The following is a 72,089-nucleotide window of genomic DNA, read 5'->3' on the forward strand; positions in this document are numbered from 1 at the left end:
GTTATTCCGATACCATACTAACGCCTGACCTGTTAATAACTCGGGCATTGCTTTGGGTAACACATCTAAGGGAATCTGGTACGCCTCTGCCAACTCTTCAAGTCTCTCAACAAACTCCATAATATTGGATAGACCATCGTTGTGTACTACCCACTTACGTACCTGATCCATGACTTTGGCAATGCTTTCAAAACTCTTTACAGGGGTGGTGTTATTGTCTTCTTCACAAGGTGTAACGATTGTTGCCGTTGTTGGTTTTGGGGAAACATTGCGTCCGTATTTTTTCTCCATTTCGTTGAATAGTTTCACCAACTCCTCCGGATGGTTTTCGTCTGTTGCGATATCCCTTAAACGTTTGCGGAGTTCATCGACTGTCCCCGTAGCATCTTCTTCCAGTTTCTCCAGTATTGGTACTAGATCCTCTTTACGTGCAAACCTTATCCAACTTGTTTTTAGCATGTCTGTTGTTCTGTGCGTTTTGTTTTTTTTTTTTCGTATCGTTGAATGTTACTTACGAATTTTAATCACAATACAGGTATCTTTGGCTCCTTTGATTTTACACGGTCCCTGCTCGGGCGCCACTTGTAACGACCTTTTCCCGGCCCTATCTATAGCTGGGGTATACTCAGCGAGTATACCAGGGTTCGTTATAAGAAAATTTATCTAAGTAAAATAATAGAGACACTTCTGTTTAAAGTAGCGTTTATTATTTAACAAAAAATAAGAAAATATAATCAATTTGTGGAAAGCGATGTTGAAAATGTTGCTAATGATGTAGAATGTTGTAATGATGTTGTAGACGGTGTAGCACGTTGTAAAATGTTGTATGGTGTTATAAATGTTGTAACGATGTTGTAAACGGTGTAGCACGTTGTAAAATGTTGTATGGTGTTATAAATGTTGTAACGATGTTGTAAACGGTGTAGGATGTTGTGAAATGTTGTATGATGTCATAAACGCTGTCACGATGTTGTAAACGGTATAGAATGTTGTGAAATGTCGTATGACGATTGCTTGCAGTGGTGCGCAAGTTGCTAACCTGTAACAGGAGAAATTCCGAATAGCTAATCTCTAGAAACTCTAATATCAATATAAAGCAATACCTTTGTCAGCAAAAGCCAGACAAGGGTTCCTTCCTACTGTTACGCCTGGCCACGTCCGTCAGCAATTGCCAAACGCTCGTTGTCCCACACGCCTTCTGACAGTGTTGGTGACTCGTCGTCCATTCCTCCATCAGCTATGGCCAAATGGAAGTCTGGATGACTAGTTAAATTACCCTACGCCAGCATAAGCCAAGCATCAGGTAACTCAACTGGTTAAACTACCCTACGCCAGCATAAGCCAAGCAGAAGGTAATTCAACCACCGTCACTTCGCCCAATCCAGTCCATCCATTCACATGGTGATCGTCAGCAATGGCCAAACGAATCAACATGTGCCTGGACCAACTAGTCCGAGCTCCCACTATCGTCCCTAACAAAATAGTTCTTACCTGTAACAGGAGAAATTCCGAATAGAACGATTTGGCAATTTCGCTGCCCTTTATTTGAAATTCCCTCCATTACAGGCAAAAACAAAAATTATCTTCAAGTAAACAAGGTCCCGTAAATTTGTCAAAACAAATTTCTTATTGTTGTACGCATTGCAATCAAATTCAATAAAATAACTGCATCATATAAAAAATGCGTGCACGATATTTTCTTAAATTTGTTTATGCAGACAAACAAGTGAAATAGTTACAACAAATTTAACTAACTTTTATTAGCGGCAAAAAAATTAATCAAAACATATTTTACTTTACAGGGTCATTCGTTTATACAAAATGTTTGTCTCTAATATGAAATTTACAGGGTCATTTGTTTATAATAAAAATGGATGTTACTGTAGGAAAATTTTATTGAATTTAGAAACATGTTTTTACTAAGTGAATTTAAAACTCATATTTGACTATTCATTTGATTTGTGGGGTTAAATTTTAGAATAAAATTTGGGCCTTACACATATGCATACGTAAGCATAATATTGTTATATACGGAGTAGCTTGCATGCATTGGTAAGTATACAATAACATATCTTTGTTGCGCAAGCAATATTATTGCTTGGGCGATAAGCGACAGAAATATGCTGGTTAAGCACATTCCATGTCGCTGTTCGTAACAAAGTATATCTTATATGCATGTACGCTACAGTGTGTCGTTACACTTTTTAACTTATCTGACCAGTTACACAAAAATAAAGGACACAAAATTAGAACAATAAACATAAAGAGCAATGTTAATACCGACCAATTTGAAAATCCATTTGTAGATAATAATAGGGTCAGTAAGTCAAAACCAAAATATAAAAAAATAACTAATTACAAAAGAGAAAAGAATTAAATATTTTCAAGACACAAGTAAAGCGAAAGTTTAAACTTCAAAACAATAATATTAATATTCATTATAATAAAAATGTTGCTCAATAACTATTAATAGAATTAAGAAATGTACTTATAGGATTATATATAGAAGGAAACTTATCATATTCGATCAAATAAGAAATAATGTCATTAAAATTTAAATATGATTTTGTAGCTTAAACATTGAATTAAACTTTCAACCAGAGTTCTGAATGTGGTGCACAAAATCGCACACTGTACTGTGCGAGTGGAAATTATTTTTAAAATATGCACACGCACATTTATAGTGTTAAGAAAACAAATGCATGCACTCAAATTTGTTGTGCGGTTTCAAATTTCACATCGCACAAAGCGATGATTGTGCACACAGATTCGTGCACACACATTTGTGCTGTGCGACTAACAAATAAAAGTGTTCACAATCAGATGTGCGAGAAAGTTTTATGCTCGCACCGCACTGTGCGAAACAAAATTCTCTTCGTACACGAGTATGCTGTTCTAATATTTTTCTTCCAAAGATACAAATGACCCGTACAATTTGCATGCCCGATTCATGCATAACCCAATTGAGTCATACATGCCTATAGACTAAAAAGGCCCCTACATTCTCAGCTCAAACTCCTGTAAATCCCTGCAGTACGACTATTTAAGGTATTCCTTCACAGGACAGGTTAGAAGAGCACTTAGCGTGCTTTCACTCCGATTGTGTACTAAGTATTTCGTCCGCTCTAACAGTGTTTATTGTTCTAGATATTACACTCATGTAGAGGCTCCATTCTTCAATGCTAGCCAACATCTGCATTACTACAGTAGGAGGGCTGGCTTCCCCGATTATAGTCTCCAGATTTTATATGGTCGGGGCTCTCAATTTTATCTGGATAAAACTGTATAAGTATTCACGGAAGCAGCCATGCCCCGTAATAAACTGCGTTAATTGAAATCCCAGTTCTTTTATATTTGGAATTAAGGAATGCGTCCACCTTGATTTTTGGGAATGGTCCCACCTATGTTGCCATTCATTAAGATATTTCTCTCTTATTTCTAGATAAGTATGTGACAGAGATTGCTGAGTTCCATTTATTCGTAGACGAGAACGCAGGAAGAAGCTGCCTCTGGCCAAGAGCGCTTCAAGGTCTATTGGCATACGTCCAGCCAATACTCCAGTAGCATCGTCCGATACTGTACGGTAAGTACGGCAGATGCGTAGGTTTGCCAATCTATGTGCGCTTTTCATTACGCGTGAATTCGATTTTATGGTTGCAGCATGCTCCCACACAGGAGCAGCATATAGCATCACCGACTTGGAAACGGATGCTAAAAGAACTCTAGCTGTGTCCTTGGGACCTCCTATGCTGCTTAACAGCACCTCAGTTTTATGCTCACCGAACTCTAATCCGCTGTTTTGCAACCACAATTTAGCTGCTGCAAAAGTAGCGATACAATTCCTAGCCACTTCATCTAGAGTTTTTGCGACCACTACTGTTGCAATATCATCTGCATACCCAACTACGTTTACTCCGCTTTTCAATTCGAAGGATACCATCGTACATGATATTCCAAAGAATTGGCCCTAGAACTGATCCCTGGGGAACCCCTTCCGTAATCTTATATGTTTTGGGTCCGGAGTCTGTATCATATGAGAGTATTCTGTCTTTAAAATATGATGTAATTATTTTTAAAAGACATTCTGAGACTTTTATTTTCAACAGTGCATTTAAGATGCTTCTCCATTCAGCAGCGTTGAAAGCATTTTTAACATCTAAGGTCACCACCGCGCAGTATTTTTTGATACCACCTAGCCACCTTAAGCCATTAGTAGCTTCCTTTGCCATGTTGCATACATGTAATATATCATCAACAGTACAACGTTTAGGTCTAAAGCCAAATTGGTTATTTGATAGACCCAGACTTGCCTTCGTGTATTTTTCTAATCTAGAACATATCATTCTTTCCAGAACCTTACCTGCAGTGTCCAGTAGGCATAAAGGTCTGTAAAACGATGGTAGTTCTGAGGGCTTATTACCTTTAGGAATAAGCACCAATCTTTGCTTTTTCCAGCACGAAGGAAAAATTCCTTCCTGTAGGCAGCTGTTGAATACATCCCTGAATATAGCAGCTTGTTTTAGTATTGCCTTCTTCAATATGGTATTGGGAATTCCATCCAATCCAGGAGATTTATTGGGTTTAACTCTGGAAGAAGCGGCTATGACTTCAGAATCTGTAACCGGTGGGATCTCGTTTAATTCAGTGTTTATCGATATTAAGATTCTAAGTTCTCCCTCTTTTGGGAACAAGTGTTTAACGATATTCGCCATTATTTTAGGACACGAAGGTACCGAGCCTCTTAACATCTTAAATTTGCGCATTTCTATTTTCTAACCGTCGCCCCAGACATTTTGGTCTACATCATTGATCAGAGTTTGAAAAACTTGGTTCTTACTCCCAATAATTGCCTTTTTAAGCTTAGATCTGCTCTCTCGGTATTTTTGTAAAAACATTTCTGCATCTACTCTAGATCTGTGGCGTTTGAACTGTTTACGGATGCAAGGCATTAAGATCTTAGTAAAGCTATATCTTCCGTCTACCAATAGTTTGATGCGCGCCCATTACTTCTGCTTTTTCTTGGCATTGATGCATCACAGATGTTGCATAGTTCTTTCATAAGATGATTTGATTTTTTAGTACCATCCCCAACTCCGAAACTCATGTTTTCGGTCACGAATTCCATTACATCATTGTCGAGATACTTAGTTTTCCAACCTATATGCTGTGCTTTTCTCTGCGATTTTTTTAAAGCAAATTTCTCTTTCAACGATATAGAAAAATAAATGGCATTGTGTTCGCTGTGGGTGTATTGGTTTGTTACTTTCCATTGCGAACACCTTACTAATGACTGGCTAACGAAGGTGAGGTATGTAGGATACGCCTCTACCATTATCGAACGTTGGGCTATGCCCATTGTCCAATTGTGTTAGGTTTAATGAGGTGAATGTCTCTAATAGGGCTCTACCTCGGCGTGTTGTATTAGTACTGCCCCATTCGACTGCCCAAGCATTGAAATCCCCTGCAACAATGATGGGAGTTTTATTTCTTACTGTTTCTAATAGCCTTTCGAGAAACTCTTCAAATCTCTCTTGGGTAATATTTGGGGATACGTAGCAGCTGCACACATATATACCTCGCATTCTAGCAAGTACTAGGCCTTACTTTTGTACCAATACGCTTGGTTCAAACATTATAGCCTGTCCTAGCCAAATGGCTGCCTTTGCAAAAGCATCTTGTACCCATTTAGAGGTTTGTTCTGATTTGTAAAATTCACTAATTTCGAGAACATCCGATTTTAATTCCAAAGCTGTTTGGGATAAGAGGTCTTGGGCAACCTCACATCGATTTAGGTTCAATTGCAGAAATTTAATCATTTTTTGGACTTAAGCTCCTGCATAGCCTTCCTGTAGAACTCGCATTTGGAACTTCTTGAGTAGTGTAGGTTACCACCCTTACAGTTTTCCTGACATAGAATGCATTTTGGTTGCACGATTTTGCCTTATGACTATCTTCTCCGCATCTCATACATGTACTAGATCTATCATTATCGCTTTTGCAATGTCGAACAGCATGTCCAAATTGAAGACATTTAAAACACCTCATAGGTGTGATATGGTTTCCGATTCTACTGCGCTCCCAACCCACTCAGATTGATCAATACACTGGCATTTTTAGAAGGAAGGTCGATAATCGCTGTTCGTGTATTGTCCCTTGCGTAACGCCAAAATTTGACGTTGATGTCGCTTACGTTTATTGCTGGAAATTGGTCAGCAATCGCAGCGCACACCTCTTCGTTGGACGTTACCTCGTCCAGATCCCTGCATTCTATTAGAGTGCGTTGTGTTAAGAATTTCACACTTGCATAATCCTGAAGTGTGTTCTTCATTTCAGTGCATAAGTCCTTAGCTAAAGTTCCAGCTTCTTTGGTAAGCTGAATCAATATATCCCCCTTCGTTGTTTTTCGTATTCTGTTCACATTTTTTCCGAATTCTTGAAGCTCTAGTTTTGATTTAATGAGCTTTAACATATCAGCGTAAGACTTGTCTGCCGTCTTGCTAATAAGAATAGCTTCAGGTCTCACTCTTGGCGCTTTAACGAGGTCCAGTTTTGTCACAGTTTTCCTCTTTTAATTTTCCATAAGTTGCCATTTGTTGCAAGGCGTTCCATGTTCGTTGCTTCCAATTTCCCTAATCTGAACTTTGGGTGGTGGACCGTTCGGTTTCTCATTTGCAGAACGCTTTAGTGCTCTCTGAGTTTGCACGCTAATGGAAGTCACACTCTTAGCTGCTACCGGTACTAGTGACCACCTTTCTTCTTCCGACTTATACATCTTAACTACCTGTGTTAGCAGGTCCCGCATATCCTTATTGATATGTCTTTGAGACTCCATCATCGTAGATAGTTGTAATAGCTTTTCTTCAACGCTATCATCTGGCTTGGGGGATAAAGGAATATTTACTACCTACTTCTCCAATGTTTTTTGAGATGCGTTTTGTTTCTGCATAGGTGATGTTCTTTGCCCACTCATACCTTATTAATACCCTTTTGAATTATTTAGAAAATTAAAAAAAGAATTAATTACCTGTAATTTTTAAATGTACAAATTCAGAATTTATGTTTAACATTAAAATATTGCTAGTAAATTTAAAATTTGAAATTTGCTAAATAAATTTCCTATTTGCTAATTAAATTTAAATATTTTGTTAAATTGCTAAATTGCTAAATTAGAGTACAATATTACACGATTGCACAAGCTTTTGTGTAACAATTGATCTAATTATTTGATCGTTTTATAACACTTATTCACTTTGTAATATTTCTGTGTTAATAATTTAATTGCTGTTTCTATCAGCTGATTTTGTATGTGTGCAATAATTTTGCAAAAAAAAGAGCACCAAAGCTTACAAAAATTCAATCAAAAAAATAAAAAACGATATATGAAAATACAAAAAATTAAAGAATTTTAAAAGAAATTTATGAAAAAATAACACTTATCGGCTGCAGTTTTTCATCGCTCCAAGTAAGTATATTATATTCCACCGCATTTAAGAACTTTCTATCGTAAATAGAGTTCAATTACAGGAATTATATACCGAACCAGCGGACCGCATTCGAAACGCGTGCATTCACGGCAAAAAACTAAAACTCCGCTGTTCTAATATAATGATTGCACAAATGTGCACACATGTGCGATTTAGCGCTTGCACCCAAGGGTGAAAAAAAATTACATGAATTTCACAATTTTGTTTGAAATAGAAAATATTATTTTGTTGCAAATTTTGAAAAAATTGATATTTGCTTTCGTTGGGATCGTTACTTATGTTAAAAAATGCATAAATTAACAAATACTTAAAATAATTAGTTTTGTTAAGTATTTGTAATGTGAACTAAAAATTATAACTGTCTTGACCTTATTTGTATTTTAACTTAAAATATTAGTTTTTTGTATATTACTTCCCAACTTTTGTGCATTTTTAAATGCAAATTTAGTAAGTGAACTTAAAGTATTTGTTTGGTAAGTTTTGCACCAGTTTAAAAGAAATAAAAACATATTTTAGGAAGATTTTTTTTTTCCAAAAAAATATGTATTGACATAGGTAGAGTATCTAACTTTTATAGATTTGCTAATGTGAACTTAAAAAATATGAAAAGGAAGTAAAATTTCTAACTCTTTTGGTAGAACACAAAATTTTTAAATACAAAGCAATTAGTTTCCACAGAAATATATGAATGTATACTAATAATAGATTAGGTAAAATACTATTAAGAGGTACTCTTAAATAAAAAACAAACAAATCAAGCCTCAGTCGTGTTAATCACTTACACCTTGAAGGACAAAAGCAATATTCTATAGTAATATTCTATATAATATTCTATATTTTAATTTTTAAGCGATGATTAGGTGATAAATAAAATTTTATGAAGTAGTCCAAAATTGATATACTTAATTTTTTCTAAGTAAGATCCGTAAAACCGATACTCTTTATTTATAACATTTCGAAACAAATACTCTCTATTAAATTCTATTTAACTCATATATTATAAACTATTTATATTTTATATTATAACAAAGTTTTCAAGTGCATTGTGAAATTAACTTTATTCCCATGTCTTAAATTAATAAACCTTAAAATAATAAGTAATATAAGCAATAAATGTAAATCTAATAATAAATTCAAAATTAAAATATAAATACAAAATCATTTCTTTAATAAAATATTTCGCATTAAGACCAAAATTAATACAAATCAGTTTTACGTAATATTTTGCTGCGATATTTGTCATAATATTGTGCGCTTTTAAATCATCATTTCACACAAATGTGCAGTAGACATTTCGTCTCCGCACATTTAGGTGCATTTTTATTTTCAAGTCTGCACACAAAATGTGCTCCTGGTTTTCTTTTCTGCACACATTGTGTGCGAAGGTAAGCTGGTTGCCTCACACACAATGTGCTGTGCGAAATAACTTCGGCACAAACACCGAATGCGTGTGCGAGTTTTTTTTCACTCCACCACATTCGTGTGAAATGTGCGTTTTGTTTGTGCACTTAAGATATGCACAAAAATATTCGAACACCACATTTGTGGTGTGAAATTTTATTTAGAATCGCACAACATTTGTGCGTGGTGCATTGCATTTTTGTGCACAGCACAGTGTTTTTCTGAACCCTACTTTCAACGGAGACTATTGAATCTAGGGGTGAGGGTGTCATATATTACAATATAGGTACATACAGTGCCTAACATAATTAGTGGCACAGCAAGCAAATTAAACTTCAGCACTATTTCTATCCTGTTAATGATTCGATTTTTAATCAACAAAAAATTTTTTTAGTTAAAATGCTTAATTTGCTTTTAAATTCATTTTATTTCATTTTATTTTTTATTATTTTAATTCTTTTAAAATTAAAAAACTAAAAAAAACAAATTTGGCTAAACAAAATTATTGGCATACTTAAGTTGTAACGAACTATTTTAACATAATTTCATTGGTCTGGCAATTTTTTACTGAAAAAGAGTAAAGATCTCTACATTATGAATGCCATGGTGATTCAGTTTCCAGTTAAAAACGTCACTGTGGCTTTAATATTGAGAAATTTGATGCATTATAAACAAAAAACAAGAAGAAACCACCGAATCTCAGCGCAATGTAATTCTATATTTGCACAATCAAAACATCTTATACAAAGATTGGAGAAATGACGCTTAGAAGGCGCTATACCATTTAGAATATTGTGCAGCGTTTCAAGGAGGCGATACCGTTGCAAAGTGCAACGCACCCAAGCCGACCTATACCCATGAGCGACCTTCACGGTATAATAAGAAAGCAACATAATAATAAGAAGTGTGAAGGTCAACTCAAAAATATTTCAATTGCAGCTGAGGTTAAGCGAGAGTTTGGCAAGGAAATTCATGTCAACTACAAAGTTTCCTTGACGGTATCGAAATGGTCGATGAATTAAAAGGAGAACATGAAAGATTGGCAGTCACATTAATAAAAACTAAACTAAAAGAAATAGCTAGACAGATAATAACCATTGAAAATTCAATATTAGCAATAATAAATACACTAAAAGCAAATATCAAAGGAGAATCAGTTGCACTCTTAACTGCTAAATTAATGAATCTCCAACAGAAAAACAAAACTGCCAACCAATACACTAAAGAGGTTGAGCAATTAACCAAAGCAAATCAAGGTGCTTACATTTCGGATAGGATACCACCAAAGATAGCTATACAATATTCAACTAAGGCGTCTGTAGATGCAATGGTTAAAAATTGTACAATACCTGAAGTCAGATTAATTATGAAGTCAGGCCAATTTAATAATTTGAACGATGCAGTACAAAAATTTGTAGAAAGCTGCACGGATGCTACTGGCCGGACAGACACTGTTCTATTCACACAGCGTCAAAATATAAATAATTATCGTGGAAACAATCGTGTAAATAGAAATTTCAGAGGTAGAGGATACTACCGAAATAATAACTACAATAGGCAGAGACAATACAATACCTCTAATCAATATGGAAATTAACGAGGACGCGGAAATAACCGTAGGATCCAACATATTGTTAGAATAACTAGTACTAATAATAGTACTAACCAAAACAATATTGGTTCGGAAAACCTGAACCAGCCTCTGAGAAATTAAAACATAATACAATATATAGTTCAAACCTTAACCTGGGCGTGTTTGTTAATTTTTTTAATAATGCCACTAATAAATTACTAACCTTATTAGTAGATATAGGAGCAGACGTGGCTCTACTAAATATAGCAAATATAGATAAATATGAAGTAAATAAATTTGAGGTAACAACCCTCAGTGGTATAGGCCAAGGTTCGATCCAATCATTGGGTCTTACACAGTTATATCTTAGAATTGAAAATATTCTCGTAACGCATAAATTTTATGCAGTACAAGATGATTTTCCTATACCATGCGATGGAATCATTGGCATGGATTTTCTAAGAGAATTTAATTGTAAACTCGATTTCATGCAAAATAAAGAGTGGCTCATTTTACGACCAAAATATTTTCCACAACATATTGCCATACTAATTGAAAACACTTGTGAAAATGATTTTATCATGTTACCAGCAAGATCTCAAGTAATTAGGAGAGTATACCTTAGCGCAGAACAGGAAGATTTATTGGTGCCAAACCAAGAATTACAACCTGGTGTGTTTATTGCAAACACTAATAGTTCAACACAAATAGTTCAGTTACAGCTTTAAAAATTAACAATATAAAAACTGAAAAAATATCAAATTTTGACATACTATAGCTAAAAAAAACTTCATGATATAGAACTAAAGAAATTATAAATAGATTATTCAAAAATTTCCCTAGTAAATTTAGCGACACTCTGTACGACACTCTGTACAAAATACAGTGATATATTCGGATTAGAAAATGAGCAAATTTCTGTAAATAATTTCTACAAACAGCGTTTAAGGTTAAGCGATAAAATACCAAGCTATATAAAAAAACTATAGAATACCACATACCCATAAAGCAGAAGTCGAAAAACAAGCAAAGAAATTGGTAGATGATGACAGAGTAGAACCATCAATGTCAAACTACAATAGTCCATTGGTATTAGTACCCAAAAAGTCATTACCCGGTTCAAATGAAAAGATATGGCGATTAGTAGTGAACTACCGTCAAATAAATAAAAAATTGATTGCAGACATTGTTCCCTCTTCCAAGAATAGAAGACATTCTTGATCAATGGGGAAGAGCTAAATATTTTTCATGCCTTGACCTAATGTCTGGAATCCATCAAATAGAGCTATACGAATGTTCAAGAGACATTACATAATTCTCTACAGAAAATGGCTCTTATCGTTTCAAACTACTCCCGTATGAATTGAAAATTGCTCCAAATTCTTTTCAACGCATGATGACTCTTGCGTTTTCTGGTTTAACACTATCTCAAGCATTTTTATATATGGATGATTTAGTTGTACTCGGATGTTTTGAAAGACATATGTTTAAAAATTTGACAAATGTTTTCGAACTATGCCGAAAGTACAATCTTAAACTACATCCTGACAAATGCACATTTTCCATGCATGAGGTTACATATCTCGGTCATAAATGCACTAACAAAGGCATCCTTCCGGATGACAGTAAATACACAGCAATAAGAGACTACCCAGTACCGACTGATGCTGATGGAGCACGACGATTTGTTGCTTTTTGTAACTACTATAGAAGATTCATAAAAAATTGTTCTGACTATTCTCGACATATAACGAGATTAACCAAAAAAGAAGTTCCATTTCAATGTACACAATATTGCCAGAAAGCGTTTGATTATCTAAAAAATGAACTTATGAATCCAACTATTTTACAGTATCCAAATTTTAAATAACCATTCTGTGTCACTACTGATGCAAGCAAGCATGCTTGTGGTACAGTTCTAAGCCAATAGCATGATGGTAGACAACTTCCAGTCTCGCACGCTTCAATGACCTTTACTCAAGGAGAAAGTAATAAGTTAACCATTGAACAAGAACTTATTGCAATTCATTGGGCTATAACACATTTTAGACCATATATATATGGTACACATTTCTTAATTAAGACCGACCATCGCCCATTAACCTACCTTTTCTCAATGAAAAACCCGACTTCAAAACTAACTCGAATGAGATTAGATTTCGAAGAATACGATTTCACAGAGGAGTATCTCAGAGGCAAAGAAAATTATGTTGCCGATGCTCGATGGTTGAAATACTTCACGTATTGTCTCAATACCACCCCATCAGTGGTGCATGGATATTGTCCATACGAGCTTATTTTTGGAAAAATTCCCCAAGGTTTCAATAAATTTAATGTCATTAGTAATATAGATCCTTTATATAATACAGATGACTATAGTAAAGAAATTAAATATAGATTAGAAATAGCGTACACTAGAGCCAAAACACTTCTAGATAAGTCTAAATTAAAACAAAAGTTGCTCTACGATAGAAATAGTGAACAATTAGAATTAAATAAAAGAGATAAAGTTCTATTTAGGAATAAAGTAGGTCATAAGCTAGATAGTCAATACACGGGTCCTTATAGAATAGAAAGTATAGAAAACAATGGAAACATTGAAATAAGAAACAATAAAAATAAGAAACAGTTAGTACATGCTAATAGAATAAAATTATATAATGAATAAGATACAATAAATGTAGTGATTAAACAAATAAATATAACTAAAATACACTAAATTTAATTATATGAAATTATTAAAAATTAAAACTTTATTTAATAAAGTAGGAATATATGCGATAGTTATATTGGCTATGCATGTTATTAATACAATAATAAGTGGTTATATATTTGAATGCGCAGTGTATATATAAATACACTAATTTTTTCCAAGCGCATTGCATTGATTACAAACAAATGCATAATTCCACACACATGGAATTTGACACCACACATATCGGCGGCAGTTTGCCTTCGAGTTAACCATATGCTTGCCAGGCATTGACCGCATAAACAACAATATCAACAGTAAGCGTACTTGAGGCAAGTGGAATCGAATACGCTTATTTAGCAATAAATTACGAAATAGAAATGTACTTACCGTGCGCCGTTACATTTAGAATATTAAAATAAATAACACAAATATATATAATAATTATAAAACATTTAGTAAATAAGAAAGTACACACGCTGCGTCGTTATGTACCTAGGTTAAGTTGAAAGTAAAAACCTAAATAAAAATCGGAACCACAAATGCACTCATCAGAAGCGCACCAAGTTCTCAATAATTGAAAACAATTTTTATTTTCTTAACTATAAATAATAATTATAAGGATAAGAAACGGCAACGGTTTTATACGTTATATGGCAACCTTATAATTTCAAATAAATAATACATCTATTACACATTAAAGAATTTTCTTGCTACTGTCACAGCTTCCGCATCCTGTAGTGCCGTACACACAAAGTATTTAGAAAAATCATGCTGAAATGTTAAGATGAGCTTATTCCCGCTCTCTGCACTAGGTAGCGGACCTACAACATCCACAAAAACTTTGTCGAATGGTCTTTGAGGGGTACCAGTTAAAACCATCGGCATATTCTCTATCCTAGAGCTTTTGTTCTTCTGACATTGTTGACATATTCCGACGTAGTCCTTTATTTGTCTTTGCATACCTGCCTATTTAAACTGCTTTCGTATTCGAAAATATGTTCTAACAACCCCTTGGTGTCCTCCGATAGGTGAGTCATGAAATTTCCCTAACACTTCCTGGATATCTCTCTTATTGGTTAGGAATACTGCGTAATCTTCTTTCGTCTGATCTTTTGCATATTCCTTTTCTACTTTGTCATTTTGTTCCATTTATTTTCTTTTTCCATTAGTTCCGTTGCTGTTTTATTTCCTTTCGTTACTACTGCTATCGGTAGTCGACTCAGAGCAGTTTTTGTTTGTGATTCCTGGTTTGTATAAAATTTCCATATCGTATTCCAACAATTTCAAACGGAATCTTCCTAAACGTGTGTCTTAGTTTTTAAGATTCGCTATACCTCTTAATAGCTTAATACCTCTTAATGGCTTATGGTCTGTAAATATTTTAGTGTCTTCCCAGTAAATAAGACCTAAAATTTCTAGTTGCCCACACTATGGCTAGAAATTCTTTTTCTATAGTTGAATATCTTTTCTACGTATTACTCAGCGCACGGCTTGCGAAATAAAGTGGTAAATCAGAACCTACTTCTCCCTGAGATAATACCGCACCTAACGCTTCATTACTAGCGTCGGTTGTTAACACAAATGGTTTTAAGAAATCTGGATATTGAAGTATAGGAGGATTCATTATGGCAACCTTCAATTTAATCATAACTTCTTGGCAACTGTCATTCCGTTCGTACTTTTCTCCTATCCTTAGTAATTTATTAAGTGGTAAGCACGCACTCTCTGCTTGCGGTATAAATTTACTATAATAATTCACAAGTCCCAAAAATGATTGCAGTTCCTTAACATTTCGAGGTACTGGGATATACTTAACACACTTGGTTTTGTCTGGATCTGGAACTACTCCTTTGTCTGAAAATTTATGTCCAAGATACACTACTTGTCGTCTTAAAAACTAACATTGTTCCGTTTGTGATTTTAAATTATTTTCTCTTAGTGCTTGTAATACTCTCCTTATCCTTTGGTCGTGTTCGTTTAAATTCCTTCCGTAGATTACAATATCGTCGAGATAGACAAACAATCCATCCCTTGTAATCCTGTCAAAATACTGTTCATAATTCGTTGAAAAGTTGCGGGTGCTCCTGTTGAACCAAATTGCATCCTAAGAAATTCAAAATATCCCAGGCCCGTACTAAATGCCGTTTTCTTCCTGTCTTCACTATCTACCATCACCTGGTGATAGTCACTAGCCAAATCCAGCGTTAAGAAATATCTACTGCATCCTAGTTGCTCTAAGATTTCATTAATTCTAGGAATTGGAAATACCTGTTTAATTGTTTTTTCATTTATTTTTCTATAGTAAAAGCCATCTCGAGACGCCATTTCTTTTTCCCATCCATACCTGACTTTTTTGGCACAAATATGATAGGAGAGTTCCATGGTGACTTACTCCTTGTTATTATCCCTTCATTCAGCATTTCATTAATTTGTTTATTAATTTCTTCCGTATGTGCTTCTGGTAATCTATGGTATATTGTCGTTGATTTACTGGTATTTGATCCTGACTTGTTGGAATTTAGTGTTCCAATACTGATGTGTAGGCAGTTTATCTCTTGGCAAGTAAAAAACATCGTTATATTCCTTAATTGTTTGCGTAATTACCCGTCTTTCTTCATCGTTTAAATACTCATCCAATCTAATTAAGTTTACTTCTTTGTTCAAATTAACATTTGGTACATTTTACTCATAGTACTCATTCATATCACTACTCGTTACTCATTATAACTGCATAGTTATTTGTATTCAAAATTCTTATTCCGTTTTTCACTGCGGTTAAACATTCACCTAAATAGACATTTCTAATAATTTCCTTTTTGTGTATTACGAGTGTCCCTTCTTTGGGCAGTACTTTTACTGGAATAATCATTGTTGATCTACCATGGATTGTCATCCTTTCAGCTATACAAATCCGACAATGATCTACAATACTTACCAGTGGTAAAGTAGCTAATTCCTTTTCATTATTGAAAAATTTCAAAACCTTTTTAATTGTGTCTGTAATAGACCGGTTCCACAGTTCATCTCGGTCTAGAAGTCCGTTTGCTGGTAAATGACTACCTACTGGCACTACATGCATTTTGAATTGTAAAGCTGGAAATTTTTGGTGTTCAATATTGACCGTACCCAATGTACTTATATTGCCTCCAAAATATTAAATTTATCATAATAATATTATTTTAATAATAACAATTTTATTATAATAATAATATTATTGCAATATATTCAAAAATCTTATCATTTTCAATTACTTTCATACTAAATTAAAATATTTTTAATACTTTTTAACTTGTCTCCCAAACAATTTGCTTGGGAAAGAATTTGTGCAAAATTGGGAAAAAACTCCCATTCCCATGCGATTCAGAATAGCAAAATTGGCAACAGGGAACAACACTCCCATTCCCAAATTATGCAGAATAGCAAACTCGGGAATAGGGAACAAACTCCCATTCCCATGCGATTCAGAATAGGGCTGCAAATTTAAATATGGTAAAATAATTATTTAACTCACAACATTCTCTTCTTTAATATTTTTGTTCCTTTTTTTTTAATAAGCTGTTTTTGTATATATAAAAATATTTAAAATGTTATTTTATATGTCTTGCATTAGGACCGCGAAGAGCGAGCTGTAATATCAACACCAACACAAAAATCTCCAACAAATTCTTATATAATGTGTACATTATCACCGCAGACTTCTATACAAGAAGAACCTGAACAAGAAATTAATGATAGATTACATTTAATCCAGCAAATGCAGCAAAAACACCAAATTACAACGAAATCTGATTCACATGAAAAAAATTCTAATGAAATGGTAATTACAAATATTATTAATGTATATTTTTGCATTTAATTAACTCGAATTTTTTATGTTTAAGATGTCATCATCAAGTTTGTCATCAAATATATCATCTCTCAGTTTCGCAGATAGCTTTAACAATAATAGAAACAAAAAATGTTGTGTACGAGATAACGCAAACATAACTTACAAAACTCTTAATAGTTCAGACAACGCCCCTATGCCAACTCAGCAAATGAAACTCGTTGCGAAAGTATCTTTTAAACAACGCGCACAAAAATTGCAATCAGGTGATTGCATAAGTTCTAGTGTTCAAACAATTAAAAAGCTACATTCAAATGATTTAAGTTCAGAAAACAATGTTTTAAACGAGCTGCGGGAAACAACTTCAGAACAAGAAAAGACTGTATTTAGTAAAGCAAATAACTCTCAATCAATGTCAAATAATTTATCTACGTCATCTATTGCCTCAAAAAGCATACTTCAGCAAGTTTTATTTGAAGACAGATCGAATATAAAAATGCTGAAAAGCTTCAGAGGTGGCCCTGATATTTCCAAGAGTCGTTTGAAAACTTATAAATCTAGTTCCAACCTGTCTTCAGAATACATTGACTTGCCTTTTATTAAACGTCTTAAAGTTCTCAAAGAACGGCACAAATTAATTTCATTTTTAAAATCGCTGCGAAGTAGAAGTTTTAATTTAAAACAATCAACAATAAATACTGAAATTTCATTATGTGAGTCACTTCATCCTTATTTTAGTGATCTATCTACTACTCAATCAAATTTTTCCTCAGTTCACCCCACAAATTCTGCAACATGCAGTAATACTTTTTCACAGAAACACTGCAATTCAAAAATGTATTTGGAACTTATTAATTTTATTGGTTGTGACTTTATGCTTGTAAGTCAAGATTCTAACGAAACAACAGAACGTCAAAAGTTGATGAGTATTTTAAAAAATATGCAGAAACAGAACAAACAATGTAATAAAAAGCTAAAAGAGAGCTCAATGCGTATGGAAGGACATAGCACGCATTTCCTTGTTACACAACCAAAAGGGTACGTAAGGTTCAGTAAACACTTCTAAAGTATATTAATAAATCATATTTTTAGCCCACTTACTAGTGATAAAGCTTCTACAAACGAATTTAAATTAAATACATATTTCACTAGAAATGACAACAATCATAGTGCTGGATATAACCTAACTTCAAGTCCGAACATTTTCAATTCATCACTTGCAAATAATGTTCTAATTCCGAAAACTTTATCAATGCAACTACCTTTGGAGCCACAATCTGGTGTTAAGTATTCTATCAACACAATTTTTTCTAAACTGAAAGGTAAATACATATATATATATACATACACTGTAACGATATTTTCCGGCCCTTTTCTATAGCTGGGGTATACTCAGCGAGTATACCAGGGTTCGTTATAAGAAATTAAAAAAAAATAAAATAATAGAGACACTTCTGTTTATAGCAGCGTTTATTATTTGACAAAGAAAAAGAAAACATACATTAATGTTGTGAGAGGCAATAGACTCACAAGCGTAAGCGTTGTAACTGTTATAAATGATGAAGTTATCGCAATTGTTGAAAATTGTTTGTTGTAGGTAGTGCGCGCGTTGCAATCGATGGAAGCGTTGTAACTTGAAATGAAAGAAATTCCCAATAGCCTTAAAAACCCTAATCAAAAATTTTAATTAGTACCTTTGTCAGCTATTGCCAGACAAGGATCCCTTCCTGCTGTTACGCCTTTCCACATCCGTCATTAATTGCCAAACGCTCGTAGTCCCACACGCCTTCTGAGAGTGTTGGTGACTCGTCGTCCATTCCTCCATCAGCTACGGCCAAATGGAAGTCTAGAAGATTAGTTAAATTACCCTATGCCAGCATGAGCCAAGCCGAAGGTAACTCAACTGATTAAATTGCCCTACGCCAGCATCATCCAAGCAGAAGGCAATTCAACCACTATCACTTCGCCCAAACCAGTTCATCCATTCACATGGTGATCGTCAGCAAACGCCAAACGAATCAACATATGCCTGGACCAACTAGTCCGAGCTCCCAATATCGTCCCTAATAGAACTGACTTAAGTTGAAATGAAAGAAATTCCGAATAGAACGATTTGGCAATTTCGCTGCCCTTTTATTTGCAATTCCTTCCATTACAGGCAAAAACAAAAATTATTTTCAAATAAACAAGGTCCCGTACATTTGTCGAAACAAATTTCTTATTGTTGTACGCATTGCAATTAAATTCAATAAAAATAACTGCATCACATAAAAAATGCGTGCACAATATTCTTAAATTTGTTTATGCAGACAAACAAGAGAAATAGTTACAACAAATTTAACTAGTTTTATATGCGGCAAAAAAAAACTAATCAAAAATTGTTTTAATTTACAGGGTCATAAAAATTAGGCAAATTTAAAATTTAAGCATTCCAACACACAGCAGAAAAAGTCTACGTTCATCCATAAAATTTTTCTTAATTTTCGCATAACCTATTTAATTTTTACTGAAATTAATTTTTGTTTTCTGATTTATTTTAACCAAAGAAACAACAATAAAGTTCTAATACAAAAAATTAACAGTTATTTAAAAAAAAAATTATATACTATTTGATCAAAAAAGAACAAGAAGTTAAAAAAAACACAAAATTTAATTTTTAATAATTTTCTTTATTATCGCCTTCAACGTACTCTCCTCCTGCGGCAATACATGCTTGCTAACGCTTGATCCAATTTTCCATACAAGTTTTATAAGCTGCCGAAGGTATGGCTTTTAGTTCACGCAGCGAATTCTCTTTTATGGCCTCTATGGTCTCAAAACGCGTTTCTCGCAATGGCAATTTGAGTCGGGTAAAGAGGAAAAAGTCACACGGGGCCATATCTGGAAAGTACGGTGTTTGGTTGAGGATATTGGTGGATTTTTTGTAAAATCCATGAGTTTTCCTTCCATAAATCTGGCCTCTTTTTGCGAATGGCTTCACGCAAACGACGTACAATGGCCAAATAATACTCCTTATTGACCGTTTGACCATTCGAATGAAATTCATAGCGCAACACAACACGAATATCGAAGAAAACAGTCACAGAACAGCATAACCTTGATTTTGGACTGACTTTGGCGTTCTCTTTTCGGTTACGGCTCACCTTCGAAGCACCATTCGATCGATTGTTGTTTGGTGGCCATGTTTATTCATAGACCCATGTCTCATCACCAGTTATGATGCGTTCGATGAATGTGGGGTCACTATCTGCGTTGGAAATCATCTCTTTAGCCACATCACAACGACGCTTCTTTTGAATGAAATTCAGCTAAAAATCGCCATACGAAAATTTTTCGACTTCTTTGTATAGACGCCAAGCAAAAACTAATCGTACGATATGCGTTAAAATTTGACAGAATGTGTATAATAGTGTTGCCGGCGTGAAAATAAAATAAATTTACCGATTGGATAAATGCGGGAATTCAAAAAAAGAACGAATAAGTTCTTTTTTGATCACAAGGTATATGCAAAAGCAACAATTTGTGAAGCAGATAAAAACTAAATTCACCTCTAAATATTTACATTTACCATTAATTTAAATTCGCTTGCAAGCATAATCGTGTCTTTAAATGATTTTTAATTATCAGTTGGCTTCCGAAAGAAATAATCATTTAAAAAGATTTTTTTATATAAACAGTAAAATTTTATAAAGGAAAATAAAATACATGAAATTAATGTTATAGATATTGATCATCAATATTCATCTGTGCAAAAAGTTGTAAATAACTCCAAGGTGACGGGTAATTACGTTTCTAAACCTCGCATTAATCGCCCCCTTAATTCTGTCAGATAGAGAAAGAAGTTACATAATCAACCAGGTGAAAGTAAATACAAATTAGCTGAACATATTGCCGAAATACTTGGAAACAAAATATGTCCTCATACTGTGCGGAAAATTTTGAAGAAATGCATGTATTATAACCGGGTTGCAAGAAAGAGCCATACATATCCAGATGTTTTAGAAAAGAATGATTAAGCTTTGCTAGAAAACATGTATAAATCTATGAAGTTCTAAAAATGAGTTATTTTGTTCGATGAGAGCTAATTTTGCATATTTGGAATCAAAGATAGAAAACTTGTGTGGAGAAAATTATTTACGGCTTATAATAAACAAAAATTTATTTAAACTGTGAAACATGGTGATGTAGGCCTAATAATTTGGGAGTGTATAGCAAGTATTGGTGCTGCCAAACTTGAACTTATACAATATACAATGCATAAATGTGGGCATCAAAATATACTTAAAACAAATTTGAAAGAAAATGACAGAATGTTAGAGCTTGAGGCAACTATCTTGTTTCTGCAGGACAACAGCTCTAAGCATACAGCAGCGATCGTACGAATTTGGCTGCTATGCTATGCTCTCAGGCAACTTCAAACGCTACCAGAATCAACAGACCATAGTCTAAAAGAGGTTATGAAACGCAGAGGTTATCCCACAGGTTATTAAATTGTAGGTTTCTGTGAATTTTAATTGTTTTAATTGAAATATTAAAAAGTGTCCGCAGAGTTTTTCTGCTTTAAAAATTGTTGCTTTTACATATAATTGTGTTTAATTTTTTTTTAAAGAATAACTTAATTTTTTGTATTAGAACTTTATTGTTGTTTCTTTGGTTACAATAAATCAGAAAATAAAAATTAATTTAAAAGTTTTGCGAAACTTAAGAAAAATTTTATGGGTGAACGTAGGCTTCTTCTGCTATGTGTATATATTTATTATTAAATTGTTTGTTTACATCAATTATAGTGATGGAATAAACACAGAATTCTTTCTGTGATTTGTTTAGTCCCAACGCAAGTGTTGTTGATACATAAAGTTTAAAATAACGTAAAAGTTAATGTAAAATATACCCATTGCAATTCTATTCCCTTGCTGTTCCCAAAAACACAACTCCCTTATTCTGACTTGCTTGGAAGACAGAAGTTTTGGGAACAACAACAGTTTCAAATTTGTTTTGTTAAATTTTGGCAACCATGGCACTTTTTAATGATGAAAAATGCGAAAACGAGCAAGACAAAGAAAAGAATTGCGTATCATATGTTGATTTAAGTGTAAAAATTGCAATATTTGTCTGCTGCACAAATTATCAGAAATAAATATAATGAATACTTTATAGTAAATAATAGAAAATGTTTACTTTATTTATTTATATTATTATTTAAATATGTATATAATTTATTATATTCTTATATAAATTAAATAAAAAAAATATTTAATTATTTTTTTATTTTTTTTGAGCTCTATAAAAAGAGCTGGAGTTAACATTATTATATCACTTCAAACTTAACACTAAACTAAAAAATAATAGTCTTTCCTCATTTTGCACATATGCACATGCATTATGAATGAAGTGCAAAATGAAGATGATAGAGCCAACCGCACTTCCAGAGAAGCAACTTATATTTTTTATGTTCTGTTCGTTAACTTATACAATAAAACAAAGTTGAATATTTTTTTTATTAATTGAAATTATAAATTTAACTAAAATTTGAGTTCCTCTGCAAACTTCGTATTTAGTTTTATAATTAGGATAGAAATGTCCTTAAATTAATAAACTGCAATAATAGTTTATGATTGTACAGATGTTATGTTACAATAAAAAGGAAGCAATGTTTCACATGCGCACAATTGCAAAAGTTTATTTTAACTTATTCTATGAATCACATTCATTTCAGAATTTGGGTTTCTTTCATTATCTATTGTTTTAAATAACAATAGTTAGTGCTTTAATTTGTGGAAAAAAACCCTAAAGGATAAAATAAATAAATAAAAATTTAAATATATTAAAATATTTAAATATATTAAAATTGTTATAATACTTTAATAAAAATAATAATTTTAATAAAATATATTAAATACATATAATTTATAATAATTTTATGTTGGAACGAAGTAATATCGACGACTATTTATTGTTTCTTTTTCACTCTGTTCCCATTATGTAAAATATTTACTTAATAAAGTTCTTACTATCCTACCTTCACTTCGAACGTAGCATTCAAACGAAACGGTTGTTAAATTTATTTATTCCAATAGGTTATGGGCCCAGACCCATCACAACTGCGCTTTGCATTTCAATCTAAAAGTAAAAGTTCATTGTCCGTGCGTGAAATAAAAAGTAAAATAAGTATTTGAATTTCGAAAAGAAATTGCGTAAAAAATTGCAGAAATGGCGGGAGTCGTGCGTATCGAGCCTCTAAATGCAGAAAATTACGACACTTGGAAGCTACACATGCGTGCAGTTTTAATTAAAAACGATCTATGGGCCTACGTAAACGGGAGTGAACAGTGTCCAGGTGAGGCTGCATCCGCAGCTCTGTGGAAGACAAATGATGAAAAAGCATGTGCCGATATCATGCTAGCAATTAGTGCACCGGAGTTAAATCTTATTGCTGAATGTACAAATTCGCAGAAAATGTGGCAGAAACTGCAAGCGACGTACGAGTCGAAAGGTCCCGCTCGAAAAGCGACATTGTTAAAAAGAGTTGCGCTCTCACGAATGAAAGAGGGTGATTTAGTAAGAAATCATCTTAATGATTTTTTTGATGCTGTTGCAAAACTGAAGGAAATTGGTGTTGAAATCGGAGACGAATTGCTCGCAATTTTATTACTATACAGTTTACCTGAATCATTTGAAACATTCCGTTGTGCACTTGAAACACGTGATGATTTACCAAAGCCAGAAGTGCTTCGTGTAAAAATACTAGAAGAGTGGGAATCAAGGAAAGCAAAAAACGAGTGAGCAGACAGCGATGCTTTGTATGTAAAAAATACACCAAGTATGTATAACAAAAACAGAAATAACAATGATCGATACACAAAACGCACAGAAACGAAAAGAAATTTTTGCTGTTACAAATGTGGCAAAAAAGGTCACTATGCAAAAGAGTGCCGTTCGAAAAATGACTACAATCAAAGAGCTAATAAAAGCGAAGTAAAAAATTCCTCTTTAAGAGCAACAGAATCAGTTTTTTTGTGTCCAAATGGAAATGATAACTGGTGTTTAGACAGTGGATGCACTTCCCACATGAGCTCCGACAAGAATAATTTTGTTGATATGGTAGAATTAAATGAAGTGTTGAATTTAGCCAACAACAATTCTACGAATATTACTGGCACAGGTGACATAGAAGTAAAAGTGAACGAAAAAGGTTGTAAAAGGAATATAACATTAAGAGATGTGCTCTATGTATCGGATTTGCGTACAAACTTGTTGTCGGTATCAAAAATAACAGACAGAGGATTTGAAGTACATTTTCGTAAAAATGATGCAAGTGTTATTGATAAAAATGGAGAAGTATTTTTCACTGCAGAACGAAATGGTAATTTATATTTTATGAAAAACCATAAAATCAGTGCATTTATATCTGAAGATAAAAGTGCAATAAACCTATGGCACTGTAGAATGGGCCATCTGAACGAACGTGATTTAAAGCAAATGGCAAAAAACGGCGATGTATACGGACTGAAAATAAATTCAAAAGATAAATTACTAAATTGTGAAATATGTGCAAGTGAAAAACTAACACGCACAATTTATTCGAAAAGTATCGGTAATCGTACAGAAGATTTATTAGAAATCATGCATAGCGACATATGCGGTCCGATGCGGTGTACCTCAAATGGCGGTAAAAACTATTTTGTAACATTTATTGACGATAAATCGCGTTGGTGCGAAATTTACTTTATTAAACAAAAATCAGATGTATTCGAAGAATTCAAAAAATTTAAAAACGAGGCAGAGACATTCACTAGTAAGAAAGTAAAAACGCTGCAAACTGATAACGGACTCGAATATTGTAATCAGGAATTCGACATGTATCTTCAAAAACACGGGATAAAGCGACGCTTAACAGCACCGTATACTCCACAGCAGAACGGAGTAGCCGAACGTAAGAACAGAACACTTGTAGAGATGGCGAGATGTCTAATGAAACAAGCTGGTGTTCCACCTTCATTCTGGGCTGAAGCAATAAATACCTCATGTTACATTCGAAATCGGTGTATTACAAAATCTACAGGAGAAGTACCTCATAAATCGTGGACTGGAAAAACTCCTACTGTGACTCACATGAAGGTGTTTGGTTCAAAAGCATATGTGTTAAACAAGAAGAAATCAAAGGGTAAATTTGAATCGCGATCGGAACAATGTGTATTTATCGGATATTCATCCGAATCTAAAGCTTATCGTTTATGGTCTAAAGACAAAAGAGATATAATAATTAGTCGAGATGTGAGATTCATAGATGAACCTGGATTTAAAAACGAATACGACGAAATATTCAAATCGCAGAGTCATACTATTAACATTGAAACAAAACCGAACGTTGCCCCATCGAGTGAAGCTGAAACAAGTGATAGTGAAATGGGTGAAACGACAACGAAACGTGGTACGGGTCATCCAAAGAAGGTAAAGACTGGTTTGCGAGGAAGACCGAAAAAAATTTATCAACTACCTAAAGATGTTAAGTCTATAGACAACAATCCTGACACTGATTATGAAGACGACAATTTTGAAATAAGTGAATTGGCGTGCATTAGCATAGATGAAACTCCGCCAAATTGGTCCACAGCGAATATCAGACGCGATGAAATAGAATGGACAAAGGCTATTGAAGATGAATATTTAGCATTAATCTTAAACGAAACTTGGGAAATCGTGGAGAAACCTAATGAACATAAAGCAGTCGGAAGTCGTTTAGTACTACGAACCAAAGAAAATGGTAAGAAAAAAGCTCGCCTCGTAGCTAAAGGCTACGCTCAACGACAAGGGGAGGATTTTCATGATACTTACTCGCCAGTGGCACGTTATACATCAATTCGCTTACTTGCAGCATTGGCAGCTGAAATGGACTTGGAGATTCACCAAATGGACGTGGTCACTGCTTATCTTAACGGAGAGGGCGTTATATGGACTGCGACAGTCGGGTCTAATGTGGTACAATCGTTTAACAACTAAATTGAAACAGCTTGGATTAAAAGCTTCAATGCAAGATCCATGTCTTTTTATCAAACAAAAAGGTAAACAATTACTAATAATTATCATATATGTAGATGATCTATTACTAGCATCAAACAACAGCATGTGGCTCAAAAGCACAAAACATGCATTAAGCGATTCTTTCGAGATGAAAGATATTGGTCCAGTAAAACGTTGTGTGGGAATTGACTTCCAGCAAAACTTGGGGTCACATCAAATTATTTTAACGCAACAAGCCTATATTCAAAAATTATTAGAACGTTTCAATATGGCTAAATGTAAACCAGCAAAAACTCCCATGGAAACAAATTTCAAAACTGAAAAACCAAATGATATTGATGAAGAAGTCATGGCAAGGTACCCCTATCAAAAGCTAATAGGAGCCCTTTTGTACCTAGCAGTTACAACAAGACCAGACATAGCATTTGCAGTCAACTACATGAGCCAGTTTAATACAAACTACAATGAGGAGCACTGGAGAGCTGCAAAACGAATTTTACGGTATTTGAATGGTACCAAAAATTATGGACTTCTTTACACACAAAATAATAAAACGCTTTATGGTGTAGCTGATGCAGATTGGGGTGCGAATCTAATCGATAGGCGATCGTATAGTGGATACGCGTTCGTATTGGCTGGTGCAGCAATAAGCTGGGAGGCGCGCAAACAGCGTACAGTGGCACTTTCTAGTACCGAGGCTGAATACATGGCTATGGCAGAAGCAACGAAAGAAGCAATATAACTACAAGGTATTTTGAAAGACTTAGGCATATCATGTAAAAATGTGAATTTATTCAATGACAGCCAAAGTGCGCAAAAACTCATTCAGTGCTTAGTGTACAGCTCGCGCACAAAACACATCGATGTACGTCATCATTTCGTTAAAGAGTGCTACCAAAGCGGGAAAATTGAGATTACGTACATGCCAACCGAAGACATGCCAGCAGATGTCCTCACAAAAGGATTAAACAGTGTTAAGCACTTTAAATGCGTAACAGCGCTGGGTATGGCGGATAGTCTTTCTACTTCGAGGGGAGGTGTTGGAACGAAGTAATACCGACGACTATTTATTGTTTCTTTTTCACTCTGTTCCCATTATGTAAAATATTTACTTAATAAAGTTCTTACTATCCTACCTTCACTTCGAACGTAGCATTCAAACGAAACGGTTGTTAAATTTATTTATTCCAATATTTTATTAAAACAAATTCGAAAAACTAATCAATTCGTGTGGATAAAATAAATAAATAAAACTTTGAAAATATTAAATTTATTATAATAATAATTTTATTCAAATATATTCAAAAATCTGATCATTTTCAATTACTTTCATATTAAATTGAACTATTTTTAATACTTTTTTAACTTGTCTCCCCAACAATTTGCTCGGGAAAGAATTTGTGCAAAATTGGGAAAAAACTCCCATTCCCATGCGATTCAGAATAGCAAAATTGGCAACAGGGAACAAAACACCCATTCCCAAACTATTCAGAATAGCAAACTTGAGAACAGGGAACAAACTCCTATTCCCATGCGATTCAGAATAGCAAAATTGGCAATAGGGAACAAAACACCCATTCCCAAATTATTCAGAATAGCAAACTTGAGAACAGGGAACAAACTCCTATTCCCATGCGATTCAGAATAGGCCTGTATATCTTGATTCACAAAAAGTATAAAAACGCCATTGACTGTATAGGCAACTGCAATACGAAATAAAATTGAACAAAATATTATGGTATTAAAAAATTTAATACATATTTGCATTTACAAACATTTTCAATGCTTATGAAATCGTTAAATTCTGATTAGTTTTATGCAAAGAATAGAAAAATTATGAATGACATAACAGCAATGAGTACAATTATCAAAAAAAAAAAAATTATAATATAATAGGTGTTCAATAACTCGTTTGTTATTGAAACTGACTTGATACCTGAATCGATTCAGTGTTTCCTAGGAATCCGGCACTTGAACCAGTTTCTAATAAGCACTTGAAACGAATTAAGACCACAATGAATTCTAGAATTGAATTGAATTTTATTACTAAAAATTTAGGTTTTTATATAAATTTGACAAGGTGTTGATACATACAATTCGCACGATAATGCACTATATCTTAAGCTGCATTAAAGTAGCGATTAGATATCGCTCAGCTTAGTCGTGGGAACGGTCACAATTCTCATGGAAATTGTATGCATTTACGAATAACAAATAAGGAATATTACTTGCGTAATTTCCTTAGCAACCTGGTATATGCTTTGTGACGAGTTTTACCATCTCGTCACAAAAATGGCAATGCACTATGCATATCTATTATTATTAATGTAAAACTAGAAAAAAAAACAACAACAATAAAAATAAAAAAAAATATATATATAATAAAGACAACAATAGAATTAAGCTATTTTTAGTTGAAATGAATTTGTTTATTATTAGTTAAGATAAACACAAAATAAAATGTTAGTATAAGGTATTAATAAAATTAAGGTATTAATAAATTTAAAATTAAGGTATTATTAAGTTAGCGTGAAAAGTCAATATTATTAAGTTAATATTAATTTAATAAAAATTAAAAAAAAGGAAAATTTAATTCTTATTAAAATATAAATTAAGTGATAACACTTCTCTTTGTTTGAGTGTAATTATTTTGCCAAATTTTTAATAAATGTGCAGCGAACAACAACAGTAAACATACCAGCCGCAGGCATTTAAAATCGGCAATAACAACTCAGAAGAAAACTATGTACATTCAGCAGTTAGAAGTCCCGTTTTCCGAGACTTATATAAAAAGAGGAATTAATCAACAGAAAGACACATGATGAGAGACCACGGAGCAGAACACTCGGTAGAACCAAAGAAAGTATACAATCAGGTAACTAAGACATTTATTAACATTTCTTCCTAGTCCACCAGTGTAGCCCAATCGGTAACACTGTTCCTTAGCAACGCAGCCTTGTCGGTAGCGTTTGCTCCAAGTCCACCAGTGTAACCTGGTCGGTAACACTGATCCGTAACAACGCAGCCTTGTCGGTAGTGTTGGTTCCAAATCCACCATTGGTCAGATTTTCTTTATTATTTCAGGAATTATAATAATTCTTAATATTTGTAATTATAATATATATTGTTAGCAAATAAGAAATAAATATTGTAAAAATTAATTTGGGGAAAAAATAAATAAAGAAATTAAAAATAAAAATTAACCGGCTTTAAAAATATTATTCGAAAAAATTCAGGGTTATAAAGAAATATTCTTGTAACGACTCTGGGATCCGGCGAGCAAAACCTCGGCTATTAAAAAAGTTCATTACAAGTGGCGCCCGAGCAGGGACTCTGAATACAACGTAGAAAACTTCGTAATATAATAATGAGTAAGGCCTGGATTCGAAACCTGAAGAAAGATGAGCTGATTGAATACCTCGAGGAATTCGATGAGGATTCAACAGGAACGGTAGAGGAACTCCGTAAACGACTATCAGTATTCGTAGGAATGGAGCATTCAACGCAGGTGACTTCTCGGCTAACAAGCTTGTCACAGAAGCATGGGAAAGTCATATTCGAAGAAGTAGTGGGCAAAGAAACCGCCCAAGACCAATTGATACAAGCAAAGACGCCGACAGAAGAACTCAGAGAAAGTACATCTATGCCTAAGTCAGTATATGCCATGGTGATTGACCAAGTACGGAAGTGGTCCATAAAATATGACAGAGGAACAGATCCGATTGCTTTCATCGAACGATTGGAGGAACTAGCAGATGTCTGTAACATTCAATTAAACATGCTGCCAAGAACTATGCCTGAGTTGTTAAAAGACAAAGCTCTGGTATGGTTCCTACATAATAAACAAAGTTGGATGAATTGGAAAGACTTCAAGGAGGATTTATTAAAATTATTCCTACCTCGCCGCTACGTGGAAAAAACTTGATGATGAAGTCCGACAGAGACACCAGCAAAGTAAAGAAGACTTCAAGACATATGTTCTAGTGATGCAACGGTTGATGAAATAGCTAAACTACACAGCAGTACAACAGCTGGACAGGATATTTCACAACAGTAGAGCAGAATATCAATTGTTCATCAAGCGTAGAGAATTTCAGTCCCTAACGGAGCTAATAAATCTAGCAAAAGACTACGAAATCATCCGAACAGAAGAGAAGTAGAAACCAACGGAATCTCGCCCAATCGACAAAGGAAGACAGATACCATTTGGCCAAGTCACACACATTAGCTCATCAAAAATATGCTATCATTGTGGTAGAACAGGGCACATCGCAAAGGGTTGCCGTAATCCACAGGTTCTGTGGATTGTAGGAAATGTAGGAAAAAGGATATACGCACCATAGAGTGCTGTCGAAGACCAAATACTCAGGGAAACGGACTAAGGTCACGTCGCTTAAACCAAGCGAACGTGACCATGACACATACCAAGTAAACCAAGTAAAGCCCATTAGCCAACACCTCACAGTCAACGTACAAATTTAAAACCTTCCAGTATCGGCTACCATAGACACAGGTGCAACCAGGAGTTTCATTGAACCCGAACTACTAACAAAAATACAAGCAGAAAAGAAACATTGCAGCAAAGATATCATCTTAGCAGATGGAACAAGACGCAGAATAACTGAAGCAGTAATAGCCACAATTAACCTAGGAAAAACAAAAACTGAAATCGAGTTCTTGGTATTAAAAGGGATGGCAAACAACCTAGTATTAGGTTTAGATTTCCTATTTAGCACTCAGAGTAACCTACAGATTGGGAAAACTACCATCCCGATACAAATAAGCAAACACATCGACAACCATTACTGCAGTATACGGCAAAGTAACATCGACGAAACGCCAGAAATTAAAAACATCTTAAAGAAAGAATTGGCCTATTTTGCTAAGTTGGAAGGATTATCAAACATTACAACGCATAAGATAACAATGAAAAATGATGCACCAATTAAGCAAAGATATTATCCAAGAAATCCAGCACTGCAAAAAATTCTAAATCAAGAAGTGGACGAATTACTAGAAGAAGGTTGTATAGAACGATCGTACAGTCCATACAGCGCTCCAGTAGTACTCGTCAAAAAGAAAGATGGAAGTTGGAGGTTCTGTGTTGATTATAGACCAATCAATGCCCATTCCATCCCAGATGCATACCCACTGCCGCGAATACAACACATACTCGGCCAGCTACGAGAAGCAAAGTTCATTAGCAGTTTAGATTTAAAAAATGGGTATTGGCAAATACCAATGGACGAAGCCAGCAAAAAGTTTACAGCATTTACTGTACCTGGAAAAGGGCTGTTCCAATGGCATGTTATGCCGTTTGGCGTACACTCAGCACCTGCCACCTTCCAACGAGCATTGGATAAGGTAATAGGGCCTGAGATGGAGCCATACGCTTTCGCATATCTTGACGACATTACAGTAATTGGCCGCACACTAGAGGAACATAAGACGCATCTATAAGAAGTATTGAGACGTTTGAGAGAGACACGGCTTAAAATCAACATCCCTAAATGCATTTAGAGCTGCACTGTTTAGACCTACAAAAATTTTTAAAAGATCAAAAAGTAGACATCATGCTAATATCTGAAACACGTTTTACTTCAAAACATTATTTTAAAGTACCAGGCTATGACTTTCACCACATTATGCATCCCGATAGAACAGCTCATGGGGGAAGTGGCATTTTAGTTAAAACAAATATATTACACTTTGAAATGCAACAATACCGCACTGAAGAGATTCAAGCAACCAGCATATCAACAAAAGATTGGTGTGGCTCAATCACAATAACATCAGTATACTGTCCACCAAAACACGCAACTAAGACGGCAACATATAAAAAATTCTTCAGAACCTTAGGTAACAGATTTATTGCGGGGGGAGATTTTAATGCTAAACACGTTGAATGGGGCTCTCCGCTTTTAACACCCAAAGGACGACAGATGCTTGCGGCTATAAGAAGCGAAAACCTTTCAACTATCTCGTCTGGAGAACCAACTTATTAGCCCACGGATCACAAAAAAATTCCAGACTTGTTAGACTTTTGTGTTACTTAAGGAGTGCGACAAAACGACACGTTCTGTAAATCTAGCTTTGATCTTTCATCAGATCACTCGCCAGTATTATTACGGATAAAATCGAATATACAACTTAAAGTTCAAAAATGTTATCTGCACAACAAATTAACCAACTGGGATGCCTTCAGGCATACACTTAAGGCATTACTTGATGAAAAAATGGCGCTTAAAACAGACCGAACATCTTATAAGGAGTATTCAACAATCAGCCTGGAGATCCACGCCTTCAAACATGCAACAATTCGCCACACCATTATGTAGTACGACTCAAGAACTTATAAGAGCCAAAAGAGCAGCGAGAAGGCGCTGGCAACAAACCAAATCTCCTAAAGATAAAAAACTTTTTAATGTGCTGATCAAAAAACTAAAAGAACATCTGAAAACAACCAGAAATTTGGAAATACAAAGAATCTCCAAAGACTAGACGCAACTACTTCCACCAACTACTCTCTCTGGCGACCAATCAAGAAACAGACATCAAAGCACAATGCACCAGTAAAAAACGAACTTGGGCAATGGACCCGAACAGATACAGAAAAATGAAAAGTATTTACGGACCATCTGTCTTCAGTTTTTATTCCAAACATTAATGAAGCCCCAAATAGTATAACTGAAGAGATTAGAGAGGTATTACAGCAAATGCACCAACTGGACCTTCCAATACAAAAATTCTCCATTTTCGACATAAAATTCGAAATCAAAAAACTAAAAATAAATAAAGCACCCGGCTATGACCTAATTACTTCAAAAATATTAAAGGAGTTACCAGATGAAGCAATAGTACTGCTGCGAAACAATTTAATTCTATTGTCACAAAAGACTTTATCCCTCCCCAATTCAAGTTGGCTCAAATTACCATGATACTCAAACCTGGGAAAACGGCAAAAGATGTTAAGTCATATAGACCAATTAGTCTTCTACCGGTTATGTCAAAGTTGTTGGAAAATTTATTTCTTACCAGATTAATGCCCATTGTCAATAGAAGGAGACTAATTCCGGAATATCAATTTGGTTTTAGAAAAAAGCACAGTACAATAGAGCAAGTACACAGAGTGGTTAATGTTATACATACAGCATTTGACAAAAGGAAGTACTGCACAGCAGCATTTCTGGACATATCCCAGGCATTTGATAAAGTTTGGCATAACGGCCTATTGTTTAAGCTTAAAAAGATGCTCCCAATTAATTACTATATTTTCTTAAAATCTTACATCGAATCACGATATTTCTTTGTAAAACAGGGGGATGAAATGTCAACTTTGCAGCCAATTCAGGCTGGAGTGCCACAAGGCAGTGTCTTGGGACCAGTGTTATACTTACTCTTCACTAACGACTTGCCTACCACCGTTGGTACTGAGATTGGAACTTTTGCCGATGATATTGTGGTAATTGCTACAGACGAAAATCACCAGTTAGCATCCAACAAACTCCAGCGAGCGCTAGATAACATTTCACAGTGGCTTAAAACCTGGAGAATAAAAGCAAATGAGACTAAGTCTTCACAAATAACCTTTACAATGAGAAGGAAAAATTGCCCACCGGTACGCCTTAACGATATTTTAATCCCACAATCTACCCAAGTGAAATATTTAGGAATACACTTTGACACAAAACTAACTTGGAAGCACCATATTTTTACCAAAAGAAAAGCACTTGACATCAGAATGCGGGAGCTCTACTGGATACTGAACAAAATTTCATAGCTTTCCGTGGAAAATAAACTTCTTATCTACAAAGCGATACTCAAACCAATCTGGACATATGGCATTGAACTATGGGGAACTGCTGCATCTTCAAATATTGAGATTATCCAACGTTTTCAATCAAAAACCCTTAGATTAATCTTAGATGCTCCTAGATATATAACAAATGAATGTATACATCGCGATCTCAACGTTCCGGTAGTTAAGGGTGTCATAAAAAGTCAAGCCAGTAAACACAAAAAACGTATGTTACATCATCCCAACTACTTTATGAGCAGAATTATTGCAGAAGGAAGAACGTTCACACGCCTCCGAAAACAAACGCCATTGGAACTTTAATGTGTCCGACTTCAACAGACGGATGTGCTACTGAGCTCAGTCCATTCAAACTCAAAAATAAAATTTTAAGTATTTAGTCACTTTTAAATATTGTTTATTGTCTACTCTGAATTGACAGATCGTAATATAAGAAAATAAAATTAACCAAAAAAAAAAAAAAAAAATATTTGTAATTATAATATATATTGTTAGCAAATAAGTAATAAATATTGCAAAATTAATTTGGGGACAAAATAAATAAAGAAATTAAAAATAAAAATTAACCGGCTTTAAAATTATTATTCGAAAAAATTTAGGGTTATAAAGAAATATTCTTGTAACGACTCTGGGATCCGGCGACCAAAAGCTCGGGTATTAAACAGGTTCATTACAGCTTATAAACTTATTTTCTTTTAACCTTGAACTAAGTCCATATACCAGCTTCCTTTACAAACATAATTATTATTTTAATAATTATAATACTGACCTTGCACAAACGAATTTTCATTTCTCATAATGTTCTGTATTAAAATATTGCACATTCCAAATGCAAAACTCAAAACTCAACATGCAGCTGATAAATTGTTAAAAATTCGTCTTCCCGCTGATCAGAAGGACATTTATAATGTCTCCTGTGTCTGCCTTCTAAAAGTGACAGTCGAAGCTCAGCGTCCGCTAAAAGGTCCTTCTCAATGCCTTGACTGTCAACAGTTTAGGCATGTTGCCACCAATTGTAGGGCCGCACCCAAATGCGTTAAGTGTGAGGGATCGCACCACCACCAACAATATACAAAACCTCGTGATGATGCTCCGAAATGCTCGAATTGTGGTGGTGACCATACGGCCAACTATAAAGGGTGTCCTTGTGCCCCATAGAATATGAAAGTCCTCACATCGATTCCTACTATCTTACCTGAAAGTTCCTCTGTTATGCCATCAAGGTCTTATGCTGACGCAATGATGTCAGGCTGCACGGTACAACAAAACCCCACCAATTCTCTGTCCGCCTCTTATCTAGAGAAATTGATGGAGAACTTTCAAGCACAACTCAACACAGTTATGAAAAATATAATGCAGACCATGCTGCAAAGCCTGTTACCGACTCTCACTGGGAAATGAATACTCCACTAAGCCGATTTAAAGTTGTGACCTAGAATGCAAACTCTATTATTAACAAAAAATATGAAATTATCCAATTACTACATGAAATGGATATGGATATCATGCAGATACAAGAAACTTTCCTGAAACCATCTCTGCAATTGAAAAATCCCAACTATGACATCTATAGATCAGACAGAGTATCCAGAAGAGGTGAGGGAACAGCTATTCTTATCAAAAAATCTACCAAACATCACACAATATCTAACAACCTGCTCGCGCTTGAAGCAACTACAGTGGTGGTAGATAGTCTGGTAGGTAACATAAACTTTACCTCAGTCTATAGGCCACCGAATATACAAGCCTACCTAGGAGACCTTGAAGCGCTATTTAATAACAATTCCATGTCTTTCCTGGCCGGTGACTTGAATGCGTATCACAGAAACTGGGGTGACAGTAGCACCAATAGTGCAGGTAGGGTGATCGGCCAATTCGCCTTTGAATCAACCTGAAACCTTAATGGACCTGGAGGAAAGCATTCGAAACCTTACGTATCAAATTAAAGAGGCTTTAGATAACAGCTCTACTATCAAAAAAAGAAAACCCAACAACTTTCTGAAACAGATTCAGAAAAGGCCGAGGCCTTTGCTGACTCTTTGGAGCTTCAATTCCAGCCAAACGAAGACTATGATTAACACTTCGTTCAATAATGTGTGTGACTGACACAAAGACAGTTTCACTAATACTAAATAAATATTTTTTTTCGAAAGTGGCAACCTTTTTAGGCTTACTGTCAAAATCATATGTTAATCCGACCATTTCTTTACAAGTTACAGTGCTTTAAGTGCTTTTTTCATAAAAAATGAATTCAAAGCAATTCCGTGTTCTGATTTATCATTGTTTTTTAATGAAAAAAAATACTGTTCAATGCCAGGAATGGCTTGAAAAACATTACTCGGACTCTGCTCCATCAAAAAGAAACATTTGTTATTGGTATGCCGAATTCAAACGTGGTCGTACAGACACCGATGACATTCCATCTACTGGACGGCCAAATGACGCTGTTATTTCGGAAAACGTTGAAAAAACACTGAAAATCATTATGTCCGACCGTAAAGTGAAAGTGAGTGAGATTGCTGACCAAAGACGCAGCAGTTGGTTGGCAAGGTTATGGCGTCTGTATTTTGAGATGCGCATGGAATAATATTCATCGACTATCTCCAGAAGGGGAAGACCATCAACAGCGACTATTATATTGCGTTATTGGAGCGTTTGAAAGACGAAATCGCAAAGAAACCTCATATGGCGAAGAAAACAGTTTTGTTCCACCAAGACAATGCACCATGTCACAAGTCGATGAAAACGATGCCAAAATTGAACGAATTGAGCTACGAATTGCTGCCGCACCCACCGTAACATATTCTCCAGATCTGGCCCCCAGCGACTACTGGCTCTTCGCAGACCTCAAAAAGATGCTCCGTGGTAAGAGATTTGGCTCAAATGATGAAGCAATCGCCGAAACTAACGTCTATTTTGAAGGCAAAGAAAAATCGTTTTACAAAAGCGGTATCGAAAAATTGCAAAAGCGTTGGAATGATTGTATCTCCCTAAAAGGGGACTATGTTGATGAATAAAAACGAATTTTGGCAAAAAAATATGTGTTTTAACTAGTTAGTCACACACATTATTGAACGAAGTGTTATGACTCTGAAGAGGAAGAACATATCACCGAGGAGGCTTACAATTTCTTAACTCAAGAGCCTGATGGAGACATCGCGCCTTGCTCTAGTGATGAAATTGCTCTAATTATCTCAAGATTGAAGATAAAATCTGCACCAGGGTACGATAAAATTAACAACAGTTGCTTACGTAACCTTTCCGAAGATGCGATCCATCTCATTACAAATATAATAAACTGTATGTTTAGGCTAGGTGAATATCCTAAAAATTGGAAACAGCTCACAATTGTAGTCTTTCCTAAACCCGGCAAGGACCCGAAGTTCCCGCAGAACTGGCGCCCGATTAGCTTACTGTCAGCTCTGTGTTAGTTAGCTGAAGGAGTGATCCTAGATAGACTTAAAACTTCGGTGATCTCGCTGAATATTCTCCCCGATGAGCAATTTGGTTTTAGAGAAGACCTCTTCACAGAATTACAACTGGTGCGAACAGCTCAGATGATACAGTCTGCCCTGAGCAGAAGGGAATCAACGGGTATAATTACTTTTGACATCGCCAAGGCATTTGACAAGGTCTGGCACTACGGCCTTATAGTTAAAATGTCTCGTTTTGGTATCCCAGTCGGGTTTATCAAAATCCTTGGCAGCTTCCTTTGCGAGAGAATGTTCCATGTAAGAATCAACAGTACCACCTCATCAGTACGAAGAATAGAATAGAAGAATAGAATATAGAATAGAATAGAATAGAAGTACAAAGAATAGCTCTGTACAACATCTACACGTCTGACATCCCAATACTAAGTCCTTCGGTATTATCATTATACGCAGATGACACATGCTTGTTATATTCTGATAAACTTCCCAGAAATGTCACCAACATGCTGCAGAAGCTTATTAATCTCATCCTGGGATTCTTCCATAAATGGAAAATAAAAATTAACAATGAAAAAACTAAAGCCCTGTTTATTACACGTAAACACAGGCATCATCCACCGAGAGTAAGAGTTGGTGACATTGTGATTAATTGGGAGGATAGCATTAAATATTTAGGTATCACATTTGATAAACGATTCACTTGGCATAAGCATATACAAGTCAAAAGAAGCAGTTGCGCTAAAACACTGCAATGCTTACAACCACTTTTCAAACACAACAACCTTAGCGTGAAGAACAGAAAACTGATCTGTAGCCAGATAATTAGACCAGCATTACTTTATGGGTGTGTCGCGTATAGCAAAGCTGCCGACTCTACTATACAAAAATTACAAGTCGCTCAAAAACAGGCTCTCCGAAGGCTCTTCACAGTGCCTTGGTACATCTGCACAAACGAGATGCTAAGAGATCTTAGAATAGACCCGATCAAAAAATACATAAGAGACAGAGCCCCAAAGTTATATGCGAAAATTGACAGGATATCCTACTTACCACCATCTCATCTTAGAGTAATCACTCTCCGGACAGGGAGGTTCGCAGATCTTAAATCAATCACTGAATAATCCTGAAGCTTATAGGCAATACATAAATTAGTCAATGAGATGGATGGGACCCTGTAGTACCCCCAGCTATCAAAGACTAAAAGTGCCCAGTTCGCTGAACAACAACCAAATGCATGGCTCATCTGCAGTTTCATATGACGAGCAAAGTGTGTTCGTGTAATATACAATTGTTGTTGTTGTTTTTGATAAATGTTGATATCTTAAAAAACCGATGCATCGACATCTGCATGGTTTCACCAAGAACTGTTGTGTCCTCCTTAAATGGTAGTTTCACGACAAATCGCCTTTCATGAATATTTATTTATTATATTTGAAATTTGAAATATTTGAAAAAAAATTTAAAAAGAAATCAATATCACTCAAACTGTCTAACTGTAAACAGTTTGAAACAGTATTTATAAACTTAATATTTTTGCTAAAATTAAAAAAAAATCGGTCCAGCCGTTCTTGAGTTATAAGTGGCCTAACTGACACGACTTTCTTTTATGTATATAGATGATTTCTTTTATTTACGCATTTTGTCTTTTATTAATATACATAAGAAACTTTTCTTTCGTGTAAAGCAATTATTTACAAAATTTGCAGGATGAATTAATCATTTGCAATTTTTTTGTAAAGTTTTGCAGTTTACTTTTGCAAAGCGCAAAGTAAAAAGTATTGATGCAACAGAAAATGCAGAAAAAAACCGGTTTTTTGTCAAATATTTCACTTTCCTTTTCATACTTTACTTTTCATTGAAAAGTACATTGGTGCAACGCTTTGCCTTTTTTGAGCGTTTTCAAAACTTTGCATAACTCAATTCTCAAATTATTGCTTTCTGTTTTCAATGAGAGAAAAATGCTCAAAAACTGACAATAGTTTGCAAAGTGCAAAGCAGTGAACGAAAATAAACAGTACAGTATCGTAGTGTAGTGCTCATGTCCGAAACACATCAAAATATTTTTAAAGTTTGTGTCCCCGAACACAAACTTTATTTTTAGAGTTCGTGTACTTTTCACGATGGTAGTGCTCTTTATAACGATCTTTTCACGAAGGTAGTGCTCATTTTAGTTATCTTTTGCCGAAGGTAGCGGTCTTTTAAGTGATCATTTTCTTAAGATAGTGGTTTTTTTAGCGTTTGTCGAACAAAACGATTTGGAAACGTTTTTAATGTGCATTGTTGTTGCTTCGTTTGCATAAGAAGAAGAAGAAATTTTGTTTGCATTTGTATTGCATGTATTTTGTTTGTGTTTTTTACTGTAGTGTTTGTTTTCGTTCACTATTGCAAAGTGAAAAGTGTTGGTGCAACAGGGCCCTGTTCAATTGTTTCGTTTATTGCTAAAAGAGCAGTATCATCAAAATAAGGCTACAATAGATTGATTTAAAGTTGTTAAGGCAGGTGTATATAGCAGGTACAGAAGTTGTCCAGGGTTGCTACTTTATAGCACACCAGGACTAATATGTTTAAAGTTATAAGCGTTTTCATGTTTTACCCCAAAGTATCTGTCTTGAAAATATGATAAACAAAGAAGTTTTTCTATGCTAATCTTTATCCATTTATTATCCTTAGTCTTGATCGGAGCACTATGGTTCACTAAACGAATTAAAGGTCTAGCTGCTTTAAAATTTTTAAACAATTTACTAATAATAATTTATAAATTTCAGAGTTGCTTTAAGTTACACTTTATATAAAGTATTAAAATAAATTAAAAACTACATAATAGAAAAGGACGAGTACAAAAATCATGCAAAACTACTTTCAACAACCTCATACTTCATCAACAAAAAAAATTAATGGTTTCATATAAATTCTTATTTTGGATACAATGTTTTCTATGCTTTAAATTTTTTTTTCATGAACATACATACAAAATGTTTAAGCATCCTTTGAGCAGATCTGAAAAAAGAGATCACTATGAAAAAGAGTATTAAGCAAAGTCGTACTTAGCATAATTACGGATATATAACCGCTATGATGTCTGTTTTAACGGTTTGTCTGCATTATTAAGCCCTCAAGGCAAAATATCCAAATGTACTGTAGGATAACAGACCCATCCAGTCATTCTCGATTCCGGCAGTATTCTACACTTATAGATACCCAACTATTGTTGACTCTGACGATTAGGAACCAACAATTATGGTAGTTATGCAAAAGTGTGAAGTAAACACTCAGATATAATAAAAGCCTTCAGGAACTCCGTTTCTTACCAAGACACAAGTTCTCTCCTTTCCCACACGGTCATTGTCTCTAATAACAAAGTCCGCATTAAATTTAGCAATTTAGAGCAATGTGCTAAGATGATGCATAACCTGTCTAGCCTATTAAAATTAAAAGCTGAAAATACAATAAGAAAAAGATTTTGCTAACCTTGTAAATGTAATTAAAAACCAAAAGTGATGTGCCACCAAGTATCAAATACACGCTGTTCATATAAAGCTAATACTATGAAATGTATAACTACTATAATATAACTATAATATAATATAATAATACCATAATAATATAATATAACATATAACTACTAATATAAAATGTTTTATTAATAACTTAGTTCTGTCATTGTTCTGACACTCTCTGCAAATTTTACTTATGCAAATGAACGCATATACAGACTATGACTGTAAAACCATTGACCTTTATAAAATTATAGCAAAGGCAAATAAATTACATTAAAGTGACCTGTTCTTATATCGGACAATTGGGATCCTCACGGTACTGAACTAAATAAGAATTAATGCATCTCACATGTAATGCTAACTATTTTTAAATATGGTCACTAAACTAATATGACTGAAGAGCAGATATCGACAGTAGAACCGAAAACAGAAAATGTCAAAAATATCAAGTGTGATGTACATATTTTACTCGATGTCAAATTAAGTTTCGATAATGCGTGGTACCCGTTCTCTTACACGAACTGATATGACACCGAGTATCCTTAAATGTTATAACCTGATATGTAGATACTTGGAAGAATAGAAATTGATTTGAAAGCAATTCAAATTGGTAAATTCACAGGCCTTTATATGGTTCTAATTTTTGGGATATAATTCTATTTGATCTCACCTAGCAAATGCACATCGCAAGGTTTCTCTAATGACGTCGTTTTTACTGTTAATAAAGTAAAACTGAACCATACTGAAACTGATTTTTTGTATAGGTACATTTTTTTTAATAAAAATATTATGATCATAGCTTAGATTTTTGAAATTTTTTCTTAGGAAGTACGAATCCGTTGTTTTTTAAAATTTGAATTTCAGACCAATTTTTAATAAACTTGTGGTGTCCACCCAAACATATTTATGATACGTAGGTGAAACCAAAGAAGTGTTTTTGTCTTGGTATAATAAACATAATATACCAGAATTTATATTCTGAATGAAGGAAATTTGGATCGTAATTAAATTTTAACAAGAAGTTGAGAAATACAACTCTGTAATTGTAATCCAATGTCAACCTATGTTCCACAAGGAGTTGACAAGAATGTAAATGCAAGAAGAGACGGAAAAATTTTGATTGAGCAAAAAAAGTAAAAAGATTTTAGAAAGGTTGTTGTCAAAGTATAGATAAGTGAAGATTTAAAAAATTAAGCAAATTGTAACTTTATATTATAAACAAAAAAGTAAAAATAAATTGTCTATTGTAACGACAAATTGGTGACCCCGACGTGATTCCGGGAATTAAAACCACATTTGGTGACGCCGGAATTAAAACAACAATTTGTAAAAAGCTAAGTAGCAGCCACAGAGTCCGGCAGAACAGAGACCGGCAGAAATTTGCCGCATAGGTGTCAAGCCGCCGGTATTTTGCAAACGCGACCCCGACTTATACTTCCTGCAGATGGAGGCGCAATTTCGCAACGCACGCATTACACAAGACCAGACGAAATACGACTACGTGATTGGTTCGTTGGACGGGTCTACACTAAGAAACGTTGCAGATATTGTGAGATCACCTCCATCGCAAAACAAATACGACGCAATAAGGAATCGCCTGATACAAGACTTTGCTGACTCTGAAAATAAAAAGCTACGCAGACTCATACTCGAGTGCGAACTTCATGACAACAAGCCATCGCAATTACTTCGCACTATGCGCGACCTAGCAGCTGGAGCCATGAATGACGGCGCACTGAAACAATTCTGGCTAGATCGTTTGCCCGTTGCAGTGCGAGCTGTTGTGTCCATCGCTGACGGTGATCTTGACAAATGCGCACTTCAAGCTGATAAAATGATGGAGATGGGGAGTTATGGTTCTGTAGCCACTGTAGATGGTGCAAAAAATTCTCAATCAGCACAGTCATCATCAATTGAAGAAATGCAAACCATAAAAAACGCCGTTTTACAACTGAGCAAAGATGTAGCCGAAATAAAACAGCGACAATACTCAAATAGAAGACCTCGATTCCGAACTCCAGATCGTGATCCAGTCCAGCACATCCGCACACGTTCTGCAAATCAGGTTAGTAAGCAACCTCTTTGTTTCTACCATTACAGGTTTGGTGCCAATGCAATCAAATGTACCAAACCTTGCAAATACAAGGCACCGGAAAACTAAAAACAGCTTTGTCAGAGACGGTAGATGAAGCTAGTGGTTATAAGTCAAGCCGTCTGTTTATTGTTGACAAAAAGACTCAACACAAATTTTTGGTGGATACGGGCGCAGATTTCTCGGTTTTTCCGATAACCGCAATCGCTAATCCTAAACCCAAACCCACAACAAGTACACTGTTTGCAGCGAACGGATCACACATTAAAACGTATGGTTCCAAACTTCTGACACTCAATCTTGGGCTGAGGAAAAGTTTCGCCTGGTATTTCACCATCGCTGACGTGTCAAAGCCAATACTAGGAGCCGACTTCCTCAAAAACTTCAACTTATTGGTCGACGTCGCTAACAAGCGAATTATTGACAATCAAACGAAGTTGCAGACGTCGTGCATAGCCGAAATTGTAGCCTACTCTCCAGTTTCTTCAGTCAACAGCGACAACAAGTATCAGAAACTCCTGGCCAAATTCAAGGATCTGACTTCACCACTGACATTTAATTCGTTGGACACAACAAAAACAACGGTTCAACATCACATTTACACTAGCGGACGTCCTGTTTTTTCACGCGCTCGGCGGCTGAACCCAAGTATGTTACAGATAGCTCGTCAAGAATTCGAGTACATGTTAAGTCATGCAATTTGCACCCACTCGAAGAGTGATTGGGCTAGCCCGTTGAATATGGTTTCTAAAAAGAACGGCACGTGGCGACCATGTGGGGATTATCGACGACTCAACTCACAAACGTTACCAGACCGATATCCTATCCCACACATCCAAGACTTCGCACAAACATTCAACGGCAAGTCAATATACACTACGATAGACATCGAAAAAGCGTATTTCAACATACCGATAGCTGCAGAAGACAAAAAAAAGACAGCGATCATCACACCATTTGGTCTTTTTGAATTCAACGTGATGACATTTGGATTATGCAATGCCGCGCAGACATTCCAACGCTATATGGACCAAGTTCTTTCAGGTCTAGACTTCGTCGTCTGCTACATTGACGACATTTGTATCGCGTCCAGCAGTGAAGAAGAACACTACCAACATGTCACAACGGTATTCCAACGCCTCCAGCAGCATGGGTTAAAAATTAATGTAAGTAAATGTGTTTTCGCTAATAACGAAGTGACATTCCTAGGACATCGTGTAAACAAAGATGGTGTTAGTCCCCCAATAGAGAAAATCAACCACATTACAAAATTCAAAAAGCCAGTACAAACATACGAACTACGTAGATTCCTGGCCATGCTGAATTTTTATCGACGATTTCTTCCCAACGCAGCGGTGATGCAAGGTCAATTGCAAGCGGTTATCAAAGGCAACAAAAAGAAGGACAAAAGTCTTATTGTCTGGACTCAAGAAGCTGAGACTGCATTTGAACAATGTAAGCAAGCAATAGCCGACGCAGTAACCCTGGCACATCCACTACCGGAAGCACATTTAGTTCTAAACGTAGACGCCAGTAACTTCGCCGTTGGTGCAGCAATTCATCACGTTTGCAACGAACAAATGAAACCATTAGGATTCTACTCCAAGCGGATGACAGACGCACAGAAGCGCTATAGTACTTATGATCGTGAACTGCTTGCAATATATCAGTCGGTAAAGCATTTCAAACATATTATAGAAGGAAGACAATGTACTATTTTAACTGATCATAAACCGATCATATTCGCTTTTATGCAAAAACCTGAAAAAGCATCTCCACGTCAACTTCGACACCTCGACTTCATTGGTCAATTCACAACGGACATACGTCACATCTCAGGAAGGGATAACATAGTGGCAGATCTTCTATCTCGTATCGAAGTGATCAGCAAAGACGGAGATATAAATTTTGAATCATTGGCTCAAAGTCAAAAAACAGATAATGAGACCAACGATTTCTTAACCAGCAACAATACCACGCTCAAACTCAAGCTTATAACTATTCCAGGCGCAACAATATCCATCGCCTGTGACATGTCAACAGTGAATGCACGTCCATTCATTCCTAAACCATTTCGACAACACATTTTCAATGCCGTACATTGCCTTTCACATCCAGGTAAAAAAGCCACTGTTAAACTCATCAGTAAGCGGTACGTGTGGCCGAATATGAATCAGGACATCACTCGAATGGTACGAACATGCATCCCGTGCCAACGTGCGAAGGTCATTAGGCACAACAAAACAGCAATTGGCAGCTTTACAACGCCAGAACAACGGTTCGCAGCAATACATATCGACCTAATTGGACCACTACCTACCAAAAATGGATATACATATTGCTTAACCTGTATCGACCGATTTAGTAGATGGCCGGCAGCAATCCCAATTGAAGATATTCATGCTTCAACAGTCGCTACTGCACTAATTAATGGTTGGATAACACATTTCGGAGTACCAACGCAAATCACCACTGACCAAGGTCGTCAGTTTGAATCCCAACTTTTTAACGAGCTGGCACGCACACTAGGCGTAAGACACTTGCGATCAAGTCCTCGCCACCCACAAAGCAATGGCATGATCGAACGCTTCCACCGTACGTTAAAAACAGCCATAAAGTGTAAAAATGACCAACACTGGACCGAAGTAATTCCACTTGTCATCCTTGCCCTAAGAAATACTCACAAGGAAGATCTGGACGCCACACCCGCAGAAATCGTATATGGTAGCGCACTAAAGCTGCCATGTGATTTTTTTGAGGAAGTCAAAGACGAGCAAGTATGTTCAGAATTCGTGAAACGCTTCAGACAAGCCATGAACAACATTCGCCCCGTCCCAGTATCACATCATTCAAAGGACAAGGTTTTTGTACAACACCAGTTACAAAAATGTACTCACGTTTTCCTGCGTGATGATGCAGTACGACCACCTTTGAAAGCACCATATGAGGGGCCATACAAAGTTGTAAGTCGCTCTGATAAGACATTCGAATTACTGGTAAAAGGAAAACAAGTACGCGTAAGTATCGACCGCCTAAAAGCAGAATTCTTACCAAACAGCGAACTGAAGGCGAATGTAAACGACACACAACTCTCCGATACAAGCACACCAAGTGAAAATACTGGCAAGGCAACACGAAGTGGAAGAACCACACGTCTGCCCCAAAAATACGTTACCTTCAATCTATCGTGATATCGTCCATAACTCAATCACTGGCAGGGGAGTTATGTGGTGTCCACCCAAACATATTTATGATACGTAGGTGAAACCAAAGAAGTGTTTTTGTCTTGGTATAATAAACATAATATACCAGAATTTATATTCTGAATGAAGGAAATTTGGATCGTAATTAAATTTTAACAAGAAGTTGAGAAATACAACTCTGTAATTGTAATCCAATGTCAACCTATGTTCCACAAGGAGTTGACAAGAATGTAAATGCAAGAAGAGACGGAAAAATTTTGATTGAGCAAAAAAAGTAAAAAGATTTTAGAAAGGTTGTTGTCAAAGTATAGATAAGTGAAGATTTAAAAAATTAAGCAAATTGTAACTTTATATTATAAACAAAAAAGTAAAAATAAATTGTCTATTGTAACGACAAACTCTTGAAATTTCTGACATTACAAAAATACTTCACTGAGTTTTTGGGAAATAATAAAAACAATCACAATTGTTTACATTTAAGAACTGATATTAAACCCTAATTTTTAAAACAAAAAATTTGTGAAAAAATTCGTTGAAAATTTGATTTTTTTTTGAGTTAGATGAAATTTTATTAAAAAACTTAAGTACCATTGAAATTATTTTTAATAAATTAATTTAATGCACGAAGTGGTGGAGCAATAGCGTTAACGTAACGCTTAAAATTTTAAATTTCAAAAACAAAATTTAACTAAGAGCGCATAAGATTAAATAATAAACATACCTACTAGTTATTGCGATCCGCGACAGCCTAAGAGCGGTTTGTTTATTTAAATTATAAAAAATTTTTTTGCATTTCAACAAAACCAAAGTGCACAAGAACATTGAAATAATAATAGTATTTTGTTTTATTACTAATACGAATAAAACATCTGATAGACACAGGATTTGTTTTTTTAACGAAAGTAGGAATTTATGAATGTGGCGTTGCCACAATGTATATTTCAAACTGTAATTATTTTGTAAAAAAAAATATTGCATGAACACTTGTGAAAGTATTATACGACGACATTCACTAATTAAAAAAAATAGCCTAAATGGCTATACCATTTGATCAAAAAAGAACGAGAAGTTAAAAAAAAACGCAAAATTTAATTTTTAATAATTTTCTTTATTATGAAATACGCTCGGTGAATTGCATAGTCCAGACGGAACTTTACAAAATTGAAATTGGCCGCTGTGTGTAATAACTGAACTATATTTATTCGATGACTGTGCCACTGAAACATGAAAAAAACTATTTTTTAAGACTATTGTACTGAAGAGTTTAGCGTTCTGCAGACGATCAAGTTGATCTTCAATTAAGGGTAACGGGAAACGATCTTTGACAACTACTTTATTCAATCTGCAATAATCTATGTATAATCTTGGAGTACCATCACGCTTTCGTATAAGTACTATAGGACTACAAAACTCTGAGTCGGATGCTTCAACAATACCCCCTTTTAACCACCGTTCAATTTCTTGATCTACGATTTGCCTTTCACTAATAGGTAAACGTCGTGGCTTACTATAAATTGGCGGCAATGTCGACGTCTGTCGCAAAAAGTTGTACATAATATATTCTATATATTACTTAAAACTTTCCTAAAATATAAACATATATTTATATAAATATAAAAATATCATTTGTATTCAGAAATATAAACATAAATTTATATAAATATATGTTTATATTTCTGAATACAAATGATATTTTTAGGAAAGTATACATAACAGGGAAAAATCAAATAACCTACAAATCTAAATATACATATTACTACTCATTTATGTTATAATTATCTAATTATAATTATCTAATTATAATTATCTAATCTAATTACAGATAAAATTACATTTTTTGATTACAAATTGTACGCACACACATTACTTACAATTTTGCATAACTATATTCAATGCACCAACAAAGAAGTAATGCGTACACATTCCTTTAAAACAAAAACAAGAAATCCATACATACCAGGTGTACCGGTACGAAATGAGCGTTTTTTGATGAAAATAAAACACTAATTATTAATAGGAAAGTAAAAAACATTTTATTCAAAGTATTGGCCATTGCTTTCTACACATTTTGACCACCTTTCTGGCAATTTGTAGATACCACGCCAAAAAAAGTGTTCGTCTTTTAAAGCAAACCAACCAGACACCCAATTTTCGACCTCCTCGTAGGAATCAAAATGCTGCTCAGCCAATGCGTGTCCCATCGATGAAAACAAATGGTAGTCGGAAGGAGCCAAGTCTGGTGAATACGGCGGATGGGGTAGCAGCTTCCAGCCAAGTGTTTTGATTGCATCCTGAACCCGTTTTGCTTTGTGTGCAGGTGCATTGTCATGGAGCAGAATTACCTTGCCGTGTCTTCTGGCCCATTCTGGTCGTTTCTCGATCAATGCATGGTTCAAATTTATCATTTGTTGTTTATAACGACCAGCATTGACGGTTTCACCAGGTTTTAGGAGCTCGTGGTACACCAAACCTTTCTGGCCCCACCAAACACACAGCATTGTCTTCTTGCCGAATCGATCTGGTTTTGCAGTCGATGTTGATGGTTGTCCCGGATTAACCCATGATTTTTTCCGTTTAGGATTCCTAAAATAAATCCATTTTTCATCGCCAGCAACAATCCGATGCAAAACCGATTTTCTTTCGTGTCTTTGAAGCAAAATTTCACAAGTGTTTTTTCGGTTTTCCATCTGTCTTTCATTCAATTCATGTGGCACGCATTTTCCACACTTTTGGATCTTTCCCATAGCTTTTAAACGGTCAGAAATTGTTTGTTGTGCAACATTTAACATTTCTGCCATTTGCTTTTGACCCAAAGTGTCACCTCCATCCAATATCGTTTACAATTCGGCGTCTTCAAACTTTTTTGGCGGTCTTCCACGTTCTTCATTTCTCAAATCAAAATCATTATTTCTGAACCGTTGAAATCATCTTTTGCATGTTGCTTCTGATAGAGCATGATCCCCATATGCCTCGACAAGCATTCGATGCGACTCTGCACCACTTTTCTTCAAATGAAAACAAAAAATTAATGCTTTCCGCAAATGTTGTCTGTTCAATGACTTGATGTATACTAAATATATTTCACACATGTCATAGCAAACAAACAAAAAGAAATAAAGGCTCGTTCACAACAAATGTTCCCTGTCGGAACATTTGTATCTTTACGCTCGCTTCATACCGGTACACCTGGTATTCGCTTATAGCAAAACACAAGTAACTAACGCATAAGCGAGAACGTTGCATTTATTCCAAACGCATAATAGTCAAAAATGTAAAATCGACTATTAGCAAGCAATCAAAATGAAACCAGTTTGCGTTTTTTGCTGTTGCTAATGCATATTCTTATTTCATTTTCTTATGCAATGCATTAGCATTAGTCGCTGAACAAAAATTGACTGGTCAATATTTATGCATTAGTCAAATTTGGTTGCTTTTGCTAATTCTCAACAAGCAATTTAAACCCTGCCCCAATATAATTGCTTTGTTTGTTATTTTATTTTTAAATTTTTTAAGTAAAATCAATAAAAACAAATAAACAGAAAACAATTGTTGAAAAATGCATAATTTTTTTCATTTCTTTTTGTTGTTATTACAACATTTAACAAAAATTTAGTTAATATCGAATACTTTTTTTGACCGCTGTATATATACAAATAAAATTAGAGAAAATATTAAACAAACTATATTTTACTTTAAGATTCAAGTCAAAAACAGGAGAGTTTTGATGAAGTTTTATGCGGGATAAATAATCTAATAAAAAGTCACATAACCGAAATACATGCAAAATTTGAGACCCAGTTCGCAATTTTGGAAAATGAAGTCAAAAAACGTGACACCATCATTAGCAAACTAGAAATAAAACTTAAGAAAATTGGAAGTGAAACGAAATTTTCCTCTTCAAACTCTTTGCCGGCCCAGAATACAAGACACCATGAAAAATTAAATCTGAACTATTATGGTCCAGAAAATGAAACGAATAAATGCAGTAGTTCCACCTCATCAGCTGAGCTACTATTTATGGTAATTGATTTCAGTGATACATGTTTTCAGGATAATGATTTTTTTTTATATTTATATAGCGTTACAATTCTTTACTGTTCTAACTTCTTCATTAACATATGTTTTTTACTTTTAGCGTGGAAACTCACTAAGTTCTATCTTTCCTGCTTCAACTCCATTTGAACCGATTTCAGGATATATGTTTCCTTGTACAAGCAATACATTGACAGGTTATTCAAAACTATGCGAATCTTATCATAACTATCCTAAGTTTAGTTCTGTTGATAATGCTAATAAAAGCCATCAGCAATCCAGCGAAAATAATGACGAAATAATAACAAACGCTGACAACGTATTTGCCGTTCCAGACAATGAAATTTTGGGCTTTGAGCAACTCTCGAGCTCAAGCTCATTAGCTAGTATACTAAATTTTAAAAAAACTGTGGGTACTGAGACCGATTTTAACAAAAAGAATCAAAACTTAACAGAACTACCAAATTTTTACCACAACGATTGGGAGGTCCAAATGCTTGCTGCAGAAATGGCAAAACAGGAACGAAAACGTGGATACTCCTTCTCTGAAAATATGAATCAAGTATCAAGTTTTGATGAATACTCCTTTGATAAACGTCATCGTAAAACAAGTTATACTGAGACTGAATGCTGTGACACTGATGTGGAAGATGTATTAGCACCAATTCGAGCTAGAGCCTGTAGTTTAGATCAATTTAATACAAAATATGGAACCAATTATAAAATAGTAAAAAATATGGGCATTGATCACGATAACGATAAACTTTAAGTTGTTCGCATACCTTTTTTCACTTAATTTTCTTATACTTTCAGTCCAAACAAGAAGTTAAAATAACTTATAAAATTTTTACTTCAAAACTTAGTGTTTTACGTACATTTATAACAATAAAATAAAAAAAATGAAAACAAATAAGTATGAATGTAAATACAAAAAATTTCAGAATGTATGTCATATATTTAGATACATATGTGACCTTACATAAGAAATAATTTGAAATTTTGAACTGAATATCCTGTTGAAAAGATCATATTTAAATTTAAAAAAATTTATTTACACATACATATATATGTTTTGTCAAACGTATTTCAAAAGAGGGTAATTGCAAGATGTCTTTGTCAATTATTTATTAATAAAAGTGTGTTAATTAAAAAAAATTATATGATTAAAGAGAAAAGAATATGCTAAAGAATTATATTTGAAAAAGGTTTTCTCATACAAATATATGGTCCAAAGATAAAATAATACAAATTTATTATAATAAAATGCTTAGCCTTAGTATTTTCAAATAAATAAATGCGAATGAATTTATTAAATTAGTAATGTAATGTAAATATTATTCATAAAACTGAACTATTAAAGTGTATGTGCACATAAATATACTTTGCGATAGAATCATTTCTAATTGTTTGAATTTTAAATAAATAATTCTTTCACAATATTTTATTTGGTTTTATATATAATCTTGCAATATTTTGCTTATTAAAAACATTGCCCGAATATCCTCGCCTGAAGCCTGTTTGATATTCACTTAATAGTTTTTGTTTCGACTCTACTGTGTTGTCGTTGATTAAATACACCTGTAAATACTGTCGAACCCAAAAGAGACATTCTCTTATGGTGTTCTACTTCATGCAGATCATCTCCTTCGAAGAGTAGAAACAGTATTGACTTCCTAAAAGTTTCTGGTATTTCTGAATTATGAAATATGTAATTAAAAATTTGTATAATCCTTTGATACCTTTATCTGAAGCGTAAAAACACTATTGGAACTCGACCCTCAGCGTACGTATTATTTTTTTACAACACTCTAAAACCTATATTATTTTAAATACCTTAGATTCTCGTACGTATATAGCTAAAATGCTGGTATTAAATTTTACCGACTTATTGAAGTTTATGGCTTTTACATATGTACCTTGTTTCAAAAACTTTTAAAGTCTTTTACTGCTGTTATTGATGAAACACATTAAATTATTACATTAAATATGTTTTTGTAGAATTTTTTAGTTGTATTACATTCGTTACATTTAGGTTATAAAATATTATTGCACTTTCTTTTCGTTGAAAAGAAAGTGGAATTATACTGCATTTGTAGTTGTTGCTTTTATTTTATCAGCTGTACTGTTTAATGGACTGCTTAATCTTTGATCAAGGTTATTCGGACAATGATTCGTATATTGATTCAGTCATTTAAGATTTGGCAATAGATTCATATTTTGGCAGGTGTTTATTAAATTTGATTTAAGTGTTAGTTCCACAGGTAATAGATTTGCAGAAAAAGTTTTCGTATAATATTTAAAAATAAGCCTTTATAACGCAATAGTCAATTGTTGACGTTACTGCTTCACACCTAAACGCGATTTCGCAATCGCAATCGCTATTGTGAGCCCTAGTGAATTAAGAAGCCCTTATAATTTTTTGCCGGTCCCGTCTTTAGTTAGATCTTTTGCGTTTCTATGTAACTGTGAGTTTATCTGATATGAATCAATAGCTTGTGCAATTCATATTCTTACCATCACATCTATGTTATAATGATTACTTCATATCATGCTTTCCTTAAGTAGTTGAAATCAGCATCCGAATTATTACGGTTTATGTACATTGATATAAAGGTCTCGCACAGAAATGAACTGTAACAACAACATTTTTTATTTACTTATTATTTAATTGTTTTTTTTTTCTCTCACAATACAGCAGTTTTGAGAATTGCCAAATACCTAACATCGGTGATCTAAAAATTCTTTCTTACATTTAATTATTCCTAAATGATTTTTTGAGACTGGAACTCAGTGTCAGTGTTCTTTATCCAACTGACCCAAAACCGTACTTTACTTGTATGTTTAAAACTGGAATTTTGTTAATTTTCTGTGAAAGTTCATTAACAAATTCTCTCACTGTTATTTTAGAACGTAATTATAAACCAGCTGAAAAATTATTGAATTAACTAATTATAATTATTTTTAATTTTCAAATTTCAGTGCCAATGCACTTCACAGAATAAAATAATGCTGATGTTTTAGAAACAGCAGGAGAGAATTTGGATAGTGCGAACATTAATAATTATAAGTGGAGTCAAAGCTTTGAGTGATGAAATATTTATGGAAGATAATATTAAACAAATTAAAAAAATACTAAACAATAATAACTACCCCAAATATTTCATTAACAAAATATTATTTTCAAATTAAAATATACAATTAGTTAAAAACACAACAGTGAGCAATTCGAATAATAATTAAAAAAAGGTGTACTTTTCCAAACATTCCTGGATTATCTCAAAAAATATCGAAACTGTTCAAAGAAAAACAAATAATTGACGTTGTATTATACAATTTAAAAACAACCAATGTCTTTTTCTCTAAGCTGAAAGATCAAGAGAAAAAATAAAATTTATCAAATCTAATATATAAGATTAATTGCAATGATTGCAATAAATCTTATATAGGAATGACAAAACAAAAATTACAAAAAGGTTAAGTGAACATAAAAGAACGTGCAGACGCGCTGATGATTATAAAAAAACAGCCCTATCTGAACATCATCATTCAGCTAGACATACTTTCAATTTCGAAGAAGTTTCAATTCTTGAAATTGAGAACAACTACCAAAAAAGAGGACTTGCTGAAGTCATATATATTATATTAAATCACAACCAGGTGGTGAATTTTAAAAAAGACACAGAGAATGCCAGTGCGCTTTATTCTAATTCTATTATTATTATCTATTATTCTAATTCTAATATCGGTTAAAAGAAAACAAAAAGAAGAAAGAAAACAATTTGACCGGTTGATATTGATATGGAACTGTTTTAAGAGAAATAATAATAATTTATATTACATTTTTGAATTTATAAAACATAGACAACTATACAAATTGTACTAAAGTTCTTTAGACATAACAAAAAAGATTATATTTTTCCATTTTCTTATTTTTGTTTCTAAGTTTTATTATAGTCTGATCACTTAACATTTGTGATGTTAAGAATAAAAATAATTATTGTTCATTTTATTTTTTTGAGTTCAATAGTATTATTTTTTATATATATGTTAATTTTTCGTATATATTGTTTTATTTTAAATTCATAAACCTTAAGTTAAGCTTTTTATTAAAAATTAAGGTATTATTTTAATTGTAATGTGTAATTTTAAAAAACTGAAGATGTTCTATATAAAGGACGAAATATCTGCTTCAAATTTCTAAATAAAAGCATTTTATTGTGGTTTGCCTGATAGCTGAAAAATTTTTAATTGAAAAAATAATATGAAAGCAGATGATATCAAAAAAAAACAAACTTAAGTAAAGGTAATGCCACCGGCATTTGATGGAACTACGACGTTTGAAGTTTTTCAGTTGCAGTTCGAGACAACCGTTGTTGCAAATCGTTGGGGTGATGATGAAAAGACGGCAGCGCTGATCGTGGCATTAGGGCAGCGCGGCAGAGGTGCAACAATAGATTCCTGATGGGGCACATAAGAATTACTACGAGCTATTTGGCTTATCAAAGCGTAGGCATAGCAGCGATTTTATGTCACTGCCACGCGGAGTAGAACTGTGGGTAAGGGTATAACGGGTTGGCGAGAGTCTCCAAGAATATTCCACAGATATCGAATGTTTATGCAATTTAGCGTATATTAGTAGTTCTAGCGACTTCATTGAAAGAAGTAAAATTGACGTTTTTATTGATGGCATACGTGATCCAGAAGCCAGGCGGCAAATGGTAATGTTTCCAAAGGAAACCTACGCTGCATTAGTTGGCAGTGCATTAACATATGAGGCCGCCGGTTTATTGTTTCGACCCATAGCAAAGGTGCAAAAAGCAGAAACTGAAGCGGATGATTTGGTTGAAATAATGCGCCAGTTTAAGTTGCATTGACGAAAAATGACAATAAGTTCAGCGGGAAATGTTTTGTTTGTGGAAAAACTGGGCATATGGCATGTGAATGCCGCTTACGGAGCAGACGCAGACGATCGAGTTCCCCGACTGGAAAGGCACATCATCGCCAAGAAGCTGGGGTGGACGAAGTGACGGATAGGTCTTCGTTAAACCAAAACGAAACAGTGGAAGACAAGGTGTTCTTCCAGAAGAGTTCTGGTCCAGTAAACAAGTACGGAAGACGCAACAGGACGATACAGACCTTGTAAAGGTTATTCAGGGCAAGGAACAGGGTATCCGAACGGAATGGCAGCAAATAGCGAGTGAGAGTCCTATATGCAAGGTGTACTGGATGAAATGGCAGAGTTTGCACCTTAGGGAAGGTTGTGGTTCCCAAGTCCCGTATCAATGAAAGAATCTCCGAGTATCACAGTACATGCATTGGAGGTCATTTGGGTATAACAAAAACTGTGGAAAAGATTAAAGAACGTTTTTACTACGTAGGTTGTTGGGACTCTGTTGCTGATTTTATAAGGAAATGTGTCCCATGGGTATCTTCGAAAGGACCAAGTAGGAGGAGTCACGGTGGAATGCAGTAGTACAATGTAGGGGCTCCGTTTGAGCGAACTGCGATGGATATCGCTGGGGCTTTTCCCTTGAGCAGTAGAGGGAATAGGTATGTGTTGGTAACGATGAATTGTTTTAGTAATTTATTGCCAAAGGTGTATCCTGTGTCCAATCAAGAAGCCAGCGTTATCGCCAATGTTTTCTTGGATAATTGGATTGCGCGGTATGGTGTGCCATTGGAGCTCCATTCGGATCAGGGACGGAATCGACAGTTTTTAGAGAAGTATGCAGGTGCTGGATATCGTACTACTCCTTTATATCCCCAATCGGATGGTATGGTGGAATGTTTTAATCGGACCTTGAACGAGTATCTCCGTTAAGTCATGGACCGAAATCAGAAGGATTGGGACACACGCATACCTAGGGCTACTAGGGCTGTTTTCAACTACTCTAGCTAGGGCTGTTTTCGGCACTGACGTAAGGTTAACAGGTGACTTGAAATTTGGAGTAACACCACCGTGTGGAACAGCATATTACAACTACGTTGACGGCAAACGAACCCAGTTAGATGAGGTGCGTCGTTTTATCAGAAAACGGCTTCAGATTAGCGGAGACATGATCAAAGCCAGGTATAATTTACGGATGAACTCGGAAGGCTTGCAAAAGGGAAACCTCGTGTGACTGTATAATCCTCAGCGGAAAAAGGAAATGTCTCCGAAGCTGTAATCACAGTGGGAAGGACCGTCCAAAATAATAATAAGAACAAATGACGTAGTGTATAGAATCCAGCGTTCAGATCGACGAAGATCTAAGATGAAAGTAGTTCATTTGGAACGGTTGGCGCATTATCACGAGGATATGGTGGCACTTTATCGTGGCGAACAAGTTTAGGTGGAGGGCAATGTTGCGAATATACAATTTTAGTAAACTTTGATTATTTCTTAGAATGTCAGTTTAGTTAGAATATAAGTCTTTGATAGATATATGATTATTAAAAAATATTGTGTTGTGTTTGATAAAATTAAGAGATAATAAATGGTTACACTAAACTTAAGTTAACTATTTATATTACTTATCAGAATCCAGTGATCGCGAACGGGTGGAATTCAATAATATATATATAAATATATAAATAAATACATATTTGTAATATCCGTCTAGCGTTGTAGTGGCGACGGGGTTGGAGGTGTTTGATAGCTGATCTTCTGCTTTCCCCATACATATATTATTGCAATGGTGACGCATACAAACAATGTTAAAGCAACGTGGGTGGTTATTAGATTATGTGTGTCTAGGCTAACAGCATCTGTTGGAAGGTTGGAAGTCTTTATGTGGGCTAGCTTTTTTTGAATAAGTTCAAGCTCGTGGATTGTGAGTGACCATGGTTTAAAGCTGATGTCATTACTGGCATATTGTTTGATCCATCCTACAGATTGGTCAAATTTTGTGTTTGAGGCCTGCATTGAAGTAACCATTTTTTGACGACCTTTTTAATTATGCATTCAAGTCGTAATTTAGTCAAGCCACTGCCCACTAAAGTTAATTGAAATGCTTCTTCGTTTCACATCGCATTTATTTTGTGGTATTTTCGGTTGCGTAAATCCATTGATATGGATGATTCAGCTGATACCATATAGTTGGGTTCTTAAGCTTGACTGTTGAATAAATCAATTTTACCATTATTGACGATTGATGATCCATGAAACGGTGCTTGTATGTTAGGAAAAAGTAACTTTTCGTCACTTGTGGAAATGCATGATGTCCAGCAATTTTGTTGATAGTTTTACTAATGATAGTATGTTATTTAGAGCTGCCACAATTGGTACGAGGTATAAGAGCTGGAACCCTTTTGGATCCATATGAGGTAGGTCAGTGCAAAAAATGACGTGGTCGTTTGCCAGTATACTTCGAGTAAATTATTGTGGTGGATAGGTGGTTGTAGATTTGGTGGAATATGTACCATAATCATCATTATTTGCTCAATAAGCTGTTGTGGAGTCAGCAGAAGAGGATTTATTTTATCGTGTTGGCTGTCGATTAGTACACCCATAATTGATGAAAGGACCCGTTGCAGGTTGGATACCATCATGAACGGCTGCACCGATAGCATGAGTATGTTTTGTGTTACGTGGATATCGTTTATTGACTCATCATTAGATCTTCCTATAGATGTTGATCGTAGAATCATCGAGTGACGTTTGGTTTTTAAGGAGTCGTTTCAAGTGTTTATCATTCCTTTTAAGATCATTTATTGTGCTAGACATTTGTGGTGCGTAGTTTAAATGGAGAAAATCAAAAAATGAATTGGCAAAATTTCCAACAATATCTATAGCTCCTCCTGCTATTCTTTTTTAATAGAGAAAAGATTAAGTTTCATTTGTAGTTCCGCTGTTATTTGATCAAAGTATTTGAGTACGACCTTTCATGCAGTGTTATCCAATGCCTTGCTCATTTATTGCTGATATGGTGAAAGGTCAAAGTATACAATAATTTTCCAATTGGCAGGCATGAGTTTGACTGGTTTCAGTTGTTCAAAATAAATGCCAGGTTTGTTGATGTAGTGCGTTATATTGATGGGACTACATGGAGCAATTGGCAAAATGTATAGTCATAATGGTGAGCAGCAACTCTGGGTTCAGACATGACCGTTTTTTTGCAGTTGTCCAATTAGTTAATGATTCAGGTTTTCTGATGCAACATGATGGAATGCTTACGAGCAGCGACAGCACCGGTCTTTTAAATATTCCCCCCTTTGTTTGAATGTCACAAACTCTCACCATACCATCTTCACCTTTATAAACCCTGATGATTCGTCCCAAACACCATTGCAGAACTAGGAGATTGGTTTTCTTGAGGATTACCATCGTATTGGTTTGTGTAATACTGATTGGACTTTACCGCTTGTGGCGTTATTGTAATTCACTTAGATTCTCCTTAGTCCGGCGCTGCAAAAAACTGTGTTGTAGCTCTGATACCAGTTGCCAGCGCTTAAGTAATTTTTCTTTAGGGTCACGTGCATACACATCGACGGTTAAAGTGATTTCTTCACCAACTAAATAATTGACATGGAGTGATTGCGTTAAAATCGTTCGCATTTGATAAGTTAGGAATAAGGGATCGCGAGTTCAACACTGCTTCAATTTCAATCACGACAGTTTCAAGTTATTCCTTGAGGGGCCAAGAACGCTGCCTCACTTGTGTCAGCACCGCCTTTGTACATTTTCTACCAACAACTTGACTAGTGGATCGTTGCTTGGTAAAATAATTTTACGAATGGCATCAAATTGCTGTGTTGAGGAGTTTAGCCGTCCGCTATCACGTATTACCGCTTCTTCTTCTAAGAACGGAGTTAGAGAACCAAGATTGTGTGTTTTTGGCACAAAACTATTCTTAATTAGTATTTTGTTTAGATCAGGAAATTCGGAAACCGGGATTTGACGTATAATTAACTTAAGTGCGATGTCAAGCTCCGTCGGTGAAAGCTGAATGATCTCTGCTCTCGAGCTTTTTGATTTTCGTGCGTTTTTGATTAAACAGTATATATCCAATAATCCTTTGGACATAAGTAAATAAATTTTTTTAATGTATTAAGTAGACCCACGGCTGCTCATCAGCAAGTTGTTGCGTTGTTAGAGCGAACACCATACTGTTGTCTTTAATTAATAATTCCCTTTTGAAGGGAGTTGACCATATAACCACATGCAGCATGATGAAAATTCCCGAAGTTTTGGCCTTCTTGACAGGATATCTGCTGGATTTTGTTTTGATGGGACGTTACACTGTTGGTATGAAATGGTCAAACGAAGGATTTTCACAATTCGCTGGGCGACATAAACGAGTAATTTGCCTAAATGATTATTTATCCAGGAAAGCACAATTTGTGAGTCTGTCCAAAAGTAGGTTGCTTTATCCTGATAGCCTAAATCAAATTTAACTCTTGCCATGAGTTCTGGTGCTAGCAATGCTGCACACCACTCTCGTCGAGGAATTTAGGGTTTTGTGGGGGCCACACGGGACCTGAAGCATAGTAGATTAAGATTGATAGTTTCATCCCTTTGTACTGTTCTGACATACACGGATGCACCATAAGCCTTCTCTGAGGCTTTACAGAGCATCACAAAGCATAGAGCTCGGTAACTATGATTAGACCAATAAGACCCAAAGGGGCATAAAGGTATGTGTGTCAAATCGCAGCTTTTAGATTGTTTTGGTGTGTGACTATGCTCTCGAATGTTAGCTTTGATACGGAACGAATATGACTTTGGTAACCACAAAAGACCCCAAGTCTTCATTCATTATGTTTCCTTGGAATCAAAATTGAGGTTTACTTCTTGATCGTCTGGAGCGATTCGATGTAAAAGCTTTGGGTTGTTTCGGCACCATTTCTGTAGTTTCATTCCAGCCTTGCCTAGAATTGTTATTAATTGTTGTTGAATTGTCATCACTTCGTTAATTGTATCACCTCCAATGAGACCTACGTCAACATAGAAATCCCTTATAAAAGATGTGATGCCAAATGAATAAATTCCTTGACATTCAACTGATAATAATTTAGTGGTTCTGTAAGATTTTTTCGCCTCATGATGAGTTGCAGCTTTTTATCTTTTTGTTAACCCATATTTGGCGGCACAGTTTTTCCACAACAGTCTTTAGAACATATATGTGCGTTCTAAATCTGAGTAAAATCGAAAACAATTCGCCTTGAACTTTTGAACCACTAAACATTGTCATTTAGTGACGGCCCTGATAGTTTGTGTACTGATGCGTCAAATACAACTCGCAGTTTTGATGTTGAGTTGTCTGGACGTGGTGCGAGATGAATATTGTAGAAATATTATTTCACTACCATTAATTTTTGTCATGTGTCACAACTCTTCATATTCCCTCATAAATGAAACATATTGATCTTTTTCTATCTTAGGATTTTGAACGGATTTTGTTTCTTGTAACACTGATAGATGGTCCTGTAGTGGATGGTTCTTTCACAACAAAACTGCCACACAAAAAAAAACTGCCATTTTTTTTGTGTTGCAAAAAATGCTATTCACAACACAATTCGTCTTTTATAAGTTTCGAAGTTGAATTTAGAATTTCTTCTGATTCCCGTAATTTAGAAATGGGTTTTTCTAGTTCCTTAGTAGTGCAAATGCCACATGTCACCTTGCTTGAGTTTAAAGCTTCAACATTGCCAGTTACAATCTATCCAAAAACTGAGTCTTGAAAAGTTGGAAGACTCCTCGTGGCACCCCTGGATAGTTACCTGGCACCCGCTGGGTAATGAACTAATAGTGCGTACAGCGAGTCTCATCCCCAGGACATTAAATTTGTTGTGCACAGGGTTTGGTACCCGTCACTTAAAATCAGCTGCTAATGGGGCAAAAGTGCCACGGAACTGGAAACCGATTAACGTTGACGATCAATGCAAACGCTTAAAGGACTATGATTTACGGATATGAACCTGGAATGTCCCGATCCTCTATGGGAAAGGTGCCTCTATCCAACTGGCGGAAGCTCTCAATAAATGTAAGGTTGACATCACCGTCATCCAGGGCTGCTCTAAAAGAGCAAACTGTGATGCGTAGTATGCGTGTAGTATAACATACATGCTGCCATGCAAATAGGCGTGAATTAGGATGCGGTTTTGTGATAAGCAAGAGACTATCAAAATTAGTCCAGCCATCCACACCGGTGAACGAAAGGCTTGCCACTCTCTGTATCAAGGCAAAAATATTTAAACATCACTTTAATTTGCGCTCACGCGCCGACAGAAGAAAAGGACGACCTAACCAAAGATACCTTCTACGCGAGACTCGACGAAATTTATGACCACAGTCACACACACGACGTTAAAAATGTTCTCGGGGATTTGAGTGCAAAGGTCGAAAGAGAAGAAGTCTTTGGTCCAACTGTCGGAAAATTTAGCCTCCATGGATCAGCCTTCAACAACGGTCTTAGGCTAATTGATTTCGCTTTGACGCGAAATATGGAAGTATGTAGCACCAGATTCCCACATTGTGATATTCACAAGGCAACGTGGCTATCTCCCGATAAATCCACACGAAACCAAATTGATCACTTCGTGATTGACGCAAGGCACGATTCAAATGTGCTGTAAATACGTTCATTTCGTGGTCCAAATATCGACTCGCAGCTAAGGTGCGCATGAGGGTTAGTACCGCCAACAATGTACGCTCCCATGTTAACAAAAAACTAAACGTTGGTAAGCTGTGATCACGAGAGACAGCCTAAGTCTTCGCCGCTCAGCTCAGAAGCATTTCTCCAAACTAATATCTGGTGATGATAACATCAACTCTACCTTTGGAGAAATGCTCTCTGTGTTCCCAATCGAAAATAAAGACGTTGAAATTCCACCACCTGGCCATAACGAAGTGCGTGTTGCTATACAGCGACTTAAGAACAACAAAGAGGCAGGCGCAGATGGCCTACCTGCTGAATTGTTCAAGGCCGGCGGCGATATGCTGATAGGGTGCGTGCACCAGCTTATCTGCAGAATATGGTTAGATGAAAGTATGCCCAGCGATTGGAATCTCAGTACCCTTTCTCCTGTCTTGAAAAAAAGTGACCCGACGATTTGCGCCAACTATCGCGGGATTAGCCTAATACCTGTCGCGTACAAGGTTCTTTCAACTGTACTGTGTGAAAGGTTGAAGCCACATGCCAACTCACTGATTGGACCTTATCAGTGCGGCTTTCGACCTGGTCGCTCCACCATTGATCAGATATTCACACTGCGACAAATCCTGGCAAAAGCCCACGAACATAACATCGACACTCATCACCTTTTTGTCGATTATAAAGTAGCTTTCGATAGCTCCATTAGGGATCGCGTTTACGCCACAATGTCTGAGCTCGGTATCCCTGCAAAATTAATTCGACTTTGCAGAATGACGCTGAGCAATACCCGTAGCTCCGTCAAGGTAGGATCAAGTCTCTCTGAACCTTTTGATACCTTGCGAGACTTCAGACAAGGTGATCCCTTATCATGTGACCTCTTCAATTTCGTCATGGAAGTGATCATGCGAAGGGCAGGTGTTCATTGTAATGGAACAATATTCTACAAAGTTGTCGAGCTCCTTGCTTACGCCGACGACATTGACATCATTGGGCGTAGCAAGCGTGATGTTACAGCTGCTTTTGCTGCTATCGAAAAGGAATCTGCAAGAATGGGTTTAGCGACGAATGAAATAAAACGAAGTATATGTCGGCTGGTGGTAGATCTGTGCGTCTCTCGGACACCGGGCTAGTGGCTGGCGACTATACTCTCGAATCTGGGATGTAGAGCTCTCTCTCGACAAACGAGGCTTACGCTCTATAGGTCGCTCATTCTCCCTGTGCTTCTGTATGGCGCAGAAGCATGGACGTTATCACAGAATAATGAAACAGCACTGGTAGTGTTCGAGAGAAAAGCTTTTCGTAAGATCTTTGGTCCACTACGAGTTGACGATGACTACCGCATTAGAATGAACCACGAGCTATTCGAGTTTTATCACGACATTGATATAATTCAGCGCATTAACATCCAGCGGCTTCGCTGGCTTGGTCATGTCGTGAGAATGGATGAAGTTGCTCCGGCTAAAAAGGTGTTTGAAGCAGTAGTTGGCGGAAGAAGACGTAGAGGTAGGCCGTGTCTTCGGTGGAGTGATCAAGTTGAGGGAGCACTAACTGGACTTGATATACGAGACTGGAGAAGGCGCGCAAGCAGAAGAGGCGCCTGGGGAGACATGCTGCGTCTGGCTGAAAATCGGTAACGGATTGTTATGGCCAAATAAGTAAGTAATTACAATATTTATTGCTTAAGACATGTGCTAGCGGTTAATGATTCAGAATAGAGGTGTAAAACTTTTCAACTATTTGTCACGTCTGCACACATGTCTGCTTGTGTATAACGAAATCTACAGACTTCTCTTTATATAACGATTTTGGTAAGTGTCGGATGTGCAAAAAACTCGTTTCTTTATTTTTATATTAAACTGTTAATTACATTTCAGACTTCTTATGAACCGCCCCGTAAAAGGAAAATAAATCGCACAGCATCTATAGTGTCTCGAAGTACAACGTCAGAATGCTATAAAAGACGATGCTGACATATATGGACATTCTGTAACACATAATGGAATTTCTCCACAGATAACAACAGTACTATTGACATATAGCTATGCTGCAACACCATACAGAGTTCCACTTGTACAGAGACAAGGCCAACTTCGCCATACTCAAGCTACACTTCGAGTCCGGCAATCAGTTCAATAGAGGCCTATTTTTTTTCAAGTAGTCCATCAATGAGTCATCAGAACCGTGTGGTCAACAGCAACAAAATGTTTATCAAGAAACTGTGAGAACACCGCAGCCAATTAATATACGCTAGAATTCGGTGGAAAATGGTTACAACTCCTTTCATAAACTGTTTTCTAACACAGATTTTGCTTAAGGCAGCAAATATTTTAATTATATTTTGAAATTTGTTTGCTTGTATATTTTAATAAAAATTGATTACTTAAGACAATAAATGTTTCTGTTTATAATTGATTTATCTTTCAATGTCGTTCATCTCAGGTTTCAATAACTACGTTACTTAAACTATATGGAGATATCACAGTCAGGAATTTCAAGTCCTAAAGAGTTCCCACGAAGTCAAAAATCGGAAGGTCTGGAAAGTCTCTAATAGTCTCTCTTGTTTGGATAGTCTCTCTTGTCTTATAATGAAAGGTTGCACCATAGAAAACAGTTCAATATAATTATTAATATCTATTATTAAAAAATTTTTTAAAACTCCAACACAAAAAGTTTCTATTTCCTTCAAAAGCTTCACATGAGAAAATTTTTTTCCCTTTTGCAGCCATGTCTTTGCCCACATCCTATTTTTTTTCTTTTGTTTTTCGCTCTTCAAAAAAAATGTTGTTATTACCACAAGCGCAATGGCTTCACTTTCCATAAATGCTCACTATTAACTAATTACACTGTAGTATAGTAAACTTAATCAAAAAAAACAATTTTTAAGAAATCGTGTTTAATTCTAAGAAATAATAATAAAATAAATAACACCTCAATTTCTTGAGGTGTACTCTGTACTTGCTCCGCTGTTATTATGAACGCTGTAGAATATAAATCAAAATAAAATAAAGTGATCCGTTATACATATATTATATGAGTATTGGTGGCGAATAACAGGAAAAGCAAGCTACATTAAACTGTTCGATAAAATAAGAAAGATTGTTGCCATCAAGTCTCTGGCGTTTTACGTTCCACTCTACAAGGGCTCTTTCGTAGGGTGGATAAAACATGTGATAAAACAACAAGCCAAATTAGTAACACCTAGATTCAATGCTGTCTGCCGTTGGTCCGAAATTGATATAGCACACTCGTTCTTACTGAAGGTGCTACTGCCAAATATTTAACAAATTGTGAATGCCATAAATCACAAAAATCAAGCTAAAATGTTTGAGCATAAATTAACAAAATTGGTCACATGAATTCTTTTGTCGGATCTCAAGATTGACCTGGTCCAAACTGGGCAAGCAACGTACCAGTCCGCTACTTCAACAAAGGCGTAACTTGCTCATCATTACGATATCGATGCAGGCAGGTCACTTCATATTAGGAACACATGCTATGAGACTGGGACTAGCATATAGTCACTCCTTGTTCTGACTCCGCGGATAAGCAATTATCGTAAACAACTTCATTTGTCTGTTTCCTTCTTTGGCTAGAAGATTTAAAATCTTCGGGCTGCTTTTCTTACGGACCTGATAGAGCTGTCATCCCGCAGATTGACGCAGTTTATAGACTTGTCAGGTAGATTAATTTTCTCTTAAAGGGGGGAGTAGTGCTGGTGGAAAGCTGATGAACAATTTCATTTACTGAACCCTCATCATCACTTTTCGTTGAGCTTAAAATCAGATCCACTATAATGAGATATATACAAAGCAATAATGCTCAATATTATCGTCATCTGTAGCAAAGCTTGATGTACAAATTTCATTGCCAAGCTCAATATAATATAATGGTTAAGAGTAGCATTGGAAGTTATTTTATTAACTTTACCTTTGCATCATTTTAAGGTTTTCATCAATGTCAAAGAAAATTAAAACAATTTCGTTCTGTTTTTCTGGGATATTATGCTTTATTATCATGTTTGTTTGGGTCCTGCATTATAATAAAGCTTGATTTTCACTTCGTCCCAGAAAATCACATCATCTTAGTACTCTGAATCATATCATAAACGTGTGCTAGCAAACTGAAATCGTTTTTCAATTTTTTGAACAGGTAACAACGGTGTATTACGTGCAACTTTTGAAGAATAAATATTTTGTAATAGAACTTTTCTTATTGCCTTGTGACTAACAACAATATTAAATAGCTTCTCCAGACCTAATGTCAATGATCGTAAGAAAATTTAAGGATTTTTATCATTATTTGCAATACTCTTCTTATATGGCGATCAGACAATGGTTTAATACGGTGGCCTGCTGGTTTTAAACTAATACAATCCTCATTTTCTGCTCTGTTTATATTAAACATTAGACTTTATTTCTTAGCAGATTTACCGAAGTAGTAATTATGACACACTAACTCAATAATATTTGAATTTGTTCTTTTATCTGGCATATTTAATTACGTGCGTTCTAATTATTCCTTCACTTAAAACACTCTACTTTATTAAGTAACAAAGAAACTGAACAGTTTTTGTAGATTATCGTAACAAACAAAAAAAAACCCAGACACATCTAACGGTACTCTGTCCCGTTAAAAATAAGAAATTGCAAAATTGCAAACACTATGTTGACACAACAAATTTGGTGTTATTTTTATTTTTGTGAATTATTTTAATGTTCCAATGATACATTTGAATAATTTTTAGCTTAATATGAAGGAAAATGTTTAATTTATTTGAAAACTTTTTAATTTTTTTTTTTTATTTCAAAATTAAATCGTTTTTATTGGGCATTTAATAAACATTTGCAACATTTTTTCGTTTTGCAAACACAAAGTTGACAAACTGTATAAATATATTTAAATCAAAAGTACACTAGTTTGTATATTAATTTTGATATTAACATATTAGTTTTCAATTAAAGTGTTGCCATGATATAGTAACAACTGAAAAGTGGGCCGTATAAACATACATATGGGAAAAAATAAAGTACAGTTGTTTTTAGTATTTAATACAAATGATTTTATCATAGTATGCAGACAAAAGTCTATTCAGTGCATATCAACACAAAGAAAATTTTGATAATTATATTATTATATCGTATTCAACAGTGCGCAAAAACTGATCATTTTTATTTATTTGAATATCATTTGCATGCAAGTTATGCACTACAATTTTTTTAAACTATCTCACTTTAAGGCATTTATTCTGATTTTTGAGTATATGTGAATAAAATAAAACATCAGATATAAATAATGATTTTTAGAGCAAACATGATATATATAAAATTTCGTACATGTACATATCATGTTTATAATAACAGTAATAGATTGTATTATGGTCCATACAGTATGCTATTTTGATGTTAATGTTTCAAAACATGTATCAAGAATATAAAATCAGATCCTTATTAGTTTATCGGATTGTGTATATGCTAGGCACGAATCCAGATAATTTTTTCTGTATAAACGCAGAGTATTTACTAAGTTCTTTTTAAAGTTATTATTATTATTACACGCGGTAACTTTTTCGATAATAAGTTTCCATTTATTATCGATAAATATGCATTTACTTGCTTGTCATTAGTTTTGTATTGACAAAATTTTAGAAAGTCATTGTAATAGACGTGGTATTTATATTTGAAATAAGCTATTTAGTAATCATGGACATTATTGTACCAGATAAAGTAATTAATAAGTAACTAAAAAGCAAGTGTTTTTAACAAGTTTATTTTAGGATGAATCTTTTGAATTCAAGTTGAAAGACGCCCACAGTTCCCTTGATGAGCTGGATGTTGATGATCTTTACGTACGCTACAAGGTATAGAAGTAAATGTTTTATTTCATATATTAACAAGTATTTTAACCATTTATGAGGGACTTCAATTAAAAATTTTTGTGTAATAAGATATCGAATTTCTAAATGCCTTTTAAACTCAAAAACTAAAACTTGATAAATTTTTACTATTAGAAATTGCAAAAAACTTTAGAATTTTTGGAAGTACAAGAAGAGTATATTAAGGATGAGCAAAGAAATCTTAAGAAGGAATATCTCCACGCTCAAGAGGAGGTTAAACGGATTCAATCTGTACCATTGGTTATTGGACAGTTTTTGGAAGCGGTTGATCAAAATACAGGCATAGTAGGTTCGACTACTGGGTCTAATTATTACGTTCGCATTCTGTCAACTATTGATCGAGAATTACTAAAACCTTCAGCATCAGTTGCATTGCATAAGCACAGCAATGCTTTAGTTGATGTGCTTCCACCTGAAGCAGATAGTTCAATTTCTATGTTACAACCTGATGAGAAGCCAGATGTTAATTATGCTGATATTGGTGGGATGGATATGCAAAAGCAGGAAATACGTGAAGCTGTAGAACTTCCGCTCACACACTTTGAGCTTTACAAACAGATTGGTATATATTGAAATTAAAGCTTTTAAAAATAATTGTAAATATTTTTTCCAAGGTATTGACCCACCAAGAGGTGTACTTATGTACGGGCCCCCGGGTTGTGGTAAAACTATGTTAGCGAAGGCAGTTGCACATCATACAACAGCATCATTTATTCGAGTTGTTGGCTCCGAATTTGTTCAAAAATATTTAGGAGAGGGTCCCCGTATGGTGCGTGATGTTTTTCGTTTAGCAAAGGAAAATGCTCCTGCAATAATTTTTATTGATGAGATAGATGCAATTGCTACAAAACGTTTTGATGCTCAGACGGGAGCTGACCGAGAAGTACAGCGTATACTATTGGAATTGCTTAATCAAATGGATGGTTTTGATCAAACTACAAATGTAAAAGTAATCATGGCAACAAATCGTGCAGATACTTTAGATCCAGCGCTACTACGTCCTGGTAGGCTTGATAGAAAAATTGAATTTCCCTTACCAGACAGACGGCAAAAACGTTTAATATTTTCAACTATTACTTCTAAAATGAATTTGAGTGAAGACGTTGACCTAGAAGAATTTGTTGCTCGTCCTGATAAAATTTCAGGTGCTGATATCAATGCCATATGTCAGGAAGCGGGTATGCATGCAGTACGTGAAAATCGGTATATTGTGCTTACGAAAGATTTTGAAAAAGGCTATAAAAATAATATTAAAAAGGATGAACAAGAACACGAATTTTACAAATAAATTTACTAAATGCAAGTAATTTTCATTTATATGTATTTATTCGTTTGCCTATAACATTGAATGAATGATTTCTGAAAATTAATGACTTCAAATTATAAAATAATACCAATAAAAAAAATTGTCTTTAGGAAAAACTAGTTCAGATATTAATTGATATGAAAGATGGCCGTGGTATATTGATTTTTGTTTCTTGTCTCATGTATATGTTGTTACCTATAAAATGTTCGAATATTGTAAATATTTCACTTTTATGGACGTGTGCGAGTTAGGCTAAGTTGATGCTAAACCAAATGGGATTTTTTGTACTGCACACATTTAGCCACTTAGCCCAAAAAAGGGTGCGAGTTACATTTTGACAGCTTCAGGCCTATTCTGAATCGCATGGGAATGGTGGTTTATTCCCTACTCCCAAATTTGCAATTTGGAGTTTTTGGGAATGGGAGTTTTGTTCCCTGTTCCCAATTTTGCTATTCTGAATTTCTTGGGAATGGGAGTTTTTTTTCCAAATTTTGCACAAATTCTTTCCCAAGCAAGTTGGGAAGACAAGTTAAAAAAGTATTAAAAATAGTTCAATTTAATATGAAAGTAATTGAAAATGATCAGATTTTTGAATATATTTTAATAAAATTATTTTTATAATAAATTTAATATTTTCAAAGTTTTATTTATTTATTTTATCCACACGGATTGATTAGTTTTTCGAATTTGTTTTAATAAAATTATTATAAATTAAATGTAACTATATTTTTATTTAATATATTTTATTAAAATTATTATTTTTATTAAAGTATTATAATAAATTTAATATATTTAAATTTTTATTTATTTATTTTATCCCCTAGAGTTTTTTTCCACAAATTAAAGCATTAACTATTGTTATTTAAAACAATAGATAATGAAAGAAACTCAAATTCTGAAATGAATGTGATTCATAAAATAAGTTAATATAAACTTTTGCAATTGTGCGCAGGTGAAACATTGCTTCCTTTTATTGAATCGCATGGGAATAGGAGTTTGTTTCCTGTTCCCAATTTTGCTATTCTGAATCGCATGGGAATGGGAGGTTTTTCCCAATTTTGCACAAATTCTTTCCCAAACAAATTTTTGGGGAGAGAAGTTAAAAAATATTAAAAATGGTTTAATTTAATATAAAAGTAACTGAAAATGATCAGATATTTGAATATATTTTAATAAAATTATTATTATAATAAAATTATTACAATAAATTTAATATTTTCAAAGTTTTATTTTTTTATTTTATCCACAAGAGTTGATTAGTTTTCCGCATATATATTAATAAAATTATTTTAATAAATTTAATATAACAAAATTTTCATTTCATACATTTTATTAAAATTATTATTTTAATAAAAGGATAACAAATTTGAAATATTTAAATTTTTGTTTATTTATTTTATTCACACGGGTTTTTTCCACTAATTAAAGTGTTAACTATTGTTTTTAAAACAATAGAAAAATGAAAGGAAACCAAATTCTGAAATTAATTGGATTCCTAGAATAAGTTAAAATAAACTTTTGCAATTATATGCAGGTAAAACATTGCTTCTTTTTTATTGTAACATCTGCACAATCATAAACTATTATTAGTTCATTAATTGAAGCATGAAGGACATTTCTATCCTAATTATATAAAAAAAGTAAATTATAATTTACGCCAATTTTGTATAAAAGAAGTGAATGTTTGAAAATAAAGACATTGAAGAATTGATATCATAACGTAAGGTTGTTTATTAATTAATTAAAAAAAGAGTTAAAAATTTAGAAAAAAATTCAATTTAACATGTAAGTTTTTGCGATTGATCCTCTGTTGCAAAATTTCTTGCTCCTGTTCTTGAGCCAAATCCTCCGCTAAAACTCGAAATGCAATTGGATGCATTTTTGAAAACTTTTTTAAAATATTTTTTTAAATAATCATTAACAACTGCACAATCCTCGTTTATTTTGCTCATGCACAATTCTTTTTATATATTTATTTTACTCATTAAAATAAAAGTTTTTTATTATTTATTATTTACTCATAAAATAAATTATATTTATTTCCGATAATTTGTGCAGCAAACAAAAAATGCGATTTTTACATTTAAATCAACATATGATACGCAATTCTTTTCTTTGTTTTGCTCATTTTCGCACTTTTCGTCATTAAAAAGTAGTATGGTTGCCAAAATTTAACAAAACAAATTTGAAACTGTTGTTGTTCCCAAAACTGCTGTCTCCCAAGCAATTCAGAATAAGGGAGTTGTGTGTTTGGGAACAGCGTGGGAATAGGGAGTTTTGTTCCCTGGGAGTATTCAGAATAGGCCTGTATATTTATTTTTGATAATTTGTGCACCAGACAAATATTGCGATTTTTACATTTAAATCAACATATGACACGCAATTCTTTTCTTTGTCTTGCTCATTTTTGCATTTTTCGTCATTAAAAAGTGCCATGGTTGCCAAAATTCAACAAAAATTTGAAACTGTTGTTGTTCCCAAAACTGCTGTGTGAATTGGGAGTTTTGTTCCCTGGAAGTATTTAGAATTGCTATGCTTATTTCAGCTGTGAATATGTTTTGATTTCAGGATTTTGTTTACATATTTTGCAAAAGTGGAGAAGTGTAAATTGATAAAGCATTTATTTATGCAATTTTCCAAATTAATTGAATTAAATAATCGTCGCAACATATTGATTACGAAATTCTAAGAAGAACATCCAAAGGTAATTATAAAATAATTTCAGTAAGTAACATAAATTATCAATTTAACTATTTAGCGCGGGCTCTTATGCAAAAGTGGATATTCTTCCGATATATTTAGAGCTGTTGCGAAAAAGGATAATTCGATCATAAAAAAAATTGCAATTCCCTCACCAAATGAAACTGGTTTAGATATTCTCAAAAATCATTTGCGTAAAATTAACTTGACTGGCCGCATTAATTTGTGTAAAATAGCTTAACTTATACCGGGAGCTTGTAGTGCAAAAGTTAAAGGCATTTGTATAGAAGCTGGTATGTACGCATTGCGTGAGCATCGTGCATGTTACTCACGAAGATTTCGAAATGGCTATCGCTAAAGTTATGAAGAAGGAGTCAGAGAAAAAACATTCTATTAAGAAATTATAGAAGTAAATTTTGAAACTTTTATGTATTTACACACCGTGTATCATAAAATCATTATTGATTTGTAATTGAATTAACATTCCTTGGATGTTCACAATTGAAAATTTAAAACAAGTACAACAGAAGAATGATTGTA

At 34.6% G+C, this 72,089-nt stretch overlaps 2 protein-coding genes across 3 annotated transcripts; both read left to right on the top strand.

Annotated features, from left to right (window-relative positions):
• The first annotated feature begins 16,767 nt into the window (after positions 1–16,767).
• LOC119672499 lies at positions 16,768–51,300 on the top strand. 2 transcript variants are annotated; one of them, XM_038083568.1, is made up of 6 exons: positions 16,768–16,970; positions 17,035–17,692; positions 17,753–18,017; positions 18,072–18,301; positions 49,740–50,062; positions 50,178–51,300. In XM_038083568.1, exons 1-6 carry the CDS (start codon positions 16,827–16,829, stop codon positions 50,841–50,843), a joined length of 2,286 nt encoding a protein of 761 aa, XP_037939496.1. In that variant the 5' UTR covers positions 16,768–16,826; the 3' UTR covers positions 50,844–51,300. The 2 variants fall into 2 exon arrangements, with proteins under 2 accessions (XP_037939496.1, XP_037939490.1); XM_038083562.1 differs by having other exon boundaries at positions 17,035–18,017.
• Positions 51,301–67,255: 15,955 nt separating this feature from the next.
• LOC119672533 (26S proteasome regulatory subunit 6B) lies at positions 67,256–68,850 on the top strand. The gene is made up of 4 exons (XM_038083603.1): positions 67,256–67,373; positions 67,424–67,507; positions 67,658–68,105; positions 68,158–68,850. The coding sequence occupies exons 1-4, from the start codon at positions 67,350–67,352 to the stop codon at positions 68,829–68,831; spliced, it is 1,230 nt and encodes a 409-aa protein (XP_037939531.1). The 5' UTR covers positions 67,256–67,349; the 3' UTR covers positions 68,832–68,850.
• Positions 68,851–72,089: the final 3,239 nt, after the last annotated feature.

The sequence above is a fragment of the Teleopsis dalmanni genome, chromosome 1, assembly GCF_002237135.1.
Source record: "Teleopsis dalmanni isolate 2A chromosome 1, ASM223713v2, whole genome shotgun sequence".
Taxonomy (NCBI): domain Eukaryota; kingdom Metazoa; phylum Arthropoda; class Insecta; order Diptera; family Diopsidae; genus Teleopsis; species Teleopsis dalmanni.

What these genes read in the sequence shown, in the direction of transcription:
- LOC119672533 (XM_038083603.1), top strand. Translation starts at nt 67,350, where the DNA reads ATGGACATTATTGTACCAGATAAA. An exon ending in ACATTATTGTACCAGATAAA is followed by an intron (nt 67,374 to 67,423) that starts GTAATTAATAAG and finishes AGTTTATTTTAG; the next exon opens with GATGAATCTTTTGAATTCAA. An exon ending in ATCTTTACGTACGCTACAAG is followed by an intron (nt 67,508 to 67,657) that starts GTATAGAAGTAA and finishes TTTTACTATTAG; the next exon opens with AAATTGCAAAAAACTTTAGA.
- LOC119672499 (XM_038083562.1), top strand. Translation starts at nt 16,827, where the DNA reads ATGTGTACATTATCACCGCAGACTTCTATACAAGAAGAACCTGAACAA. An exon ending in CTTGTTACACAACCAAAAGG is followed by an intron (nt 18,018 to 18,071) that starts GTACGTAAGGTT and finishes TCATATTTTTAG; the next exon opens with CCCACTTACTAGTGATAAAG. An exon ending in AATTTTTTCTAAACTGAAAG is followed by an intron (nt 18,302 to 49,739) that starts GTAAATACATAT and finishes TTTTACTTTAAG; the next exon opens with ATTCAAGTCAAAAACAGGAG.